Source organism: Sus scrofa, chromosome 1, assembly GCF_054392235.1.
Source record: "Sus scrofa isolate SSC_HxYL_T2T_F1_AM1 chromosome 1, Sscrofa_HxYL_maternal_Yorkshire_Landrace_v2.0, whole genome shotgun sequence".
In the NCBI taxonomy this organism is placed as follows: Eukaryota; Metazoa; Chordata; class Mammalia; order Artiodactyla; family Suidae; genus Sus; species Sus scrofa.
Genome location: NC_139383.1, coordinates 102,723,091 through 102,795,179, shown reverse-complemented (window position 1 = coordinate 102,795,179; position 72,089 = coordinate 102,723,091).

Below are 72,089 nucleotides of genomic sequence, written 5' to 3'. Positions count from 1 at the left end.
CTTTCAAATATATGTTTGTCAAATATTTTTTCTACTATTCTTTACTACATCTTGCTTCATAGACAATTTATGCATGCTCCAAATGTTCTTTCCATGCTTACAAATAATTTGAGCATTGTATTCTGCCACATTAAGTCCAGCATTGGCAGAAATCAAGTTTTAAGCCTCTCCACCCAACTTGTACAATTACCATGTAACTTCAGTAGACGTCAGTCTGAACTTCTCGCTCATATTTAGCACCTTTCTGTGACTTCAATGCCTTGGTCATGTGCTATTGCTCTGAAACTCATCATCATATAAAGATTGATCTGAATAATAGATTGAAAAAGGGAAGGGAATTTAAGTCCAGTCATACATCCTATGAACAAATGGAAACATGAAACCAAGAAAAACAATTTTCTTCTTCATCTTGAAGGTAACATACTCTTTTGAAAAATCACTTATTTTGAATGCTTCTGGACTAGAAGAGGAGAATAAAGGCCACTAAATTATTGCCATTATAAATTTATTTTCTTTTTCTATAGAAGATGCTAAAGATAAACTGAGAAGTTTAGGCGGTTTTAACAGAACAAGAAAAATTGCAATTCCTGATTATGGAAATAATAAAGTCTAGTTTTAGAGATGAGAAAATAAGATCTCAGAATACTGGTTATAGCTGTGTTTCTTGGGCAGGATGAATTGTGTTCTTCTGAAAAGACAGAGGGATTTATATGATGTTATCAAATTTTAGCATTTGACAGCTCCATATGTAATAATTTAAGGTGTTTCTTATGAAAGCTGAGAAAGAACAAGTAATAATAGGATAGAATAATTTTAAATGATATACTCATTTAGTTAGAATTCCAAGATGGGTGGGCAGTGAAAGAAGATGCCTATAGCAGAAAGTAATATTTTATAAGAATGTTAATCTTCTTGATTGGACATTTTGGCTCACTTGTAAGCGTATCATATGGTTTCTATCTACTTTCACACCAAGAAGTCTATTTTAAGTGCCAGCTTCACAAACCATAGTCTTAAGGAGACCTGCAGAGTAAACATTATATTTTACACTTTTTGATATGACCCTCCAGGTACCCCTTATTGGTCCTAAGATGGGCATATTTTTCCAAATGCAGTCAATCAATAAGGGAAGAAACTTCATAGAGGGATGCTCTTGCACAGAATGTAGAAATTTTGTAGCAATATAGTTATTTGCATAAGACGTTTTCTCTGCATACATTATCATACAATCTGGCACTCTGTGAGATGTGATAAAAATTCATGTATTTTAGATTCTGCTTAGTATCACCTAATTAAAGTAGATTTACTTAAGCAGCTCTGTTACTATCCTCACCTTCAAGCTGCTTGATGCCTTGATGCTGTGGTTAAAACAGTTGAACAAAAACATATAGAAGAAGAGCTTTAGTTAAATTCTGACCTTCTGCATCAACTCTAGTGTAGCTTGTACCTCTAGATACTATAGAGTCTGGTCTTCTATAACCCAACACAAAACCTACTTTTATGCTATTTGACCCTTCATTGCATGTCAGAGCAGTTCACTAAAAATTTTCAACTCATAAGATCACTCTGACTTTGATAACTTTTAATTTTTTTATTGTTATTTCCCCCAACACATTTTTTTTCCCAATGTACAGCATGGTGACCCAGTTACACATACATGTATATGTAATTTTTTCTCCCATTTTTTATTATTTTACTAGACAAACCTTCAAGTTTTCTCTTCTCTAGAAAAATTCTACATATTCCTCCAGGCTCAGGGGCCACCTCTTTAAACTAGTATTTTCTCTCCCTTCATCTGACTGCTGCCCTTCTGAAGAGATTTTGTTGATATGTGTTTTATTTCTTATACTGGGGTGCACAAGGAATGATTTGTGAGCTTTTTAAACCTTTCTAATGGTGATGCCTTCTCCCAGCTGAATTTCAGGTGCCTGTGGGCCATAAACATATTTAACTTTTTCTTGTATATTTCAGAGCAAACTGAGAAAAGTCAGTGAACTGATTGAATTAAATAGAAATGGTGGTATAAGATCAGATGCCCAAATTTAGGTACAGAACAATTTCTGATGGAGATTGAATTTTTCTTCAGTACACCAGCCATACTAAAATCTTAAATAAATAAATATTATGGGATTTCCTGTTGTGGCTCACTGGTAACAAAACCAACAAATATCCATGAGGATGTGGGGTCGATCCCTGGCCTCACTCAAGTGGGTTAAGTATCTGGCATTGCTGTGAGCTGTGTTTGAGGTTGCAGATGCAGCTCTGATTTGACCCGTAGTTTGGGAACTTCCATGTGCCTCAGGTGGTGCCCTAAAGTGCAATAAATAAATAAATAAATAAATAAATAAATAAATAAATAAATAAAATCTATTTTGCTACTGGTATAAATAGTTTATGTAAGTTAACTATCCCTTTCTGTACACTTTGGTAGCGCCTTCTCATGCTAAGACTGGACTAGTTTTGCAATTCAATTTGACCAGTAAAATTTGGGAAATACTTGCACAAGATGTCTTCATCTGTGTCTTTCTGGTTTTATGAAACCTAGATATTACCATGCATTAAAGTAAAGCAAAGCTTCCTAAAGGGTAGAGGCCGTACCAGCTGAGGTTCTTCAGCACAACCAGTCTTCCAACTGACATGGTAGTAAACATATCTGGACCATTCATTTTAGCTAAGCTGATCAAATCCAAAAAAAGACACTAAGTCTATACACAATATCAAGAAAAATAACATAATTTGTTTGGATACAGAATATTTGTGACTCATAACATTCAAGACATAGGGATTATTTACAATGCAAAAGTTGTTCATATCTCAAATCAATTAAAACATACATCAACCTACAGTGAAATGAAGTCATGCCTGATGGAAATGGAAGTACAGTCATCTCTCCCATCTTACCTGGAATTTAAAAAAATATTAATACATTATTTGGCTGTCTTGCATTTTTTTAGTTTGTTTTTTCCTATATAGCAATAACAAGCCTAAATAAATAAACAAGACAAACAATGAGCCTAATCAACTTGTGAATTTTTGACTTAATTTTCAATACTAAAATTAAATTTTACATATTGGTCTTAAAAATAAACTATATTAACTGTTTTTGTTTCTAGACACTAATAGGACAAATAGGCCTATCTATCAATTTAGAACTTTTTATGAAAATTTTCAACAAAGCTGAAATCAATACTATATCAGGCCTGAATTATATGGGAAATATATTTGAGTTTAATATTTCAAGTTGGTTAAGCTTGATTTTCCCATTATATTGTACATTTATCAGATGCAATATCTTATAAGAATTTTAAAAATTATATAGTTTCAGGAGAACATATTTATAATGTGACATTTGGGTACCTTACAAAATGATTACAACCACAAGTCTAGTTACATCCATTTTGCTCAACCTCCAACTCCCTTTCCATCTAGAAACAATCTTCTCTTTGTGTCTATGCATTTCTTTTTATTTTGTTTTTATTTTTTTTAGACTCCACGTATAAATAAGACTATGCAGTCATTTTCTTTCCCTCCCTGATTTATTTCAACTAGAGTAATAATTTCAAGATCCATCCAAGTTGTTAGAGATGGAATAATTTCATTATTTTTTAAAGCTGAGTAATATTCCACTGTGTATATACTACCTCTTCTTTTTACACTCATCCACCAATGGACACTTAGGCCTTTTCCATATCTTGGCTATTACAAGTAATGCTAGGGCTGTATAAATCTTTTCAAATAAGTGTGTTTTGTATTTATCAAATCTATACAAACTAGAAGTGGTATAGCTGGATCATATGGTAACTGTAATCAATTTTATGGAGAATTTCCATATAGTTTTCCATACTTGCTTTATCAATTTACAGCCACATCAAGAGTGTATGACAGTTTTGGATTTCTCATCATGGCTCAGCAGAAACGAAACTGATAGCATCGATAAGGATGAAGTTTTGATCCCTGGCCTTGCTCAATGGGTTATGGATCCGGCATTACCATAAGCTGTGGTGTAGGTCACAGAAGCAGCTTGGATCCCACATTTCTGTGGCTGTGGTGTAGGCCAGGAGCCATAGCTCCAATTCAATCCTTAGCCTGGGAACTCACATATGCCAAGGCTGCTGCCCTAAAAAGACAAAAAAAAAAAAAAAAAGAGTGTATGAGGGTTTTATCTTCTCTACATCCTCTACATTTATTATGTCTTGTCTTTTAAATAATAGACGTTTTAACAGGTGTGAAATGATACCTCATTTGGAGTTTAATAATAATTAATGACATTGGACATCTTTTCATTGAACTTCTTTGGAAAAAAATGTCTATTTGATGGTTTATTTTTGTTTTTATTGTCAAAATTCTAGGAAGTGGATCAAACAAGATGTTTCTGTGATTTTTGTCAAAGAATGTTCTACTTATGTTTTCCTGTAGGAGTTTTATAGTATCTGAGCTTACTTTAGGTCTTTAATCCATTTTGAGTTTATTTTTTTGTATGGCATTAGCGAGTATTCCAATTTAATTCTTTTACATGTACCTGTCCAATTTATCTAGAAATTATCTTCTCTCCACTGTATATTACTGCATCCTTTGTCACAGATTAGTTGAGCATAGGTGCTATGGGCTTTCTATCCAGCTCCAGTGATCTATATTTCTATGTCTGTGCTTGTACTATGTTGTTTTGATGACTGTAATGTTATAGTATAGTCTGAAGTCAGGGAGATTCTGTAAAAATTTTAAAATATTTTGTTCTAGTTCTGTAAAGTATGTCCTTGGTAGGAATTGCATTGATTCTGTAGATTGTCTTGGGTAGTATAGTCATTTTCACAATATTGATTCTTTAAATCTAAGAATGTGATATATATCTTTCCATCTGTTTTTGTCATTTTTGATTTCTTTCATTAGTATCTTATCATTTTCAGAGTACAGTTCTTTTGTGTCTTTAGGTAGGTTTATACCTAGGTCTTTTATTCTTTTTGATGTCATGGTAAATGGGATAGTTTCTCTAATTTCTCTTTCTGATCTTAATTGTTAATGTATAAAAATACCTGTGCATTAATTTTGTGTCCTGTGACTTGACCAAATTCATTGACAAGCTCTAATAGTGTTCTGGTAGTATCTTTAGAATTTTCTAGGTATATTATCATGTCACCTGCAAACAGTGATGATTTTACTTCCTTTCCAATTTGGATTCCTTTTATTTCTTTTTCTTCCCTGCTTGCCATGGCTAGGACTTCCAAACTATGTAGAATAACAGTAATAAAGTGGGCATCCTCATCTTGTTCCTGATCTTAGCAGAAATGTTTCAGCTTTTCACGAATGAGGTTAGCTGTGAATTTGTAATATATGGTTTTTATTATGTTGAGGTAGGTTCCCTCTATTCCTGCTTTCTGAAGAGTGTTCATTAGAAATGGGTGTTGAATTTTTTCAAAACTTTTTCATATCCTCTGCTGATTTTTTACTCAGGCTGCTTATTTTTTATTGTTATTGAGTCATATGTGTTCTTTATATAATTTGAATGTTAAAATTTATTGAAAATATGAATAGCAAGTATCTCCTCTTTTTTATTTTTTGTTAATTTTTTGGCATATAATAGATATAATATATGATGAATATATATATTACATATATCGTATATATCATATATCATATAAATCATATATCAAACATATCTCATATACATATGAGAGAAAGTTTTCTCTGTGCTGTACGATTGGTCCTTTCTATCTATTTTATATATAGTAATGTGTATATGTTAATCCCATCCCTCTAGTTGATCCCACCCCCCAACTGTTTCCTCTTTTGTAACCATGAGTTTGATTTCAAAATCTGTGTTTTTGATTCAATTTTATAAATAAGTTATTTTGTATCATTTTATTAGATTCCACATGTAACTGATATCATATGATATTTGTCTTCTCTGACTTATTATGATAATCTTTAGGTCCATCTCTGTTGCTACAAATGACTATTTCTTTTTATGATGGATTAATATTCCATTTTGTGTATGTATATACATATATATATAAATGCATATGCATATACATGTGTGTATGTAATATTTATGATCATGTCTTCTTTATTCCTTTTTCCATCTATGGACATTTAGTTTACTTCCAAGTCTTGACTATTGTAAATATTGCTGCAATCAACATTGGTGTGTGTGTTTCTTTTCAAATTATGATTTTCCCTGGATAATTTTCCAGGAGTGTGATTGCTAGGTCATATTTTTGTTAATATGTTATTTAACATTGATTGATTTCCCATTATTGAATCATCCTTGCTTCTCAGGAATAAATCTGACTTGATTGTGTTCTATGATTATTTTATGTATTTTTGAATTTGGTCACCTAATTTTTTTATTCCTTTTTTTTAGCCACACCTGCAGCATATGGAAGTTCCTAGGCCAAAGTTCAATCCACAGCTGCAACCTACACCACAGTTATGGCAATGCCAGATCCTTAACCTGCTGTCCCATGCTGGGGATTGAACTGGTTCCACCACAGAGACAATGCCTGGATCATTAATCCACTGCTCCACATTGGGAACTCCTGCTTTCTTAATATTCTGTTAAGGATTTTTGCATCTATATTCATTAAGGATATCAACCTATAATTTTTTTTGGTCTTTTGTCATTTTAGGACTTCACTCACAGCATATGGAGCTTCCCAGGCTAGGGGTCAAGTCAGAGCTGTAGCTGCTGGCCTACACCAGAGCCACAGCAATGTGGCATCCAAGCTGAGTCTGCCACCTACACCACAGCTCATGTCAATGAAGGATCCACTGAGCAAGGTGAGGGATTGAACCCACATCCTCATGGATAGTAGTCAGGTTTGTTAACCACTAAGCCATGACAGGAACTCCTAATTTTCTTTTTTAGTGGTCTTGTCTGGTTTTTGTATCCTCTTTAATTTTTTGGAAGAGTTTGAAAATGTTAGGTATTAAGTCATCTTAAATTATTTAATTTGCCAATAAGGTCATCATTCCTGAGCTTTTGTTTATTGGGAAATTTTGATTACTCTTTTATTCACCTTAATAGTAATTGATTGATTCAGATTTTCATGATTCAGTCTTTGAATATTGTATGTTTCTAAAAATTTATACATTTTATTCTATGTTGTATAATTTGTTGATGTATAACAGTTTGTGTCTGTTATGTCTGTTATGTCTATTGTGATCATTTTTACTTTTGTGCTATCAGTTGTAATTTCTCCTTTTTTCATTTTTTCTTGTGGCTGTTTCCAGGGCTTGTGGAAGTTCTGGGACCAGGGATAAAATCCAAACAATAGCAACTTAAGCCATAGAAGTGATAATGCAAGATCCTTAACTCATTGAGCCATCGGGGAACCCATTTATTTTTCTCATTTTGATTATATTTGTTTGCTTTTCTCACTTTTTTCCTCTGATGATTCTTCCTAAAGTTTTTTTTTTTTTTTTCATCTCTCCAAAGAAATAGATCTTAGTTTGGTTTATCTTCTCTATTACTTTTTAATCCATATTTTATTTATTTATCCTCTGATCTTTATCATTTCCTTCCTTCTTCTATTTTGGTCTCATTTATTATTTTCCTAGTTCCTTTAGGTGTACATTTAAATACTTGTTTTTAGCCACTAATTATTGGCATCTTTTCTGTTGGTAAAAGCTAAGCAATTTCTGAAATTTACAGCATGCAGAGGGAAGGGCTGTTATTTTAAATTTTCCTGCACAGCAGTTTTGTGGCTGTCCAGTAGTTTTTAGGATGACAATGACACAGATTATGTTACTCAGAGGTGGAACATTTAGTGCAGAGGCTCCAATTTAAGAAGCACATTGAAAGGATCCTCTTTGAAATGTCTGTTCCTGCCTAGAATTCTTTCACAATAGGCTATGTGGGAGGATCAAAATATTATGAATTTAGTTGCACAGGCTGTTCTGCTGACTTTATTTACTCAAGCATCTAATTCTTGAGAAAATGACATATAGGACAGTCTCTGCATTTTATGGAAGGTTTAGTAGAATATTGAGATTACTGCATAGTTATAAGGTAGAAGCACCTGCAAAATATATTTTGAGTTTTTCATATACTGACAATGATAGATTAATTTTTCACAAGTGAATCAGATCTATAATGACTATAAGACTGTGACTTGTTTTACACTTCTGCTTGTGCAATATTTGGTAGGTTATATTTGATAGGGAATTTTCTACTTAATTTACAATTTCAAAATCATAATGTTCTTTCTATATTTTTACAGAAATCTATCTGTTTAGGAATTTCATATTATCATTTATTTCTACATTTTTGAAAAATTTTGGTTGCTTAATTATGTCTATTTCAGTAGATTTTTCATAAAATATTTGCTTTGGATTCTATTGACTCATTTTAATTTCATTAGCAATTTATTTTATTAATTTCTCCATTTTAATTTATTTTATAAGCAGTTATTCTTTCAAATATCTCATATTGTATATTTAACTTACCAAATTTTGGTATTTTTTAAAATATAAATCTGTTCATATGTTGGGGAAAAAAAAAAATTCCCCTACCCTTTCTAGATTCTGGCTAGTCTGAGAATTAAATGGATATGAGATAGAATAATAAAGAAAATTAAATTTATGTCATGCATATAGGAGTGTCATTAGAAAAATGAGACTCAAAGACAAATTAGAAATTTAAATTTATATATTATCTGAGAGAAGAAGAAAGTGATAGGGGTTTGGGACTTCAAATGAGACAAAGGCAATTCACATGGATATAGGAAAACAAATGTTTGGTAAACAAATTTTTGACATTCCACGCAGTGACAATAGGACATAGCACAGAATCTGATCTCTGGGCCCTGCTAAATTTCCCCTATTACTCCTACCCTGTATTCTTTATAGCTATCTCTGTTGATAGTGCTCTTCCTGGACCAAGCCCTTTATCTAAATTACTTTAGGCAATTAAGGGGGAGGTAAAAATAAATACTTCCTAGGTCTTATATTTCTTTTTTTTTTCCTAGGTCTTATATTTCTTAAAAATAATCAGCCTAATATATTCCTCATACAAAGAGATAAATTTTGGAGTGACAATTTTTTCTCCAATACAGTTGTAAAACTTACTTCTAAATGATGCTGTATGGTATCCACAAGTTCCGATGTGTTATATTTATATTATACTCATTTCAAATATTTTATAGTTTCCATCATCATGTACTAAACAATTTTGTTTATTTATTTTCCCATAAGCATTTAAATTTCTGTAATATCTATGCATTGCTCTATAATCAGTAGCTTTTTGTATCAAAACAAATACCTATTGTGTCTCATCTCAATTTTGGCAATATGCTTCAACAAAAATTGGTGGTAAGTATTTGTCATGACACTGCTCATATTATAGAGATTACTCAATTTTTTTTTGTCCTTTTTGTCTGAACCCAGTGTTTATGGAAGTTCCCAGGTCAAAGACTGAATCTGAGCCACAGTTGCCACCTATGCCTCAGCTGCAGTAATGCCAAATCCTTAACCCACTTCACCACAATAGCAACTCTGAGCTTATTTGGTTTTGTCTGAGAAAAAAAATGATTTTTTATAAAGATTGGAATATGAAGACTTTGCCTTCCTCAAGGTATTTAACTAAATCTTTTGCTTTCTGTTTTTCAATATTTAAGGAGTATGCCAACTAATGTGACAAATGTTTCAAAAACAGAATCTCATTTCATCTTGTCTTTTAACATACATTATCCCTATTTCAAGAATGTAGAAACTGAGGCATGGAAATGTTAAGTACCTTGACCAAAGTCACACAAGCAGTAAGAATTGTCAAGTCCAAGCTAATGTACCACAATGTCTCTGCTCTGCTCTTAACTAAGATACTACTTTTTTCTTTTTCATAAGTGTATTACATATGAATTAAACAGATTACTGTTCATATGCAATCATCTAACATTCAGGTTTTTAAATATAATTGAAGAATAAAACCAATTTTGTTACAGAATGTAATAATTCAGGCATTTGCTTATTGTCCTATAATTAAAAGATGTGTGTGTATGTGTGTGTTAAAAGGTATTGAAGAAAAATAATACTATAATAATGAAAGGTTGAGTGATTTGAGCTAAAAATTCCCCCTTTTTGTAATGAGAGATAGCAATTAGGTAATCTCTTAGACTGTTTATAGTCTTTACAATCTTTGAGAATCTGAGTTTGACATCATCCTAGGCAAGTGACTGTGCTATTCTGAGGAAGACACATCCTTATAAGGACTTTTCAAACCACACCTACAATAGTAGTTTTTAATGCAGATATAGAGTTAGCTTTAGAAGGTAGTCATGAAAATGTATGATTTGAAATCACAAGACGATGGGCTATTTGGAACAGTTTGCTTCCTCAGGACCAAGCATAGATATCTTCCCCTCACAAGGGTTCAGTAAATATTTTTCTGAATTAAAATAAATTAAATGTCATAGGTTTCTAAGCTACAGTGTCATCAAATAATAATAATATTTTATACCTTAAATGTGATGTTATTGCCGAAACAACCTGTCAATCTTCAAGGAAGGAGCCATTCTTTGTACTCCTTTCTTGTTAAGTAACAGGAGGGTGAGGGAAACATTCTTATTATTCAATTTGATCTAAGGAAAAGGCTTCTTTTTTATAGCTCCATTGAAAGTAACTCCATTTAAGTCAAATGACACCTGTCAGGTCAAAGATGGTTTCACATTTCCTAATAAAATTACAGTCATAGAAAATCACATCAGGCCAGTTCTAATCACTCTTGTGTCATGAATAGTACAGCCATGATTTGTGACTTTTGCCTGTTTATTTCCAAAGGCCAGAGGGAATCTCAATCTCTGCAGATGAGTTCTACAGGATTTAATTATCTCTATCCTTCTATTTTGTGTAGAACCACACTCTTTTAATGTAACTGGTGCTTGCTTCAGGTGTAGGTCAAAGCATGTAACTGTAGATATTTTAATATTCATATTTTTAAACAAATAATATGTGCTTGAACCTTGCAGTGTTGGGGATGTACAAGCCAGTGTATTTATGGACTGGATAATCTAATTCACTGAATAATAATTTGAAGAACAGAGGGGCATAGAAAATTTTGCTCTTAAATCTCAAGAGCTTTTTGTATATAATCATTAGTCCTTTTGTATATAATTTTGTATATATTAGTCTTTTGTATATAATCATTAGGATAAAATTCTGTTTAGTTATGTTCTTTTTTTTTTTCCACTGTACAGCAAGGGGGTCAGGTTATCCTTACATGTATACATTACAATTACATTTTTTCCCCCACCCTTTCTTCTGCTGCAACATGAGTATCTAGACAAAGTTCTCAATGCTATTCAGCAGGATGTTCTTATGTGTTATTCTCAGTATATAAATTTTACTTTACCGAAGTTTTCAATTTTTTCATCTTCAAAATGGGAAATTGAACTGGCTGATTTCTAAGTCTCTTCTAATTTTAGAAATCTAAGCTTCAATGATGCTTATGCAAATTGTTAGCAAAATTAGACACATTTTTCTTTAAAATAAATTGCTGGGGAAAATTAAAATTTTTGTTTTAGTGTGATAGAAATAAAAACATAGAGAATGAAATTCTGTAACTTTTACAATATGTAATTTTGGTATCTTGAAATATTTGAAACTTTTTTAGCTATATCAATGACATGAAGTATATAGTCATTTCGAAATGAATCCCTGGAAGTAAGTTATACAGCTCTGAAAGTTATAGTATATTTTTCAAGGCTTCAGGTTACTTTTTGGTGTCCTATAGCAGGAATGTATTTGATATCCTTGTTATTACACATTCCCATAATATCAAACAAATTACCTCTTCTTTGCCTCGGGAGAACATGGCTACTTACAAATGTGTTACAGTCAATTTTTAAGCTAATTGTGAATTTTAGTCTAATGACTTTGTTAGTGGTCCTTGCTCACTTGGTCTAAAGTCAGCTTTTTTGGCAGAACAGACACTTGATTTCACTTTCAGTTATTTAAGCAATTACACTGTTGATATCAGAATGGAAGGGTAATTTATGTGGCATAAGTGTTCCAGGTAAGAAAGCAAATTTCCTTTTTAGTTTATGCATTGCATTAAGGTTATTTTTAAATAATGACAGTAACTCTGACCTATGTAAGTGCACCACAGGGCTAGACAATCAGAGTGTGGCAAGTCACAAACTCTTATGAATAAAATATATTAAAATTTCAGTTGATACTAAGAGGAATAAATGTAGATATAGATAAAATTTTTAAACTGTTTAATGCTATATAATAAACATACAGCAAACTCAATACATTTAAAGTATACAATTAAATCAGTTTATTTATTTATTCATTTTTTAGGGCCACATCTATGGCATATGGAAGTTCCCAGGCTAGGGGTTGAATCAGAGCTGCAGCTCCTGGCCTATACCACAGCTTGCAGAATCATGGGATTCTTAACCCACTGAGCAAGACCAGGGGTCAAACCAATATCCTCATGGACACTCTGCCAGGCTCAGAGTAACTGCTGAGCCACAACATGTACCTTTTCAATCAGTTCTGACATGTATATACCTCTGTAAAACCATAATCACAATCAAGATAATGAATCCACACTACTTTCCAAAGTTTTCTTTTGCCCCTTTTAAATTACTCCCTCTTGCCTATCCCACTCCCACTGTCCAAAACAGTTCTCTAGGAATATTTGTCACTATGGGTTAGTGTGTATTTTCTAAACTCATAAATTAAATATTGTGGTATGCACTTTTTTGGGTTTGGCCTTTAATTCAGCATAATTATTTTGAGATTCACCCATGTTGTACATTTCAATAATTCCATCCTATTCATTGCAGAGTAGTATTCCATTATACAAATATACTGCAGTCTGTTTCTCTATCCCCCTGCTTTTGAGTATTTGGACTGTTTCTAGTTTAGGCCTATTGAAAATAGCTTATATGAACATTTGTGTACAAGACTTGTACAGGTATATATTTCCTTTTCTCTTAGGTAAATAGCTATGTGTGTTATCAGTTATTAATTCCGTAGTTCATTTTATTTCCTTTTTTTGGTAGATTCCAATAGATTTTTCTCTATATAAATTCCCATCACCTTGGAATAAAGGCAATCTTCTTCCCTTAAAAGGTGGAAGAATTTTATTTCTTTTCATTGCCTGATTACACTATCTAGAGCCTCCAATACAATGCTGCATAGAACTGGTGAGAGCAGACATTCTTATTTTGTTTCTGATCATGGCATAAAGCAGTCAGAAATTTACCATTCTTTGATGCTTAGCTTTAAGTCTTCATAGATGTCCTCTATCAGGTTGAAAATGTTCCCTTGTATTACTAATTTTTATAAGAATGGATACTGAACTTTGACAAATTTTTTTTCTACATCTATTGAGGCAACCATAAGTTTTTTCCTTATTTAGTTTGCTAGTATTGCTGTTTTTCAAATATAAACTAATTATACATTTCTTAAATAAACCCCACTCAATCTTGATACATTGTCTTTTTGATAGTTTGTTGCTTTGATTTAGAAAAATGTATTGATTTTTATACAACTGTTCAGTAATTATATACTTTGGATGTAATCATGAGAATTTTTTAAGCAATAGACTCTTTAGTCAAATTATCTTGGTTAAAATCCCAGTTTTTGTTAAGTTACTTAAGCTTTCTTTGCCTAAGTTTACTCAGTATAAAATATCAATAAGAGTAACAGATTACCTATCTCACAGGCTGTTGATTGGACAACATAAGATAGTACAATTTGGGGTCTAATGCAATGCCTGGTGTATAACACCTGTTAGAGATGATCAGATAGTATTAGCATATTTTGAGTGACTATTGTTAAGTCCAGACCAGCATTGTGTGGCATGTTGTCAGTGGTAGAAGATGAAGAAAGATGATTTTAGAATAATTATGAGATGGAATTATTAAGCAAGCTGGAGACATTGCTAAGAATCAATGAGAGAAGATAAGAGGTGGAGTTAGGCAGGGGCATGTTCATTTTGAGACTGCAAAAGGGAAATATTCTGAAATAATTTTGGAGCTGAAGAGCCCTAGTGTATATTTATTTATGTAGGTACAAATAAAGGGATTTTTTTTATGTAGGTGATATTGAAGGGTCACACAGGTAACAAGAGACAGTTAATAACACCAAGGTCAAAATTCCAATTCCAAACTTCTCTTTAGTATCTCAGGACGTGAATTTAATGATCTTCATTTTTTTTTCCATGGATCCCTTCATCAGTGTGGTGAAGCTATGGAGCAATTCTCAGAATAATATTTTAACTGCATTAATAAAATATATAGGTTTAAAACTAAAACCACAGCTTTGTGAAATAGTCCTCTACATAAAGCTCCTTTGGGGTTTTAAGGATTGCATCTATGAATCCCAGGTGAAATATCTGTGGGGATAACAAAAGAGATGGAGACTGAGATAGAAAAACTAAAGAAACATTTTATTCCTTAAATACTTTATTTTCACATGAAATTTATATCTCTTTCTTGGATCCTTTAGTCAAATATCACATTTCAGTGGGTTATTGTCTGGGGCACTCTCTAAAATGCAATATTACTTTATTTATCCTTCCAACACTCCCTAGTCCTCTTTTCCAATTTAGTTTTTTTCATTAGCATTTGCTAATATCTAAACCCTGACCATCTTCTGTTTTTGTATAATCTATGAGATGAGTAGAATATTTATATTTTAAAATTTTTTTCATCAAAAGAACACTTTATATTATTGGAAATTTTTTATTAACTTCAAATTTTAGAGTCTGTAAGTAAAGTTGTCTTCGAACATTGTCACAGTGATTTTTCTTTGCATATGGTCTCGGCTATTTCATACTACAAGGGCAAAATTGAATAGTTGAACTATCTGGCCCTTTACAGTTTTCTGATCTTTTATCTAAAATATTGTATTTTTACGAGAGGACAAGATGGCGGAGGAGTAGGGGGACACGCTCGCCCTCTCCCACAAACACAACAAAAAAAGCACATCTACAGAAGAAATGACTCGCACAGAACAACAACCAATCGCTGGCAGAGGAACCTAAACTCCAATAACGGCAAGAAATTCGTGACATTATTGGGCAGAACGGGAGAAAAGAGGAGAGTGAGAGAAGGTGAATCCGAGCGGGACGGGCGCTCCCGAAAGGGAACTGCGGAGGAGAAAGGGATCCCGCACCCTGGAAAGTCTCCTACCGGGGGAAAGATCAAACGAACCGGAGGAATCTCCAGATGCAGAGAAGAGTGTAGCAATAAGTCGGAGTACGGAAAAACGATCAAGAACCCAACGGACCATCTGAACTACGGGCACAGTCACCAAAAATTGAGACGCCAGGGTGGGGGCTGGGCACCGAATCCTCGGCTCCAGAGGTTAGTCCCCGGGAAAGGGCCGGGGGACGCCTGGGTGGGGGCTGGGCACCGAGACCTCAGCTCTGAAGGTTGGTCCCCGAGAGGGGGCCGGGGGACGCCTGGGTTGGGGCTGGGCACCGAGACCTCGCCTCCGAAGGTTAGTCCCCAAGAAAGGGCCGGGGGACGCCTGGGGGGGGGGGCTGGGCACCGAGACCTCGGCTCCAGAGATTAGTCCCGGGGCTAGGGGGGGCGGGGAAGAGCGGAAACTGCTTGGGAGGTCTCTAAACCATTTGACGGGGCAGAGACTGCCTGGGAGACTAGAAAACAAAGCTGTCGCAGAGGAAGGGAGCAATACTCTAGGGGCGGGGAAGTGGAAAGCCGCCTCAGAGGGAACCTGGGAGAAGAGCCTGGTCTGCGCCCGTGCTGGGGAGGGGAGAGAAGAAGGGGTGGGTCCCCATAGAATACCCCCCACGCCACAACAAGCTTACAGGCCCGCTAGCTAGCAGAAAGCTGTGCTTCCCAGTGCATTCCCTCCCCCCACCCCCGCCACTCCCTACGCTCTCGCCGAACCTGGGGCTGCCTGCCATCCAGGAGGGCTGGCCTCAACAATTGCCTGAAGCCTACCACCGCAGGGGCTCTCCCTGCACAGGCCTGCTTGCCCTTTGGAGGGGCTACACTTCCACAGAGCAGCACCAAACACCACCAGCCCCCTAGAAAAGGCCTGCAGCCCAGAAAAGCTAGAACAAGCCTAGCCAGGCCGTGAATAGATCGACCTAATTCTCCGACGGTTTTTCTGAGACGGGCTCCCCCGGGGAGGAGCCTCTTGAGTCTCCAAGGGCCTTGCTACACGCCCAAGACCCCAGGGGGTGCTAAGACCTAGTGGACCAGCTGCATAGGACTGCCAGCTCCAGGCAGGACCCCCTGCAGCCCAGAAAAGCTGCAACAAGCCTGGCCGAATTGGGAAAAGATCTCAGACGGTCTTTCGGAGTCGGGCTGTCCTGGGGAGGAGCCTCTTGAGTCTCCAAGGGCCCTGCTACCCGCCCAAGACCCCAAGGGGTGCTGAGACCTAGTGGACCAGCTGCATAGGACTGCCAGCTCCAGGCAGGACCCCCTGCAGCCCAGAAAAGCTGCAACAAGCCTGGCCGAATCGGGAAAAGATCTCAGACGGTCTTTCTGAGTCGGGCTGTCCTGGGGAGGAGCCTCTTGAGTCTCCAAGGGCCCTGCTACCCGCCCAAGACCCCAGGGGGTGCTGAGACCTAGTGGACCAGCTGCATAGGACTGCCAGCTCCAGGCAGGACCCCCTGCAGCCCAGAAAAGCTGCAACAAGCCTGGCCGACTTGGGAAAAGATCTCAGACGGTCTTTCTGAATCGGGCTGCCCTGGGGAGGAGCCTCTTGAGCCTCCAAGGGCCCTGCTACCCGCCCAAGACCCCAGGGGGTGCTGAGACCTAGTGGACCAGCTGCATAGGACTGCCAGCTCCAGGCAGGACCCCCTGCAGCCCAGAAAAGCTGCAACAAGCCTGGCCGACTTGGGAAAAGATCTCAGACGGTCTTTCTGAGTCAGGCTGTCCTGGGGAGGAGCCTCTTGAGCCTCCAAGGGCCCTGCTACCCGCCCAAGACCCCAGGGGGTGCTGAGACCTAGTGGACCAGCTGCATAGGACTGCCAGCTCCAGGCAGGACCCCCTGCAGCCCAGAAAAGCTGCAACAAGCCTGGCCGACTTGGGAAAAGATCTCAGACGGTCTTTCTGAGTCGGGCTGTTCTGGGGAGGAGCCTCTTGAGTCTCCAAAGGCCCTGCTACCCGCCCAAGACCCCAAGGGGTGCTGAGACCTAGTGGACCAGCTGCATAGGACTGCCAGCTCCAGGCAGGACCTCCTACAGCCCAGAAAAGCTGCAATAAGCCTGGCCGAATCGGGAAAAGATCTCAGACGGTCTTTCTGAGTCAGGCTGTCCTGGGGAGGAGCCTCTTGAGCCTCCAAGGGCCCTGCTACCCGCCCAAGACCCCAGGGGGTGCTGAGACCTAGTGGACCAGCTGCATAGGACTGCCAGCTCCAGGCAGGAACCCCTGCAGCCCAGAAAAGCTGCAACAAGCCTGGCCGACTTGGGAAAAGATCTCAGACGGTCTTTCTGAGTCGGGCTGTCCTGGGGAGGAGCCTCTTGAGCCTCCAAAGGCCCTGCTACCCGCCCAAGACCCCAAGGGGTGCTGAGACCTAGTGGACCAGCTGCATAGGACTGCCAGCTCCAGGCAGGACCCCCTGCAGCCCAGAAAAGCTGCAACAAGCCTGGCGGAATCGGGAAAAGATCTCAGACGGTCTTTCTGAGTCGGGCTGTCCTGGGGAGGAACCTCTTGAGTCTCCAAGGGCCCTGCTACCCGCCCAAGACCCCAGGGGGTGCTGAGAACCAAGTGAAATCTGCTACCATCGTGGGGTGGACCTCCCAGTCCTGTCTGCCCTCAGGAAGTCCTCCTTTGCTTCAAAGAAACACTGTTAGTCCCATCAACACTCCAGAAAAGCCACACTGCCTCAAAAAAAGATTGACCAACAACGACAGCCCTCAGGAAATATTCCAGGGCAGTGACAAGGCAAACACTACCCGATAACGGAGAGTACAACTCCCTCAGGAGAAAGAAGACAACAAGCAAGATGAAGAAGCTGAGAAACCACCCCCAGTCAAACCAACAGGAGAACTCACCTAAAACAGTCAACAATGAAACTGATCTCTGCAGTCTGACAGACCTGGAGTTCAAAAGAGAAATAGTGAAAATACTGAAGGAATTAAGAGAAGATATGAACAGCAATGCAGATACCCTCAGAAAGGAGCTAGAAAATATAAGGAGGAGCCAAGAAAAACTAGAACATTCATTTGCAGAGATGCAAACTGAACTAGGGGCAGTAAAAACCAGAATGAATAATGCAGAAGAACGAATCAGTGATATGGAAGATAGAATAATGGAAATCACTCAATCTGGTCAACAGACAGAAAACCGAATCAAAAAACTGGAAAGCAATATAAGAGACCTATGGGATAATATAAAACGGGCCAATCTACGCATAATAGGAATTCCAGAAGGAGTAGAAAAAGATAAAGGAATGGAAAATATATTTGAAGAAATTATCGCTGGAAACTTCCCAAATCTAAAGGATACTGGATTCAAGATACAAGAAGCACAGAGGGCCCCAAACAAACTGAACCCAAACAGACCCACACCAAGACACATCATAATAAAAATGGCAAAAGTTAGTGATAAAGAGAGGATCCTAAAGGCAGCAAGAGAAAAACAGAATGTTACCTACAAGGGAACCCCCATAAGAATATCAGCTGATTTCTCTACAGAAACACTACAGGCCAGGAGGGAATGGCAAGAGATATTTAAAGTGCTCAAAGGAAAAAATATGCAACCTAGAATACTTTATCCAGCAAGAATATCATTTAAAATAGAAGGGGAAATAAAAATTTTTCCCAACAAACAAAAACTTAAAGAATACAGCAACACAAAGCCCAGGTTAAAGGAAATATTGAAAGGGCTTCTCTAAACCAAAAAGAAAGGAAGGAAAGGGAAGAAAAAAGAAAAGAAAAAAAAAAAAAAAGAAGAAGAAGAAGAAGAGGAAGAACTAGGACTGAGGAAGATACAATCAGAGAGCAGTCACTCAAATAAGCCAGCATACAGATTTAATCATGAACATGCTTCAAACAAAATAAAATTAAAAAGGAAAAAAATAAAAGAGTCATCAAAACCATAAAATGTGGGCAAGGGATGTTAGGAGGTAAATAATCCTTTTTGTTTGTATGTATGTCTCTCTTCTTAATTTTAATATAATAATGAAGTGTTTGAACTTACAGGACCATCAGGCTAAAACACACAATTATGGGAAGGGGTTAGCATACTTAAAAAACAGGGCAACCACAAGCCAAAACCAAATATTGCATTTGCAAAAAATGAAAAAAAAAAATACACTCAAGCAGATAATAACAGGAGACCATCCAACCAAAAAAAAAAAAAAAAAAAAAAAAAGAAGAATGGAGAACCATAGAATCAACTGGAACACGAGGATCAAATGGCAATAAATAATCATCTATCAATTATCACCTTAAATGTCAATGGACTGAATGCCCCAATCAAAAGACACAGAATGGCTGAGTGGATAAAACGGCAAAAACCTTCAATATGCTGCCTACAAGAAACTCACCTTAGGACAAAAGATACATATAGATTGAAAGTGAAAGGCTGGGGAAAAGTATTTCATGCCAATAGACATGACAGAAAAGCAGGAGTTGCAACGCTCATATCAGACAAAATAGACTTTAAAACAAAAGACATAAAGAAAGACAAAGAAGGACACTATCTAATGATTAAGGGATCCATCCAAGGAGAGGATGTTACTATCATCAACATATATGCCCCAAACATAGGAGCACCCAGATACATACAACAAATATTAACAGACATAAAGGGAGATATTGATGAGAATACAATCATAGTAGGAGACCTAAATACCCCCCTCACATCAATGGACAGATCCTCTAGACAGAAAACCAATAAAGCAACAGAGATCCTAAAGGAAACAATAGAAAAGTTAGACTTAATTGATATCTTCAGGACACTACATCCAAAAAAAGCAGAATACACATTCTTCTCAAATGCTCATGGAACATTCTCAAGAATCGACCACATATTGGGACATAAAGCGAATCTCAATAAATTTAGGAGCATAGAAATTATCTCAAGTATCTTCTCTGACCACAATGCCATGAAATTAGAAATCAACCATGGGAAAAGGAAAGAGAAAAAACCTACTCCATGGAGACTAAACAACATGCTACTAAAAAACCAATGGGTCAATGAGGAAATCAAGAAGGAAATTAAAAACTATCTTGAAACAAATGATAATGAAGACACAACCTCTCAAAATCTATGGGATGCTGCGAAAGCAGTGCTCAGAGGGAAATTTATAGCAATCCAGGCCTTTCTCAAAAAAGAAGAAAGATCCCAAATTGACAACTTAACCCTCCACCTAAATGAATTAGAAAAAGAAGAACAAAGAAGTCCTAAAGTCAGCAGAAGGAAGGAAATTGTAAAGATCAAAGAAGAAATCAATAAAATAGAGACTCAAAAAACAATAGAGAAAATTAATAAAACCAAGAGCTGGTTCTTTGAAAAGGTGAACAAAATTGATAAACCCCTGGCCAGACTCACTAAAAAGAGGAGAGAAAGAACCCAAATCACCAAAATTATAAATGAAAAAGGAGAAATCACAACGGATACAGCAGAAATACAAAAAACCATAAGAGAATACTATGAACAACTATATGGCAATAAGTTTGACAATCTGGAAGAAATGGACAATTTTCTAGAATCTTACAGCCTGCCAAAACTGAGTCAAGCAGAAACAGACCAACTGAACAGACCAATCACTAGAAATGAAATTGAAGAGGTCATAAAATCACTCCCTACAAATAAAAGCCCAGGACCAGATGGCTTCACAGGTGAATTCTATCAAACATATAAAGAGGAATTGGTGCCCATCCTCCTTAAACTCTTTCAAAAGGTTGAAGAAGAAGGAATACTCCCAAAGACATTCTATGAGGCCACCATCACCCTCATTCCAAAACCAGGCAGAGATACCACCAAAAAAGAAAACTATCGCCCAATATCATTGATGAATATAGATGCAAAACTTCTCAACAAAATCTTAGCCAACCGAATCCAACAACATATCAAAAAAATTATACACCATGACCAGGTTGGGTTCATCCCAGGTTCACAAGGATGGTTCAACATACGCAAATCAATCAACATCATACACCACATTAACAAAAAAAAAGTCAAAAATCATATGATCATCTCAATAGATGCAGAAAAAGCATTTGACAAAGTTCAACATCCATTCATGATCAAGACCCTCGCCAAAGTGGGTATAGAGGGAACATTCCTGAATATAATCAAAGCCATTTATGATAAACCCACAGCAAATATAATCCTCAATGGGGAAAAACTGAAAGCCTTCTCACTCAAATCTGGAACAAGACAGGGATGCCCACTCTCACCACTGCTCTTCAACATAGTTTTGGAAGTCTTAGCCACAGCAATTAGACAAACAAAAGAAATCAAAGGCATCCATATAGGAAGAGAAGAGATCAAACTGTCACTGTATGCAGATGACATGATTCTATACCTAGAAAACCCTAAGGACTCAACCCCAAAACTCCTTGAACTGATTAATAAATTCAGCAAAGTGGCAGGATATAAGATTAACATTCAGAAGTCAGTTGCATTTCTGTATACCAGCAATGAAGCATTAGAAAAGGAATACAAAAATACGATACCTTTTAAAATTGTACCTCACAAAATCAAATACCTCGGAATACACCTAACCAAAGAGGTAAAGGACCTATATGCCGAGAACTATAAAACCTTAATCAAAGAAATCAAAGAAGATGTAAAAAAATGGAAAGATATTCCATGTTCCTGGATTGGAAAAATCAATATTGTGAAAATGGCCATCCTACCCAAAGCAATCTACAGATTCAATGCAATCCCTATCAAATTACCCATGACATTTTTCACAGAACTAGAACAAACAATCCAAACATTTATATGGAACAACAAAAGACCCAGAATCGCCAAAGCAATCCTGAGAAACAAAAACCAAGCAGGAGGCATAACTCTCCCAGACTTCAAGAAATACTACAAAGCCACAGTCATCAAAACAGTGTGGTACTGGTATCAAAACAGACAGACAGACCAATGGAACAGAATAGAGAATCTGGAAATTAACCCTGACACCTATGGTCAATTAATCTTTGACAAGGGAGGCAAGAACATCAAATGGGAAAAGGAAAGTCTATTCAGCAAGCATTGCTGGGAAACCTGGACAGCTGTATGCAAAGCAATGAAACTAGAACACACCCTCACACCATGCACAAAAATAAACTCCAAATGGCTGAAAGACTTAAATATACGACAGGACACCATCAAACTCCTAGAAGAAAACATAGGCAAAACACTCTCTGACATCAACATCATGAATATTTTCTCAGGTCAGTCTCCCAAAGCAATAGAAACTAGAGCAAAAATAAACCCATGGGACCTCATCAAACTGAAAAGCTTTTGCACAGCAAAGGAAACCCAAAAGAAAACAAAAAGACAACTTACAGAATGGGAGAAAATAGTTTCAAATGATGCAACTGACAAGGGCTTAATCTCTAGAATATACAAGCAACTTATACAACTCAACAGCAAAAAAACCAATCAATCAATGGAAAAATGGGCAAAAGACCTGAATAGACATTTCTCCAAGGAAGATATACAGATGGCCAACAAACACATGAAAAAATGCTCAACATCGCTGATTATAAGAGAAATGCAAATCAAAACTACCATGAGATACCACCTCACACCAGTCAGAATGGCCATCATTAATAAATCCACAAATAACAAGTGCTGGAGGGGCTGTGGAGAAAAGGGAACCCTCCTGCACTGTTGGTGGGAATGTAAACTGGTACAGCCACTATGGAGAACAGTTTGGAGATACCTTAGAAATCTATACATAGAACTTCCATATGACCCTGCAATCCCACTCTTGGGCATCTATCCGGACAAAGCTCTACTTAAAAGAGACACATGCACCCGCATGTTCATTGCAGCACTATTCACAATAGCCAGGACATGGAAACAACCCAAATGTCCATCGACAGATGATTGGATTCGGAAGATGTGGTATATATACACGATGGAATACTACTCAGCCATAAAAAAGGATGACATCATGCCATTTGCAGCAACATGGATGGAACTAGAGAATCTCATACTGAGTGAAATGAGCCAGAAAGACAAAGACAAATACCATATGACATCACTTATAACTGGAATCTAATATCCAGCACAAATGAACATCTCCTCAGAAAAGAAAATCAATCATGGACTTGGAGAAGAGACTTGTGGTTGCCTGATGGGAGGGGGAGGGAGTGGGAGGGATCGGGAGCTTGGGCTTATCAGTCACAACGTAGAATAGATTTACAAGGAGATCCCTCTGAATAGCATTGAGAACTATGTCTAGATACTCATGTTGCAACAGAAGAAATGGTGGGGGAAAAACTGTAATTGTAATGTATACATGTAAGGATAACCAGACCCCCTTGCTGTACAGTGGGAAAATAAAATTTAATAAAAAAAAAAAAAAAAAAAAAAAAAAAAAATAAAATATTGTATTTTAGTTTTTTTCACATATTTTATCTATTATATTTTTATCTATTATATTTTATAATATATAAAAATCTATTTTATTTTATCCATTATATTTTTTATATATTATTTTTTTTATCATTCATTTATATCCACTAAGCTCATATATCCCTTGAGGGTAAGACTTTATTTTTGGCCATGCCTGGGAATTCCTGCTGGGCCAGGGATTGAACCCATGCCACAGAAGTGACCCAAGCCACTGCAGTGAACAATGCCAGATTCTTATCCCACTGTGCCACAAAGGAACTCTGAGAGTAGGAATTTTTGTCTGTTTTCTTCCCTAGTTTAATCCCAATGCCCAGAGACAGTATGTGGCACATATGTTTAGTGTGTACTTATTAAATATCCTCTCATTAAATAAATATCATCCATATCAAAACCATAATATATGGAAAAGTTCACCCAAAACAAGTAATATTAGGAACAGATGAATCAAGGTATATTTTTGAAACTGTCTTAGTGCAGGATCTTGATGGATGAGTAGATATCCAATAGGCAGAGAGGAGTAGGGATAACCAAAAAATGCCAGGAAATGAGGAGCTCCATTTGCCAAGGTGAGAAATAGCATGGTTCAGTCACGGAGTAATGAGAAAGAAATCTAGAGAAGTAGTTAAAAGTTTACAGTGGGAAATAAAGAAAAATACTTTTGGAAAGTGGAAAAGTGAGGCCAGATTAAGTACAGTCTGAATTGCCAAAATGAGAAGTTTGGTTTGAGGCAAATATTTGAATGTCCTGATTCAGAGCTGTTTGTTTACAAAACTTGGAAAGAAATAAAGGAAGAAAATGTCACAACATAACTGAGAAAATATCAATTTACCCTATGGCTACTTGTGATTTGGAGCAATTCCAAACAAAAAAAGTAAATCAAAAGGTCCCATACCTTTTATTACCTTCTCTTCATGTTAAGAATACCTGAAAGAATCACTTTTCATGATATTTCCCCAGACCTGATTTCATTACAAATTTGGAGACATCTCCAGGGCTCCATCTGGGACACATTTAGAGGATACTGAGTTTTGATTTTAAGCCTTGTTTTTTCCATTTTGTGAAGGTTACCTTGGTGTTTATCATACTGCTGGACTGATACAAATTTTACTCAGATAAAGAAAATAAACAGTTTTTACTAGCCATTCAAATTGTGAATTATCCTCATTAGGAGACAATGGTAATTTCTAGTATTTTAGAAATTTGATGCAACAGTCATCTCTCCTCCCAAAATATTAAAGGGAATTTTTTACATTGTTAACCTACTTGAACCTTCAGCATTTGATTTAATATGCTCTTGCTGATTCTCACTGTTATCAGGTAGAAGAAATTTAATAAAGAACATGAAGTATATGCATCAGCAGTCTCAGTCAAATTCAAAAATTATTTAAAAACATGAAACATTTATATTTGGCTATAAAATTTAATTATGTGATTATGAACCAGAACTTAATAATGCAATTTAATGTTAAATTCTATCATATATTGTTATAATGCTAAATAATGTATTTTCAATAGAGATATATTACCTTTCAAGGGACTGAAGTTTATTCTTGGAAAATGAAAAGAATCTTAGTTATTGAAATTGTTTGTGGCCTTCTGAATTGCCCACAATATAACAACTTGTGTACTGCATATTTCTCATATTAATTTCATGATGGAGGAACCTATTAAAAATTATAAAAAGCCTCCATAGGAGAGGGAAAATTATAAAAAGATAGCAAAGAATAGGACAGGTTGAGAAACAGTGTATTAAGGAAACTGGTTTTTGTCTTCCTTTTGCCCATGATCTTGATATCCTGACAACTTCATTCATAAACAAGCATGTGCATGAGTGAACAGTTTTGTTTGAATTTATGTATTTCCCAGGAATAGGGGCTGAGCCGCTAGTGTTTTATGACTGTGAAAAGTCACAATTTCTATATACCTTAGAATATGTAGATGTTTTGACTGATTAATGATGAACCATGGGTTTAAGTTTTTTGTTAATAACATGTTCTTCTTTTTACTTTTTTGTTAACAACTTTGTAGACTTTCTAATAATCTGTAAGCCCAAAGAATTATTTAAATATCATCCATCACAAACCCTAGTATTAGATAAAAAATTCTTTTATAACATAAAAAGTACACTATTTTGTTATTCATGCATTTATTTAGTTATTGACTTATAAATAACAGAAAAATATTTCTCACAATTCTGGAGGCTGGAAATACAAGACCATGGAGTTAACATTGTTAGATTCTGGAGAGAGAGCCCCTTCTAGGTTGCAGACAGCTCATTTCTCATTGTATTCTCATGAGGGAGAGAGCAGAGAGATCCAGACTGTTTTATTTTATTTGTATGTTTCTATTTTCACTCATTTGAATTTTCTTAGATAGGCCTCAATACATGTGCCATTGAATTGCCTGAGTTAGATTTAGCTTTTGATTTGATTTTAGTACAGTTAAAATTAAAAGCTAAAAAATGTTTTAAAGTTTTAAAGTTAAATTTTTTAGCTTTTGATTTTAATGCAATTGATACAAGTGTTATAAAAATCTTACTTGTATGAAGAAATAGTTTAATAACCATTAATAGCATTTATCATTTTCTTCAGAGACAGCCTCAGTTGAACCCCTTGAATTTTGGATTGCAATGTAAGATGATATCAGGTATAGCCAGACTTAAGTTTGAAATTATAGTTTAGCCACGACTACATTTCTTAACCTATAACAAACTTTTTACACATTCCAAGTATTCACTTTATTTTGTCTGCAAAATGGATACTACTATCTTCCTTACAGAGTTGTTGTGATAAATAAATGAGATATCAGATACAAAACTGTTAGTATAGAGATTAACACATAATAAAAGCAAAGCAATTAGTAATGATAATCAAGCAGTACTAGCAGTATGTATTGATGATTATAATAATGGCAGTTTGTTAGATCTGTGATCATGTTATCTACATCTTTCCAGTTCTGAAAGTATTATTGCAAAAACCCAGCACAGCGATAGTAATGATAATAAAATTTTAGGGCATTTTTAGCCTGAGATTTGATATTAGACTTTTAGAAAATTGGTATTTATCAGGAGCAAACACAATCAGAATGAGGCAACTCAACTAACAAAAATAGGGATAAAGTAGTAGAAAAAGTCACTATAGGAGTAAATTATAGGATATATAACACAAAGATGAGAAAGGGTTAATTCTCATTCAAATAGAGACAAAAATGTCATTTTAAGGGGATATTCCTAATGTAAAATTCAAAAGGTGAAACTTTCCCACTTGAAACAGTATCCAATTATGCCTGTGCTATGGATTATAGTTGAAGATCATCTAATCTGAGGGTGCTGAGAATGAGTTATATCAGTTTATTAAATGGATCATCAACATGTTTGTTAACATGAAGGAGAAACATGGTAGTGGATGGAGTGAGAAAGAAAACAACTGAGCTAGTTTTTGAGGTCCTCAAGAATAATATGAGTGTGTATCTTGTCACAAGATATTCTGGTGACAAGGAGTTTGAGGGTATATACTACTAAGCACATTTTTCTGAATTAAATTAATGTTTGTAAAGAATTTACATTAGTGTCTGATTCCTGTTCAGTACTAATTAAGTGTATATTAAATGTAATATAAAGTAGTTTACATGGATATAATGGTGTAGGGACAAGGCACATTAATTGAAAGGATTATCATGATGATTATGCTGGAAATAGAACATATTACATCTTCATGTAAATTGGGGGGTTTAAATCGAGGGTACTTCCCCCAAACTGATTAGCCAACCTAAAAGAAGTTGGAAAATCAAATCTTTTCCACTCAGTTGGACTAGGCAGTGAGTCTGTCATGTGACCTCAGGCTTAACTATTAATGCTTATAATAAAAATATATATACAGTCAAATTATTACATGTGCTCAGAAAACAGGAAGTTAATTATAAACACCCTAGTAATTGCAGAAAGGGTTGAATATTCACAGTTTATGTTAAAGCATCATAGAAGTAATTTCCTTACCATCAGTCAAAAGTTTTTTTTTTTTTTTTTTTTTTTTATTTTCCCACTGTAGAGCAAGGGGGTCAGGTTATCCTTACATGTATACATTACAATTACAGTTTTTCCCCCACCATTTCTTCTGTTGCAACATGAGTATCTAGACATAGTTCTCAATGCTATTCAGCGGGATCTCCTTGTAAATCTATTCTAGGTTGTGTCTGATAAGCCCAAGCTCCCGATCCCTCCCACTCCCTCCCCTCCCTCCCCCTCCCTCCCCCTCCCATCAGGCAACCACAAGTCTCTTCTCCAAGTCCATGATTTTCTCTTCTGAGGAGATGTTCATTTGTGCTGGATATTAGATTCCAGTTATAAGTGATATCATATGGTATTTGTCTTTGTCTTTCTGGCTCATTTCACTCAGGATGAGATTCTCTAGTTCCATCCATGTTGCTGCAAATGGCATGATGTCATCCTTTTTTATGGCTGAGTAGTATTCCATTGTGTATATATACCACCTCTTCCGAATCCAATCATCTGTCGATGGACATTTGGGTTGTTTCCATGTCCTGGCTATTGTGAATAGTGCTGCAATGAACATGCGGGTGCATGTGTCTCTTTTAAGTAGAGCTTTGTCTGGATAGATGCCCAAGAGTGGGATTGCAGGGTCATATGGAAGTTCTATGTATAGATTTCTAAGGTATCTGCAAACTGTTCTCCATAGTGGCTGTACCAGTTTACATTCCCACCAGCAGTGCAGGAGGGTTCCCTTTTCTCCACAGCCCCTCCAGCACTTGTTATTTGTGGATTTATTAATGATGGCCATTCTGACTGGTGTGAGGTGGTATCTCATGGTAGTTTTGATTTGCATTTCTCTTATAATCAGCGATGTTGAGCATTCTTTCATGTGTTTGCTGGCCATCTGTGTATCTTCTTTGGAGAAATGTCTATTCAGGTCTTTTGCCCATTTTTCCATTGATTGATTGGTTTTTTTGCTGTTGAGTTGTATAAGTTGCTTATATATTCTAGAGATTAAGCTCTTGTCAGTTGCATCATTTGAAACTATTTTCTCCCATTCTGAAAGTTGTCTTTTTGTTTTCTTTTTGGTTTCCTTTGCTGTGCAAAAGCTTTTCAGTGTGACAAGGTCCCATGGGTTTATTTTTGCTATAATTTCTACTGCTTTGGGAGACTGACCTGAGAAAATATTCATGATGTTGATGTCAGAGAGTGTTTTGCCTATGTTTTCTTCTAGGAGTTTGATGGTGTCCTGTCGTATATTTAAGCCTTTCAGCCATTTGGAGTTTATATTTGTGCATGGTGTGAGGGTGTGTTCTGGTTTCATTGCTTTGCATGCAGCTGTCCAGGTTTCCCAGCAATGCTTGCTGAATAGACTTTCTTTTTCCCATTTGATGTTCCTGCCTCCCTTGTCAAAGATTAATTGACCATATGTGTCAGGGTTAATTTCCGGATTCTCTCTTCTGTTCCATTGGTCTGTCTGTCTGTTTTGATACCAGTACCACACTGTTTTGATGACTGTGGCTTTGTAGTATTTCTTGATGTCTGGGAGAGTTATGCCTCCTGCTTGGTTTTTGTTTCTCAGGATTGCTTTGGCGATTCTGGGTCTTTTGTTGTTCCATATAGATTTTTGGATTGTTTGTTCTAGTTCTGTGAAAAATGTCATGGGTAATTTGATAGGGATTGCATTGAATCTGTAGATTGCTTTGGGTAGGATGGCCATTTTTACAATATTGATTTTTCCAATCCAGGAGCATGGGATATCTTTCCATTTCTTTACATCTTCTTTGATTTCTTTGATTAAAGTTTTATAGTTCTCGGCATATAGGCCCTTTACCTCTTTGGTCAGGTGTATTCCGAGGTATTTGATTTTGTGAGGTACAATTTTAAAAGGTATCGTATTTTTCTATTCCTTTTCTAATGTTTCATTGCTGGTATACAGAAATGCAACTGACTTCTGAATGTTAATCTTATATCCTGCCATTTTGCTGAATTTATTAATCAGTTCAAGGAGTTTTGGGGTTGAGTCCTTCGGGATTTCTAGGTATAGAATCATGTCATCTGCATACAGTGACAGTTTGATCTCTTCTCTTCCTATATGGATGCCTTTGATTTCTTTTGTTAGTCTAATTGCTGTGGCTAGGACTTCCAAAACGATGTTGAAGAGCAGTGGTGAGGGTGGGCATCCCTGTCTTGTTCCAGATTTGAGTGAGAAGGCTTTCAGTTTTTCCCCATTGAGGATTATATTTGCTGTGGGTTTATCATAAATGGCTTTGATTATATTCAGGAATATTCCCTCTATACCCACTTTGGCGAGGGTCTTGATCATGAATGGATGTTGAACTTTGTCAAATGCTTTTTCTGCGTCTATTGAGATGATCATATGATTTTTGACTTTTTTTTGTTAATGTGGTGTATGATGCTGATTGATTTGCGTATGTTGAACCATCCTTGTGAACCTGGGATGAACCCAACCTGGTCATGGTGTATAATTTTCTTGATATGTTGTTGGATTCGGTTGGCTAAGATTTTGTTGAGAATTTTTGCATCTATATTCATCAAAGATATTGGGCGATAGTTTTCTTTTTTGGTGGTATCTCTGCCTGGTTTTGGAATGAGGGTAATGGTGGCCTCATAGAATGGCTTTGGTAGTATTCCTTCTTCTTCAACCTTTTGAAAGAGTTTAAGGAGGATGGGCACCAATTCCTCTTTATATGTTTGATAAAATTCACCTGTGAAGCCATCTTGTCCTGGGCTTTTATCTGTAGGGAGTGATTTTGGGACATCTTCAACTTCATTTCTAGTGATCGGTCTGTTCAGTTCGTCTGTTTCTGCTTGATTCAGTTTTGGCAGGCTGTAAGATTCTAGAAAATTGTCCATTTCTTCCAGATTGTCAAACTTATTGCCATATAGTTGTTCATAGTACTCTCTTATGTTTTTTTGTATTTCTGCTGTATCTGTTGTGATTTCTCCTTTTTCATTTATAATTTTGGTGATTTGGGTTCTTTCTCTCCTCTTTTTAGTGAGTCTGGCCAGGGGTTAATCAATTTTGTTCACCTTTTCAAAGAACCAGCTCTTGGTTTTATTAATTTTCTCTATTGTTTTTTGAGTCTCTATTTTATTGATTTCTTCTTTGATCTTTATCACTTCCTTCCTTCTGCTGACTTTAGGACTTTTTTGTTCTTCTTTTTCTAATTCATTTAGGTGGAGGGTTAAGTTGTCCATTTGGGATCTTTCTTCTTTTTTGAGAAAGGCCTGTATTGCTATGAATTTCCCTCTGAGCACTGCTTTCGCAGCATCCCATAGATGTGGAGAGGTTGTGTCTTCATTATCATTTGTTTCAAGGTAGTTTTTAATTTCCTCCTTGATTTCCTCATTGACCCATTGGTTTTTTAGTAGCATGTTGTTTAGTCTCCATGGAGTAGGTTTTTTCTCTTTGCTTTTCCCGTGGTTGATTTCTAATTTCTTGGCATTGTGGTCAGAGAAGATACTTGAGATAATTTCTATGTTCCTAAATTTATTGAGATTCGCTTTATGTCCCAATATGTGGTCGATTCTTGAGAATGTTCCATGAGCATTTGAGAAGAATGTGTATTCTGCTTTTTTTGGATGTAGTGTCCTGAAGATATCAATGAAGTCTAACTTTTCTATTGTTTCCTTTAGGATCTGTGTTGCTTTATTGGTTTTCTGTCTAGAGCATCTGTCCATTGATGTGAGGGGGGTATTTAGGTCTCCTACTATGATTGTATTCTCATCAATATCTCCCCTTATATCTGTTAATATTTGATGTATGTATCTGGGTGCTCCTATGTTTGGGGCATATATGTTGATGATAGTAACATCCTCTCCTTGGATGGATCCCTTAATCATTAAAAAGTGTCCTTCTTTGTCTTTCTTTATGTCTTTTGTTTTAAAGTCTATTTTGTCTGATATGAGCATTGCGACTCCTGCTTTTCTGTCATGTCTATTGGCGTGAAATACTTTTCCCCAGCCTTTCACTTTCAATCTATATGTATCTTTTGTCCTAAGGTGAGTTTCTTGTAGGCAGCATATTGAAGGTTTTTGCCTTTTTATCCACTCAGCCATTCTATGTCTTTTGATTGGGGCATTCCGTCCATTGACATTTAAGGTGATAATTGATAGATGATTATTTATTGCCATTTTGAACCTCGTGTTCCAGTTGATTCTATGGTTCTCTATTCTTCTTTTTTTTTTTTTTTTTTGGTTGGATGGTCTCCTGTTATTATCTGCTTGAGTGTATTTGTTTTTTCATTTTTTGCAAATGCAATATTTGGTTTTGGCTTGTGGTTGCCCTGTTTTTTAAGTATGCTAACCCCTCCCATAATTGTGTGTTTTAGCCTGATGGTCCTGTAAGTTCAAACATTTCATTATTATATTAAAATTAAGAAGAGAGACATACATACAAACAAAAAGGATTATTTACCTCCTAACATCCCTTGCCCACATTTTATGGTTTTGATGACTCTTTTTTATTTTTTTCTTTTTAATTTTATTTTGTTTGAAGCATGTTCATGATTAAATCTGTATGCTGGCTTATTTGAGTGACTTCTCTCTGATTGCAGTTTCCTCAGTCCTAGTTCTTCCTCTTCTTCTTCTTCTTCTTTTTTTTTTCTTTTCTTTTTTCTTCCCTTTCCTTCCTTTCTTTTTGGTTTAGAGAAGCCCTTTCAATATTTCCTTTAACCTGGGTTTTGTGTTGCTGTATTCTTTAAGTTTTTGTTTGTTGGGAAAAATTTTTATTTCCCCTTCTATTTTAAATGATATTCTTGCTGGATAGAGTATTCTAGGTTGCATATTTTTTCCTTTGAGCACTTTAAATATCTCTTGCCATTCCCTCCTGGCCTGTAGTGTTTCCGTAGAGAAATCAGCTGATATTCTTATGGGGGTTCCCTTGTAGGTAACATTCTGTTTTTCTCTCGCTGCCTTTAGGATCCTCTCTTTATCACTAACTTTTGCCATTTTTATTATGATGTGTCTTGGTGTGCGTCTGTTTGGGTTCAGTTTGTTTGGGGCCCTCTGTGCTTCTTGTATCTTGAATCCAGTATCCTTTAGATTTGGGAAGTTTCCAGCAATAATTTCTTCAAATATATTTTCCATTCCCTTATCTTTTTCTACTCCTTCTGGAATTCCTATTATGTGTAGATTGGCCCGCTTTATATTATCCCATAGGTCTCTTATATTGCTTTCCATTTTTTTGATTCGGTTTTCTGTCTGTTGACCGAATGGAGTGATTTCCATTATTCTATCTTCCAAATCACTGATTCGTTCTTCTGCATTATTCATTATGGTTTTTACTGCCCCTAGTTCAGTTTGCATCTCTGCAAATGAATGTTCTAGTTTTTCTTGGCTCCTCCTTATATTTTCCAGCTCCTTTCTGAGGGTATCTGCATTACTGTTCATATCTTCTCTTAATTCCTTCAGTATTTTCAGTATTTCTCTTTTGAATTCTAGGTCTGTCAGACTGCAGAGATCGGTTTCATTGTTGACTGTTTTAGGTGAGTTCTCCTGTTGGTTTGACTGGGGGTGGTTTCTCAGCTTCTTCATCTTGCTTGTTGTCTTCTTTCTCCTGAGGGAGTTGTACTCTCCGTTATCGGGTAGTGTTTGCCTTGTCACTGCCGTGGAATATTTCCTGAGGGCTGGCATTGTTGGTCAATCTTTTTTGAGGCAGTGTGGCTTTTCTGGAGTGTTGATGGGACTAACAGTGTTTCTTTGAAGCAAAGGAGGACTTCCTGAGGGCAGACAGGACTGGGAGGTCCACCCCTTGATGGTAGCAGATTTCACTTCATTCTCAGCACCCCCTGGGGTCTTGGGCGGGTAGCAGGGCCTTTGGAGACTCAAGAGGCTCCTCCCCAGGGCAGCCCGCCTCAGAAAGACCGTCTGAGATCTTTTCCCGATTCGGCGAGGCTTGTTGCAGCTTTTCTGGGCTGCAGGGGGTCCTGCCTGGAGCTGGCAGTCCTATGCAGCTGGTCCACTAGGTCTCAGCATTCCCTGGGGGCTTGGGCGGGTAGCAGGGCCCTTGGAGACTCAAGAGGCTCCTCCCCAGGGCAGCCCGCCTCAGAAAGACCGTCTGAGATCTTTTCCCAACTTGGCCAGGCTTGTTGCAGTTTTTCTGGGCTGCAGGGGGTCCTGCCTGGAGCTGGCAGTCCTATGCAGCTGGTCCACTAGGTCTCAGCATTCCCTGGGGGCTTGGGTGGTAGCAGGGCCTTTGGAGACTCAAGAGGCTCCTCCCCAGGGCAGCCCGATTCAGAAAGACCGTCTGAGATCTTTTCCCGATTCGGCGAGGCTTGTTGCAGCTTTTCTGGGCTGCGGGGGGTCCTGCCTGGAGCTGGCAGTCCTATGCAGCTGGTCCACTAGGTCTCAGCACTCCTTGGGGACTTGGGCGGGTAGCAGGGCCCTTGGAGACTCAAGAGGCTCCTCCCCAGGGCAGCCCGATTCAGAAGGACCGTCTGAGATCTTTTCCCAACTTGGCCAGGCTTGTTGCAGCTTTTCTGGGCTGCAGGGGGTCCTGCCTGGAGCTGGCAGTCCTATGCAGCTGGCCCACTAGGTCTTAGCACCCCCTGGGGTCTTGGGCGGGTAGCAGGGCCCTTGGAGACCCAAGAGGCTCCTCCCCGGGGGAGCCGGTCTCAGAAAAACCATCGGAGAATTAGGCCGATCTATTCATGGCCTGGCTAGGCTTGTTCTAGCTTTTCTGGGCTGCAGGCCTTTTCTAGGGGGCTGGTGGTGTTTGGTGCTGCTCTGTGGAAGTGTAGCCCCTCCAAAGGGCAAGCAGGCCTGTGCAGGGAGAGCCCCTGCGGTGGTAGGCTTCAGGCAATTGTTGAGGCCAGCCCTCCTGAATGGCAGGCAGCCCCAGGTTCCGCGAGAGCGTAGGGGGTGGCGGAGGTGGGGGGAGGGAATGCACTGGGAAGCACAGCTTTCTGCTAGCTAGTGGGCCTGTAAGCTTGCTGTGGCGTGGGGGGTATTCTATGGGAACCCACCCCTTCTTCTCTCCCCTCCCCAGCACAGGCGCAGACCAGGCTCTTCTCCCAGGTTCCCTCTGAGGCGGCTTTCCACTTCCCTGCCCCTAGAGTATTGCTCCCTTCCTCTGCGACAGCTTTGTTTTCTAGTCTCCCAGGCAGTCTCTGTCCCGTCAAATGGTTTAGAGACCTCCCAAGCAGTTTCAGCTCTTCCCTGCTCCCCTAGCCCGGGGACTAATCTCTGGAGCCAAGGTCTCGGTGCCCAGCCCCCACCCAGGCATCCCCTGGCCCTTTCTTGGGGACTAAACTTCGGAGGCAAGGTCTTGGTGCCCAGCCCCCACCCAGGCGTCCCCCGGCCCTTTCTTGGGGACTAAACTTCGGAGGCAAGGTCTTGGTGCCCAGCCCCCACCCAGGCGTCCCCCAGCCCTTTCCCGGGGACTAACCTCTGGAGCCGAGGATTCGGTGCCCAGCCCCCACCCAGGCGTCTCAATTTTTGGTGACTGTGCCCGTAGTTCAGATGGTCCGTTGGGTTCTTGATCCGTTTTTCCGTACTCCGACTTACTGCTACACTCTTCTCTGCATCTGGGGATTCCTCCGGTTCGTTTGATCTTTCGCCCGGTAGATGACTTTCCAGGGTGCGGGATCCCTTTCTCCTCCGCAGTTCCCTTTCGGGAGCGCCCGTCCCACTGGGATTCACCTTCTCTCACTCTCCTCTTTTCTCCTGTTCTGCCCAATAATGTCACGAACTTCTTGCCGTTATTGGAGTTTAGGTTCCTCTGCCAGCGATTGGTTGTTGTTCTGTGCAAGTCATTTCTTCTGTAGATGTGCTTTTTTTTGTTGTGTTTGTGGGAGAGGGCGAGCCTGTCCCCCTACTCCTCCGCCATCTTGTCCTCCTCCCTCCAAAAGTTTCTATAAAAATCATGTAAATGTGTTTAGTCTGTGAATCCCCAGAGTTTCTGTTTCATTAACTATTTACGTGGTGACTTCAGTTGAAAGATTTTAGCCTGACTAGATGTTTTTCTCACAAGTCTTAGGCACCAACTGTAGTAGGGACATCTGTCTTTTCATGATACATGAGAAATGAGAAATATTATATTAATATTTTTAATCTTATCACATTAAGCACTGAAATGCCCTTTGTTGTGCTAACCTCTAAATAGCCTGCATGTGGAATTCCCATAGTGGCTCAGTGGAAATGAATCTGACTAGTAACCATGAGGTTGTAGGTTCGATCCCTGGCCTGGCTCAGTGGATTAAGGATATGGCATCTCCATGAGCTACGGTGTAGGTCACAGACATGGCTCAGATCTGGTGTTGCTGTGGCTAGGGCATAAGCCAGTGGCTACAGCTCCAATTCAACCCCTGCCGAGACTAGCTCAGCGAATGGGGGGGTGAAGGAAAACACTACAAAGCTTAAGAAAAATTAAACAGTGATGAAGAAAGATATATAGATGAGTAAGGTTTAAAGATGGGACCAGGGGCTAAAGACCTCATGTATCAAGATACCAAATTGCTGGTGCCTCACCACTTTTATTGTGCTCATTGGAAATGTGAAGTGGGGAAAAGGCTTAGGGTCATGAATGCTCTCAGTCGTTCTGAAAGCTATTCTTTAACTATGGCCTTTAGGCAGATGTTTCTTATCTATAGGGCATGAGGGAAACTGGTGATAGCTATCAATGCATAACACCTTCCTACTGGCACTGACTCAGCATTCCAGATTCAACACCATGTTCTCTTAGTTCACTCATATCTTTCTTACCTATCCCTTTCAGCCCGTTTCCCTTAGTTAATCATATACTAGCCACGTGCCATTTTGCAGTCACTTCAGAATTGAGGAAAGACGTCCCCCACAAACCCCAAGCCTGGGAACTTCCATATGCCATGGGAGAAGCCCTAAAAAGCAAAATAAATAAATGAATACCCTGAACAATGCCAAATAATAAGCTCTATTCCTAAAATCTTCAGATTCTATTCATTCAGAGTTAAAGAAACATATGCAATAGTGTTTCCTGCTCATATCTCAAGGCTTAAAAGTCCTAAGCTTGAAAGAGGGCACTCTGCATGTTCTGTTCATTTAAAAAAATGTATTAGAGTATAGTTGATTTGCAGTATTGCATCAATTTTTGCTGTACATCATAGTGACCAGTCACACACACACACACACACACACACACACACACATTATTTTTCTCATGCTGTCTTCCATCATGTTCTACAACAGATGGAATATAGCCCCCCTGTCCTATATAGTAGAACCTCACTACTTATCCATTCTAAATGTAATAGTTTGTATCTACCAACCCCAAATTATTCATTCATCCCACTTCCTATGCCCTCCCCCTTGGCAACCACAGTCTGTTCTCAATGCCCCTGAATCTGTTGCTGTTTTTTAGCTAGAATCATGATGCAAATAATGCCATTAAAAAATTAATGGATCTAAAATATGGAACAAATTATCTATTCATTCTTAGTGACACTTATTTGCTTCATATATTATGTCAAAAAACACATGTATTCAAATTTAGGCATATTTTGAGAAACAAATAACTTTTCAATCAGCAAAATGTTAACAAAGATTATTTACTACTCAATATTTGTCTTGTAACTTTTCTCTATGATAATCATAATAAACAATAATTAATAAGTAGAATCATTCAGTGGATATATAAGAGAAAGGCATAATAATGATATTTGTCTTTTCATAACACAGTAACTTTTAAATATACATTTTCAATAGACTATTGATGTATGCAGATCAACATGGACTTTAAGAGGAAGATCAAGTAGGAGAGTCATTGTAACTGGGTTTTGGTCCCAGAATGGTTGGTAAACTCTCTGCCACATTGTGGAAATAACTTTACAATTTAGGCACTTGGTTTTTACATTTCAGTGGAAAATGGGTGATGTACTCTCTAAGAACTCAATTCTACATTCTGTCATACTTTTTGATATTGGCTGTTATTTCATCTATAAGATTATGGGATTGAATATTATGAGTCCTAAAGTCTAAATAGAATTATATTATTTTAGTACTTTTTCATATTTATTTATTCAAATCCCATTCTTTGCCAACACAGATTGAATCTGTTTGCTTCAATTATTATTGATAATTATACTCTGATGCTACTTTTGATATTATGTTTTCTCAGGTATAATCTGCCTAATAATTAGATTTACATTTCTAAAATATTATTTTCCAAATTCATTTAACATCCTGGTATTTAGGCAATAAAATAATCTCTATCTAAACATATCCCATGGTCTGTTTTATGTCGTATTTCATCACATACTTTTGTTATATTCTTTTGGCTCTTTGAACCTGTATCAATTTCTTTCTTATCCACAGTCCTGGACAACATTATGCTTAAATATGTTTTCAATTGTTTTATCACTAATTAAAAAACATAGAATCCAGGCATATCTTCCCTTTTTTACCTCCAGTGTTTAGCACAGTGATAAACACATAGATAGTATGTTCACTAGGTTTGTTGTACCTAAACATCCTTCCTCAGAACACTAAGGTTTGCATTTTGAGACTTCCCAGATGAATGAATTTTCCTCATTCCAATCTATATCCTCTTCTCTCAGCTTCTTTGGACCGAAGACAGTGTAATTTCAAGGTGTATTCACTATTTTTTCAGTTTAGAAATAACTTCAGCTGAAAAATTTTGTAGAATACTTCTGTGATGTATTGGAAAAATAAACAGTTGATCTGGAGTCAGAACATGTGACTTTGTGAGGCTCAGTCTCCTCACCAATCTAAAGGGAATAAGAATATATTCTCAATTGATATTATTGGCTTTTCAAGGGAATCAGCTAAGGACGGAGCTGCATGAGAAAACACTGAAATATTGCAGTGCTGTGAGATAAAAGGGACTCATTGTATTAGCAATACTATAAGTAGTAATACTACCAGTAGTAATTGTAGTATCATTAACAAAGAATCTAGCCTACATAGGGATGGAAGATATTCTCAATACCATATCACATAGCCAAACATTTTAGAATTAATCAAATTTATGTTTATGTGTGTATTTTTACATTAAACATGCACTTCTATCATCCTTTTTTTCCAGCCACTCTTTCAGTTCTCCATGACTCAAGTTTTTGTCCTTTTTTTTCATTATGTATGCATTGAGTTGTCAAGACTAGACAGAATCATACTATATCTTGATGTTTTCAATTGCGAGGAAACTAAACACATCTAAAAAGAGTCAAGTAAAAAGGTACATATTTAAAGACTTCAGAAGGTAATCCTGTTGACTATTCACTTTCACAGGCATTTGAAAATGGTAAGTAGGAAAAAAAGTCATTGCTTCAGTCTCTCATTGAAGTGCGTTTATAATCTGCTCATTTTTCTCATTTCCTTTTTCACATCCTCTCTGCTTTCTGAGACTTGCTCATGCACTTGTTTTAGGTGGGGCCTAGTCACACAACAACTTGATATGCCTTTTCAGTTCAAATTGATTGATTAATTTTTATGGATTTTGTATTCCAGTTCTTTGGAAAGGATGCAGGTTAGAATCCACCTATAGCTTTCAGTTATGACTCATATATGGTTCTCAGTCAGAAGAATGGGTCAGAATTATATTACACAGAAACAATACCCTTCAAGGATATGTAGATTCTTCCAAGAAAGACTGTTGGTAATTGAATCAAATGATTTAATATCTTCACCATAACAAATAATTTGTTTTATATCATTCAAATTAAATGGATAATTCTGTATCTTAATTAAAATAATTTCATCTTAACTTATGCATTTAATGTAAAGTCTCTGAAATCAATTTACAAAAATTCCATACAATGTTTGATATATCAGAAAAAACATCCCTTATTCATTATGGATGTCCAGATATTTTCTTATTTGTTCCTGGTAGTGATCTCCTGTCTATAGTACTGTTTAACCACATAAGTCTTGCCCATTTCTTGAACTAACCTACATAATTATAGAGTATATGGTTGTGTCATTTAGGTCATAGAACAAACCCTTCTTTATATAAACCAAGGCTAAATATAATAAGAGACACTATGAAATGTTGGGGGTAATTAATTTGTTTTAAGTGTTTTAATGTGGGTAATATATATTTTGCATTTTATTATATTGAATATATATTTTATAAAAGAAATAAATTTCTCTGCTTTATAATTTGATTTTCTTTATTTCTCTCTGTAAATGAGAAGTATTTAAACATATTTCCATCTTGAATTTTTTGAGATTAAATTTATGAACCCTCTTCCTAGAGAAATGCTTTAAAAATCTATATATTTCATGTGTTTAACTGAATCTCTAAAGTTCATCTGCATTCTTAGGATTCCCTAAGTGTTCACAATTCATTCACAAAAGGTACCACTATAGCATAAATTAATATAGGAATATTTTCTCATCATGTATTAGGTAACATAATTAGGACATTGCAATTACTGATAGATCCTTCTCCCTGAGTTTTCCAAGTTAACCAATATATGAATTTGAAAATATTCAAGGACATTTTTCATCATAGTTTCTGACTTTGCTGTTGGGGCAACCAAGATATTCAGCAATGTACATCTAACAGCAGACATGGAAGCTTAATGGTAGTAAAAAAACCTTGTGTGTGTGTGTGTGTGTGTGTGTGTGTGTGTAAAGAAAATTTTATGTAAACATAATTCTGTGAATGAACCCAAATATAAAAACCAACAAAATTTAAACTGATAGCTGAAGTGTGATTTGATAGGGTCATATGTGAGTCCTATCCATGTATCTTTTTTTCCTACATGTTCATTTGAGCATCTAATAGAGCTTTTTAGAACCCAGGAGTCTGAAGCATATTAGTGACACAATGTATAAGATGAAGAAATATAAAGGGTATTTTAAGTAGAAGCAATAGTAGTTGCAAAAGTAGCAAGGAAAGAGAAGTTAGGGACACATCCATGGCATATGAAAGTTCCAAGGCTAGCAGTCAAATTTGAGCTGCAGCTGCTGGCCTGTGCTACAACCAAAGCAACACAGGAACTTAGCCACATCTATGACCTATGCCACAGCACTCAGCAACACTATATCCTTAACCCACTGATTGAGGCCAGGGTTCAAATCTGCATCCTCATGGATATTAGCTGGGTTTATTACTTCTAAGTCACATCAGGAACTCCCAGAGCCTTGTATTTCATATGAAATAATTTGCATATTGTCCTAAAATATGAGGATTTATTGTTAATGTCAAGTCGAGGGCTATTTTAGTAAGATTTACATTTTAGAAAGATCACTCTGAAAACTATACAGAAGATAAGTCACAGAAAGTTGCTGGGGACAAAAAAGATAGGAGATATTTTAAGTAATCCAGGAGAGAATTTATTAAAACAAGAATTAAGGGAATAACACTAAGATTGGAGAAAAGGTAAAGGCTTCCAAAGATATTATGTAAGTAGAAGAATTCACATGACTTGGACCATCTCTAAATGGGTAGTAAGTGAAAGTAAGTATTCACTATTTCCACCATACTGTTCATGTGTGGTATATGAAATAAAGGAAGAATTGCTGAATGGAGGAGATAGATAATTTCAAATTCATCTTGTCTTGTTCTTTCATGTCCATAAAATGTCAATTTCATGCTGAATGATTTAGGATATATACTTTATAAAGAAGCTTCTAAAACCTAGGTGAAAATGTATTTCTTCAAAGTAGTTAAATTCACAGGAGCATCTAAGTTGAGAAGAATGGTTACACCGTAACTAGGCTGCAAGGAGTTTACTGTGAGTATTTGGCAATACTCACAAATAAAATTCAAACTTATGACTGAGATATTGAAACTAATGTACAAGAAGTAATCAAAGCATATTATGGGAATGTTAACATTTGCAGTATCAAAGAATGCTAAGGATAATTAGTATCATTAGAATAGATATAGGGTTAGCACATTGGAAGTATCTGAATACTGTTTAGGTTAGACTTTGGAAAGTGACATGATTTGGGTAAGACAGGCATAAGACTACATGGCAATTGCTAGGTTATTCATCTTTTTTCTCTAATTCCCTTGAACCAATAACCAATATTCCCTCTTCTCTGCCAATTTGGTCCTCTCTGTCAGCAGAACCAGGATTCATGCATTGCCTCTGTTAATCTAAGATACCCTATCCCTGCTTTAGGTACGTCTCTCAGCCCTAGATGGTGCCCTTAATCCACATCACCAATTGTGTCTTTTTGAAAGGGACACATCTGACCTCCTGAAGTATTTATTGAAGAAATTATCCTTCTCCATTAAGAAGGACACCTTGAAATCATTAATAGGAAGGTTGAATTGTACAAGTGAAAGTGAAACACCTCGTGCTCCACCAGAAATCCCAGGCAGCTTTGGAGAGGATTATTTGGAAAGCCCTGAGGGAAAGCAGAAATGAGAAATAGTTTGGTCTAAATCTCAAAACTCTACTGGCATTTATCTATGTACTAGTTAAAAATGCCTAAAAGAAAGTGCACTGATTTCCAAAAACATATGCTGTTGCAGAGCACCACAAATCCATAAGTCTGTGAAAGGTCCCTAGACACAAGCTCTCTTAGGATCTGTGGTCCTTATTACATAGACAATGAATCAAGTCTACACATATATTTAAATAAATTATCTTTAGGAGTTCCCCTTGTGGCACAGCAGAAATGAATCTGACTAGGAACCACGTGGTTGTGGGTTCAATGCCTGGTCTCGCTCAGTGGGTTAAGGATCCCATGTTGCTGTGAGCTGTGGTGTAGGTCGCAGATGCTACTATGATCCTGCACTGCTGTAGGCCAGCAGCTGTAGCTCTGATTGGACCCCTAGCCTGGGAACCTCCATATGCCATGACTACAGCCCTAGAAAAGGCAAAAAAAAACTCTAAATAAATTACCTTTAGGAGACAATGGGGGATTTACCAAATAGCTTGTGTGAAGCCATTTTTTTGAGCTTCCTCCCTAGTTTCTCTTCTTTGTTGGGGGGGTGGTGTAGGTGCAGCATATGTAAGTTCCCAGGCTAGATGTCAAATAAGAGCTACAGCTGTTGGTCTGTGCCAGAGCCACAGCAATGTGGGATCCAAGCTGCATCTGCAAACTACAACACAGCTCACACAACAACAGACCCTTGACCCATGAGCAAGGCCAGGAATTGAACCTGCATCCTCATGGACACTAGTCAAATTCTTTTCCACTGCACTGCAACAGGAACTCCTGAAGCCAGTATCCTTTGAAAGTACACTAACAAAAATCAACCAGAATTTATTTTGAAACTGATTGTCTTTGGATTTGCCTGGCTTGCTCTTTGGATATCCCTGGTCTAGAAAACAGTTTGGTCAAGTCTGATTTAGAGTGGAAGCAAAATTGGAACAAGAAAGTAAGCACAAATTAATTCCACCTCTTCTTTTCCTCATTAAATAGGCACACAAAAATATTTTTGATCCATGTAATAAATAAATATATAGAACATTTAATCTATAAGGGTTTAGATTTTGTTAATTTTAGTTGCTGTGTTTTTTTTTTAATACAGGTTACTTTCATGTTCTCTCTTTCTGTTTCTCTGTTTGTCATATCCTGCCCCAAACAGACATATGGCCTTCCAAAAAAAATGTGTGCCTTCTGCTTTTCCTCTAGTGTAATACTGAATGTATATATTTTAGCATGCTCTGTCATTTTATCCATGGCCTTGTAGTAAGTAGTACCTATTGCATCACTGGCATCATCATCACCACTTTCAGGAAATAGACATACATTTTGAGTCAATATTAGTTTGCATGTCATTAGCTGCCAATATTCTACTAGTGTCTTAATAGGGAATCACTTATTTAAACTAGCAATGTCGATGGCAATTTTTTTCCTTAAGCTCCAGATCACACTCACAGCCATAGAAATTTTTCCTCCTTCATATTGTTACTCCAGGTTTAAACATTCATTAACTCCAATCTTATCATTTTTCCCCAAGACTGGTCTGAGGTATACATAGGAATACACACACACACACACACACACACACACACACACACACACACACAGAAAGTTGCTTGGAAAAGGGCTCGTCCTCTCTGACTTTCAGTGCACTACTAGAGAGTTGAGCAGATGCTATAATAAATTGTGAAGTGTCTTGGTTTATTCTTCAAGGCAATTTCTCCAAATCATTTTTGACAACCATTTAATTTGCAGTATTATATGTGTGGACTAACACATACTTAAAACAATTTTTAACCCACACTTCTTGAAAACGAAATAGGAACAGTAGTTGCAATAGTATTCATATATTCAGTAAATAACAAAATTTTACAGTAATTGTTGCCATGTTATGATATGGACTCATTGTCTTCAAAAATAGATAAGATTTTTAAGAGGAAAAAAAAAGCCTTTCAAAATGGCCAGTAAGATATAAAATTGAGATAAACACCTCAAGAAAATGAGTATTAAATTGTACATGGCCTTATTAGTAAGCTTGTTACATTTGCTCTTCCAAAGGATTATTTACCTTTCTGGCTGTGGATCAGAGTATCCTTTTAAATACTGATATACAAGAAATAGAGTAGATTCTGCCCAATTGCCTGGCTCTTCCTATACATGAAACTTTGGACTTAGATTTAGTTTATCTATGTAAATTTGGAAAGAATAAAAGGTTGCCCTCGTGACAATGGTAAAGATTTTCACTTCACATCCTATACTGTGAAAGTATGCCTGCTCACTTATCCTTTAGAAAGACCCTAAAGGGAATGAGGGTAAATTGGATAACTATTTTTCAGAGACAGGATTGTTGGCAAAGGCTTTAACTTTTGATTATCCCAGGCTGACTTTCCACCAATTTACCTATCTTATTCTATTTAAATGATCTTTTAAGCCAAATAAACTGCATTGCTCAACCACCATGAGAATAAATCTATCAATAGATATTTGCTGAACATGTATCATAAAAAACAGTATGTTAGGTATAAAGCAGGTTTCAATCAAGTGTAAACATCAATGAGACATCAGTAGAATCAAAACTAAGACAAAGGATAAATAATAGCAATTGAAAATGTGAACAAAGTATTACCAAAAATAACAGGACAGTGCTGCAAGAAATATCTCAGATTCATAAAGTCAGATTATCAAATTAGTTGTTTGATTACTAAGTGCTCAAGAAATGAAGAAAATAATATTAGTCTGAACTGGAATACAGGAGTTGTTTGTAGGAAAGAAGGAACTTATACTGGATTTACAAGGAGGCAGGATTTGAAACAGAGAAGAAAAAAGTGGACTTTCAAAAGTGGAAAATATGTTGTGAATGCAAAAAAAAAATGTAAAAATCCTCCTAGAAGCCACAGAATATAGCATTTTGTAGGAGAGAAATATTTGTGCTGTTTTGAAAATTAAGTTGGTTAAGTATTAAAGCCCAGTATGAAGGAATTTATATCAGAGTTTTTAAAGCCTTATATTATATAGTTACAAAATCATTTTATATAGCCCTTCTTGCAGAGAAGTTGTCTGATTATAAAAGAGTAGAAAGATACACTTTAAAAACAATATCCTCCAAAAATATTACACTCAGATAAACCCCCTAAAATCAGACAGAATTCACAGACACCTTTAAACATACATCTTGACATGACCCTGAACATCAGAGAGAGAAGACCCAACTCCACCCATCAGCTAGAGGAATTACAATCCTGCAGCCTGTGGAAAGGAGACCAGAAACACAGAAAGTTAGACAAAATAAGATGATACAAAAATATGCTTCGGATAAAGGATCACGTTAAAAACCCACAAAACAACTAAATGAAGAGGAAATAAACAATATACATGAGAAAGGATTCAGAATGGTGAAAGGAAGGATGATAGAAGGTCTTAGGGAAAAAAAACACATACACATAGATTGAGAAAGTTACAATAAATATTTAACAAAGAGCTGAAGATTCAAAGAACAAGCAAATAAATATGAATAACAATATGTGAAATGAAAAGTACAAAAGGAATCAATAGCAGGATAACTGAGGCAAAAGAATAAATAAGTGAGGTGGAAGACAGAGTGTTAGAAATCACTGCCACAGAAAATAATAAAGAAAAAAGAATGAAAAAGATCAAGGATAGTGTAAGATACCTATGAGACAACATTACATTTACCAACATTTACATCATGGTGGCGGGGGGGATCCTGGAAGGAGAAGAGAGCAGAGGCAGGGCAAGAGAAAATATTTGAAAAGATTATAGCTAAAAACCTCCCTAGTCTGGGAATGGAAACACTTACTCAAGTTAAGAAAGCACACATAATCCCAGATAATCCCAAGGTATAACACACTGAAACACATAATAATAAAAAAGACAAAAATTATATACAAAGCAAAATATTAAAAGCAACAAGGGAATAGCAACAAATAGCATACAAGGGAATAGGATATCAGCTGATTTTATAGAAGAAACTCTCAAGCCAGAAGGCAGTGGCAAGATATATTTAAGGTGATGATGAGGAGGAAACCAGAACCAAGAATACTCTATCCAATAAAGTTCTCATTCAGATACAATGGAGAAATCAAATGCTTTCTGGACAAGAAAACAGCTAAGAGAATTTAGTGCAACCAACCAGCTTTGAAACAACTACTGAAGGAACTTCTCTAGGCAGAAAAGAAAAGGCCAAAATTAGAAATAAGAATATTACAAATGGAAAAGTTACTGGTAATGGCAAACATAAAATAAAATTAGGAAATCAATGATTGACAAATGTGACATCAAAACTAAAATCTTTGGAAGAGGAGAGTATAAATGAAGAACATTGAAAGTGCATTTGAGGAGTTCCCATCGTGGCGCAGTAGTTAACAAATCCTACTAGGAACCATGAGGTTGCAGGTTTGGTCCCTGCCCTTGCTCAGTGGGTTAACAATCCGGTGCTGCCATGAGCTGTGGTGTAGGTTGCAGATGCGGCTCAGGTCCAACATTGCTGTGGTTCTGGCATAGGCCAGGGGCTACAGCTCCAATTCGACCCCTAGCCTGGGAACCTCCATATACCACGGGAGCAGCCCAAAGAAAGAGCAAAAAGACAAAAAAAAAAAAAGTGCATTTCAAATTAGGAGACCAGCTACAATAACAACCAAAAAACAATCAAGCAAGTGGTAATAAGCATGTACATATTGATAATTTCATTTAATGTAAATGGATTTAATTATTCAAATAAAAGACATGGGCTAGCAGAATGGATACAGAAACAAGATCCATATATATGTTGTCTACAAGAGACCTATTTCATGGTAGTTTTGATTTGCATTTCTCTTATAATCAGCGATGTTGAGCATATTTTCATGTGCTTGTTGGCCATCTGTATATCTTCTTTGGAGAAATGTTTATTCAGGTCTTTTGCCCATTTTTCCACTGCTTGATTGGCTTTTTTGCTGTTGAGTTGTATAAATTGTTTATATATTCTAGAGATCAAGCGCTTGTTGGTTGCATCATTTGAAACTATTTTCTCCCATTCTATAAGTTGTCTTTTTGGTTTCTTTTGGGTTTCCTTTGCTGTGCAAAAGCTTGTCAGTTTGATTAGGTCCCAGGGTTTATTTTTGCTCTAGTTTCTATTGCTTTGGTTGACTGGCCTGAGAAAATATTCATGAGGTTGATGTCAGAGAGTGTTTTGCCTATGTTCTCTTCTAGGAGTTTGATGGTGTCCTGTCTTATATTTAAGTCTTTCAGCCATTTCAAGTTTATTTTTGTGCATGGTGTGAGGGTAGGTTCTCGTTTCATTGCTTTGCATGCAGCTGTCCAGGTTTCCCAGCAATGCTTGCTGAATAGACTTTCTTTTTCCCATTTGATGTTCTTGCCTCCCTTGTCAAGGATTAATTGACCATAGGTGTCAGGGTTTATTTCTGAGTTCTCTATTCTGTTCCATTGGTCTGTCTGTGTGTTTTGATACCAGTACCACACTGTTTTGATGACTGTGGCTTTGTAGTATTTCTTGAAGTCTGGGAGAGTTATGCCTCCTGCTTGGTTTTTGTTTCTCAGGATTGCTTTGGTGATTCTGGGTCTTTTGTGGTTCCATATGAATGTTTGGATTGTTTGTTCTAGTTCTGTGAAAAATGTCATGGGTAATTTGAAAGGGATTGCATTGAATCTGTAGATTGCTTTGGGTAGGATGGCCATTTTAACAATATGGATTTTTCCAACCCAGGAGCATGGAATATCTTTCCATTTCTTTCCATCTTCTTTGATTTCTTTGATTAAAGTTTTATAGTTCTCGGCATATAGGTCCTTTACCTCCTTGGTCAGGTGTATTCCGAGGTATTTGATTTTGTGAGGTACAATTTTAAAAGGTATCGTATTTTTGTATTCCTTTTCTAATATTTCATTGCTGGTATACAGAAATGCAACTGACTTCTGAATGTTAATCTTATGTCACCTCACACCAGTCAGAATGGCCATCATTAATAAATCCACAAATAACAAGTACTGGAGGGGCTGTGGAGAAAAGGGAACCCTCCTGCACTGTTGGTGGGAATGTAAACTGGTACAGCCACTATGGAGAACAGTTTGGAGATACCTTTGAAATCTATACATAGAACTTCCATATGACCCTGCAATCCCACTCTTGGGCATATATCCAGACAAAACTCTACTTAAAAGAGACACATGCACCTGTATGTTCATTGCAGCACTCTTCACAATAGCCAGGACGTGGAAACAACCCAAATGTCCACTGGCAGATGATTTCATTCAGAAGATGTGGTATATATACACAATGGAAGACAACTCAGCCATCCAGCACAAATGAACATCTCCTCAGAAAAGAAAATCATGGACTTGGAGAAGAGACTTATGGCTTCCTGATGGGAGGGGGAGGGCGTGAAAGGGATCGGGAGCTTGGGCTTATCAGACACAATTTAGAATAGATTTACAAGGAGATCCTGCTGAGTAGCATTGAGAACTTTGTCTAGATACTCATGTTGCAACAGAAAAAAGGGTGGGGGAAAAATGTCATTGTAATGTATACATGTAAGGATAACTTGATCCCCTTGCTGTACAGTGGGGAAATATAAAAGTAAATAAATAAATTTTAAAAATAATAACATTAGGTAATTAATAGCCCAATAAATATAGTACATCCACAAAAAAATATAGACCTTTTTCAGATCTAGGGACACATGCAGCTGAAAGTGAGAGGTTGGAATAAGACATTTTTGGGCCAATATGAAATTAAGAGAAAGCTGTAAGAGCAATACTCATATCAGACAAAATAGATATTATAATAACAGCAGTCACAAGAGACAAAGAAGGACACTTCATAATGATCAAAAGATCAATCCAAAAAGAAGATATAACAATTTTAAATATATATGCACTCATATTAGTTCCATACTAATATATAAGGCAAATGATAACAGACATAAAAGGACATATAACAGCAACTCAGCAGGGATATTTAATACCACACTTACATCAAAGGACAGATCACCCAGACAGAAAACAAAAAAAGAAATACAGGCTTTAAATGACACATTATATCAGATAGACTTAATTGATATTTACAGACTATTCCATCTAAAACAGCAGAATACACAATTTTCTCAAGCATACATGAAACATCTCCAGGGTTGATCACAACTTAGGCCACAAATCAAGCCACAGTCAAATTTTAAAGAATTAAAATTATGTCAAGCATCTTTTCTAACACAACACAATCAACTACAAGAAAAACAAACACCTGGAATCTAAACAATATGCTATTAAACACGCAATGGATCACTGAAGAAATCTGTGGAAATCAAAAATCACTTAGAGACAAGTGAAAACAAAGATATGACAATCAAAAACCTATGGCACACAGAAAAATCAGTTCTAAGAGAGAAGTTTATAGTAGTGTGATTTTATCTCCAGAAACAAGTAAAATCTCAAACAGCATAAACTTATACATAAAGCAACTAGAGGAAGAAAAACAATTAAAATACAAAGTTTATAGAAGGAAAGAAATAATAAAGATCAAAGCAGAAATAAATGAAGTAGAGACAAGGAAAATCATAGAGATCAATAAAACCAAAGGCTTTTTCTTCAAAAGGACAAAAAAATTGATATAATTTTATCCATAATTATCAAGAAAGAGGAAGGGATCAGAGTTCGCATTATGGCACAGCAGAAATGAATCCAACTAGGAGCCATGAGGTTGCCATTTGTAGCTGTTGCTGCCAGCTTATGCCAGAGACTCGCTTGCTGTGATCTGTGTTGTAGGTCACAGATGTAGCTCAGATCTGGTGTTACTGTGGCTCTGGCATAAGCTGGCAGCTATAGCTCCAAATGGACCCCAAGCCTGGGAACCTCCACATGCCACAGGTGTGGTCCTAAAAAGACAAAAAGACAAAAAAAAAGGAAAGAGGAAGGGATGGAAATCAATAAAATTAGAAATGAAAAAGGGGAAGTTACAAATGACACCACAAAAATACAAAGGATCGTGAAACTACTACAAGGAACTATATGGTAATAAAGTGTACAAGATAGCAGAAATGGACAAAGTCTTCAAAAACATTGCAAAGAAAGAAACACAAGCTCATTATATGAGATCAAAATCACCCTGATACCAAGTCCAAAGATAGCAGAAAAAAGAAAATTATATTCCATTATCACTAATGAATGTGGATGCCAAAAATCCTTAACAAAATATTAGCAAACTGAATCCAACAATATATTTAAAAGATCATACCTCATGATTAGGTGGGATTATTCAAAGGGACACAAGAATTTTTCAATATCCACAAATAAATCAATGTGATATTCTACATCAAAAAAATCAACTGAAGAAAACCCAACATGATCATATCAATAAATGCATAAAAAAAACTTTTGACAAAATTCAACACCCATTTCTTATAAAAACCCTATAGAAAGTAGGCCTAGATGGAACTTAACATAATAAAGACCATATATTACAAACCTTTCATCAATGATGAAAAGCTGAAGACATTTCTACTAAGAATATGAAAAAAAAAACCAAGTATATCCACCTTTACTACTGTTATTCAACATAGATTTGGAAGACTTAGCCACAGAAATCATTAAAAATAAATAAAGAAAACCCAAATTGGAAAAGAAGTAAAACTTTCATTGCTTGCAGAAGACATGATAAAATATATAAAAATTCTAAAGACACAATCACAAAACTGTTAGAGTCATCAAAGAAATTTATAAAGTGATAGGACACAAAACTAATACAAAGAAATCTAAGGAATTTCTATATATTAATAAAGACCCAAAAGATAAATTAGGGAACAATCCCATTTACCATCTTATCAAAAATAATAAAATACCCATAAGTAAACCTACATTAAGAGGAAAATTACCTGCACTCTGAAATCTGTAAGACACAAGTAAAAGAAATCAAAGATGACATAAACAAAGGGAAAGACATACCACACTCTTGGATGGAAGAATCAATATTGTCAAAATGAATATAATGCCAAAGGCAATAGACAGATGAAATGCAATCGTTATCAAGTTACCAATGACATTCTTCACAGAACTAGAACAAAATATTTTAATATTTGTATGGAAACACAAAACACCCTGAATATCCAAAGAAATATAGAAAATGAAAAATGGAACCAGAGGAATCAGGCTCCCTGACTTCATACTATACTGAAAAGTAATAAAAAAATATGTTACTGAGAAAAACAGGCATAGGTCAGTGGAATGGGATAAAAAACAAAACACTATGGTCAGCTAAGCTATGACGAAGAGGCAAGAACATACAGTGGAGTAAATACAGTCTTTTCAATAGGTGGTGCTGGGAAAATTGGACAGCTACATATAAAGGAATGAAATCCAATTATTCTCTGACACCCATACACAAAAATAAACTCATAATGGACTGAGGACCTAAATGTAAGCATAGATATTGTGAAAATAGTATGGGAAAGTAGGGATAACACACTTTATCATAAAATAGAGCCGTATCTTTTCAGATCCTCCTCCTAGAATAATGGAAATGAAAGCAAAACTAAACAAATGGACCTTATTAAACTTTAAAGCTTCTGCAAAGCAAAGGAGACCTCAAAACAAACAAACAAACAAAAACAGTGACAGCCCAGAAAAGGGCAGAAAATATCTGCAAATGGAGAAACCTACAAGGGATTAATCTCCAAAATATGCAAACATCTCATGAATATTAATAAATACAATAAAAAATAAAAATGTCCAAAATATCTAAATAGCCATTTCACTAAAGAAGACAAAAAAGAGATCCTGTTGTGACTTAGAGGGTTAAAAACCCAAGATAGTCTCTTTGAATATGCAAGTGCAATCCATAGCCTTGCTCAGTGAGTTAAGGATCTGACATTGCCACAAGGTGCAGTCTAGGTCACACACACAGCTTGGATCCCACTTTGCTGTGGCTGTGGCTGTGGAATTGACTGGAAGCTGCATCTTCAATTTGACCCTTAGTTTTAGAACTTCTATGTGCTACAAATGCAGCCATATAAAGAAAAAATAATAATAAAGAAGATAGACAAAGGCCAAAAAAAAAAGAAAATATGTTCAATGTCACTATCAGAGAAACACAAGTCAAAATACAATGAGTATCACATCACACCAGTCAGAATAGCCATCATCAAAATGTCTCCAAACAATAAAAGTTGGAGAGGATGTGGAGAAAATGGAACCCTCCTACACTCTTGGAATGCAAATTTTTGCAGCCACAACGGAGAAGAGTTCCATATAGAAACAAAATATACAACCAACATATGATCCAGAAATACCACTCCTGGACATATATCTGGACATAAATCATATTTCAAAAAAGACAAATGTACCCACAAGGTTCATTTCAGCACTATTTACTAGAGTCAAGGCATGGGAGCAACCTAAATGTCCCTCAACAGAGAAATGAAAAATAAGTGGTATGTAAATAATATAGAGTATTATTCAGACATAAAAAAGAATGAAATAATGACATTTACAACAACATGGGTGCAAATAGATATCCTCATACCAAGTGAAAGAGAAAAACAATTACCATATGATATCACTCACATGTGTAATCTAAAAGATGGCAGAAATGAACCTATCTGCAGTACAGAAAAAGACTCACAGACATAGACAACAGATTTGTGATTGCCAAAGGGGGTTGGGGAGGGAGTGGGATGGACAGGGAGTTTGGGTTTAGCAGGTGCAAACTATTACATTCAGAAGGGATAAGCATTGAGGTCCTATATGTTCTCTATAGCAAAGGCAACCATATCCAGTAACAGGAGAGACCATGATGGAAGCTAATATAAGAAAGGAAATGTATACATATGTATGACTGGGTTACTTTTCTGTACATAGAAACTGGCATAACATTGTAAATCAACTATACTTTAATAAAAAGTACAGAATTCTAACCACAGAAAAAGAAAAAAATGAAGAGTTACAAGGTAATCCTCTATAAGACTATTAGCTGGTTTCCCTACAGAATCATTGAATGCCAGAATGGAGTGATGAGATATTTTCAAAGACCTAAAAGAGAAAAATCTTCAACCTAGGATAATCTACACATCAAGATTATCACTTAGAATAGAAAAATAAATAAATAAAATATAAATAAAATAAATTTAAAAAGATAAATAAAAATAAGATAAATTAAAAAAGCAGATAAAAGAATTTCCCAGACCTGCAAAAGCTAAAAGAATACAATACTAAACCAAACCTAAAAGACAAATTGGAAAGTCTTCTCTAAATAGAATAGAAGCAAGAATGTGCAGGAAAGGGAATGGCAATAGGAAAGGTAAATATATCAAAGGTTGATGAAACCAGTTCATATATTGAAAAACAATAAAAATTTGAAACGTGCCTATAATTACAAGTGACAGCAAAAGGATAAACATGATGTAAACTAGGACATAAAATCTCAAAATGTGGGTAAGGCATTAAAAAATGGAGATTCTCTAGAATGTGTTTTAAGTTATAAGACAATCCCTCTAAAAAAAGTAGATAATGTGTTAACATTGTTGAAAACTTGGGGAACCACAAATCATAAACTTATAATACATTCACAAAAACCAAAAAGGAATGTATTTAAACATATACAAAAGACCCCATTAAACTGCAAAAGGAAAAACATAAAAAGAACAAACAACAACTTCACAATCATTTTGAAAACAGGATTTAAAATAGTAACACACACATTCGTTCAAAAATTACTTTAAAAATCAGTGAATTAATCAGACATAAATTTGTTTTAAAATATGCATATAACCAGTCATAAATAAATATCACATATATATAAAGACCTACAAAACAATAAGAAACACATTACTGAATTGAGAAATAAGCAAGAAACACAGACATTTTAAGGAAAAGGAAATGCAAACATCAGCAAACATCAATAAACATCAATAAACATTAAAGAGCTCATCAACTTGCATCAATAAACATTAAAGAGCTTATTATATGAGTGATTGGAGAAATATAAACATTAAAGAGGCTTCTAAAGAAACATTTTATACACACATGAGAATGGCAAAATTTAGAAATTTGATTATACAAAGTGATGAAAAGTACATTGAAAAATAATACACTGTTGATCAGATTTTGAATTGGAAATCAATTTGGCATTACATAATCTAGCCTATGATGCAGCAACTTAACACAAAATACTTCGTAAAAATTTTAACATTTATGCACAAGATTAGAATGTTCATAGTTGTACCATTTATACATTCTGTAATCTGGAAATATCTGTGTCCACAGAGAATATAATTAATGAATAAATGTGGTTTAGAGACATAATGGAATATTATGGAACAGTGAAATTGAAAGATCTATTGTTACATGTAATAATTTGGAGTCACATAGTGATAAAATTTTAAGTGAAAAATCTAGTGGCAGAATATTAAATAGAATATGATACAATTCTTCTATTACTCAAACGTAAACAATACAAAGCAAAGTTATTTATGGGATACATGTACATATGATAAAATGTTGAAAATTAAAGGGCCCCTTATTTACACAAAATTCAAGATAATTAAAAAATATTTAAATAGGGAATGGGCAGATGGTATAAAAAGTGCTTTCTGATGAAATTCAATAGACTGTGGTAGAATTCTACTTCACAAATTAAGTTTGTGTTCATCATGATTCATAAGGCACATATTCATTCCCAACTTTATTGTTAAAATATTGTGAAAATTTAAATTTAATTTACAAAAAGAAACTGGAAAGTGCCTGGCTAAGGTGCACTAGATATAGATCACAAATCACAGTTGCTCTGTAATAACAGTTTCAAGTGTTTTTATGCCCATGGTGAAGAGATCCCTCCCCCCAAAAATAGAAGAGATAAATTGTCTGATTTGACTAAAAAAAACCTTGCAATATGCTGCCTATAAGAGACTCACTTTAGGGTAATAGACACACGTACATTGAAAGTGAGAACATGGGAACAGATATTTCATGAAAATGGAAATTACAAGAAAGCAAAGGTAGCAATATTCATGCTAGAAAAAATATACTTTAAAACATAAGCCATAAAGAAAGATAAATAAAGCCACTGAGTAATGACAAAGTGATCTATAAAAAGATATTAAACACATTAATGTGTATTCACACAATATAGGAGCACCTAAATAAATAATACAAATACCAAATGATATTATCAATTAAAATTGATGGGGACACAATAATAGTAGTAGACTTTAACACTCCACTGCCATCAATGCACAAATTTTAAGACATAAAAACAATAAGGCAGCATAGACCCTAAAGATAGGTTAGAACAGTTGGACTTAATAACTACAGAAAAATGCATCCAAAATATGGAATACACATTCAAGTCCACAAGGAACATTATCTAGAAAAGATCATCTTTTGGATGTAACGTCCTGAAAATGTCAATTAAGGCTGATTTCTCTGTTGTGTCATTCAGGATCTCTATTGTATTGTCTGTCTAGAGGATCTGTCCATTGATTGTGAGTGGGGTCTTAAAGTCTCCTACTATGATTGTATTCCCATTAATTTATGTCTAGAGGATTGTCTGGCCAATGTCTTTGATGAATATAGATGCAAAAATTCTTAAAAAAAAATTTTCCAGCTGAATCCAACAATGTAAAAAAAAGATCATATACCATGACCAAGTGGGATTCATCCCAGGTTCACAAGGATGGTTCAACATATGCAAATCAACCAACATCATAAACCACATTAACAAAAGAAAAGTAAAAAACCACATGATCATCTCAATAGATTCAGAAAAAGCATTTGACAACGTCCAACATCCATTCATGATGTTTTTGATTCACAATCAAAACTCTTATCAAAATGTGTATAGAGGGAACATACCTTAATATTATAAAAGCCATTTATGACAAACCCATAGCACACATAATACCCAATGAAGAAAAGCTGAAAGCCTTACCACTAAAATCTGAACTAGACAAAGATGTTCATTCTCACCACTGTTATTCAACATAGTATTGGAAGTCCTAGCCTCAGCAATCAGACAAACAAAAGAAATAAAATTATCCAAATTGGAAGAGAAGAGGCAAAATTGTCACTGTATGCAGATGACATGATACCATATATAGAAAACCTAAGGACTCAACCCAAAAACTACTGGAAAAGATCACATACTTGAACACAAAACAAACCTCAACAAATTCAAGAGGATATAAATAATTTCCAACATCTTTCCTGTACACAACAGTATGAAAATAGCTATCAATCACAGAAAGAAAAACAAGAAAATAAATAAGTATATGAAATCAAAAGACCATGCTGGAATTACCGTCTTGGCACAATGGAAACAAATCCCACTAGGAACCATGAGGGTGTGGGTTAAAAAGTCAAAAACCACATGATCATCTCAATAGATACAGAAAAAGTATTTGACAGAGTCCAACATCTATTTGTGATGTTTTGATTCATGATGGCTAACAAAAACATGAAAAAATGCTCAACATCACTGATTATTAGAGAAATGCAAATCAAAACTACTATGAGATACCATCTCACACCAATCAGAATGGCCATCATTAATAGGTCCACAAATAACAGGTGTTGGAGGGGGTGTGGAGAAAAGGGAACCCTCCTGCACTCTTGGTGGGAATGTAAGCTGGCACAACCACTATGGAGAACAGTATGGAGGTATTTTAGAAAACTATACATAGAACGACCATATGACCCAGCAATCCCACTCTTGAGTATATATCCATACCAAAATTTCCTTAAAATCACACATGCACCCTCATGTTCATTGCACCCGCATGTTCACAATAGCCAAGACATGGAATCAACCCAAAAGTCCATTGACCGATGATTGGATTACAAAGATGTGTTATAAATACACAATGGAATACTACTCAGCCATAAAAAAGAACAAAATAATGCCATTTTCAGCAACATGGATGGAACTAGAGACTCTCATCCTGAGTGAAGTAAGTCAGAAAGAGAAAGACAAATGCTATATGATATCACTGATATCTGGAATTTAATATATGGCATAAAGGAACATTTCCACAGAAAAGAAAATCATGTACTTGGAAAATAGACTTGTGGTTGCCAAGGGGGAAGGGGAGGGACTGGGAGCTTGGGGTAAATAGTTGCAGAATGTTGCCTTTGGGATGGATTAGCAATGAGATCCTGCTGTATAGCACTGGAAACTCTGTCTAGTCACTTATGATGGAACATGTAATGTGAGAAAAGAGAATGTATAGATGTAATTATAACTGGGTCACCATGCTGTACTATATTAAAATGCTATGAACAGTTATGTGCCAAAAAATTGGACAGTTTAGGAGAAATGGACAAGTTTCTAGAAATACACAATCTTTCAAAACTGAACCCAACAGAACAGATAATAACAACATATTTATTACCTAAACATGAAATAGGAAAAAACCCTGCAAAATTAAGCCCAGGACCAAAAGGTATCATTGGAGAATTCAACTAAATAAACAAAAAATAACTCAAATCTATTCTTCTCAAAATATGCCAAAGTATTTAAGAGAAGGGAACACTCTGAAATTAATCCTATGAAGCCATAATCCCCGTGATACTAAAACCATACAAGGTCACTACAAGAAAAGAAAATTTTAGGCCAATATCTTGATGAATATTGATGCAAAAAATTCAGAAAAAATATTAGAAAACTTGAACAACATGTAAAGAGTTCCATAAATCATGATCAAGTTTGATTCATTCCAGGGTCAAAAAGATGATTCAACATAGACAAACCAGTCAATGTGATGTACCATATCAACCAATGTAAAGGATAAAACAACACATGACGTCAATAGATACAGAAAAATTATTTGATAATATTCAACAATGTTCATTCATTCATGCAAAATTAATTCATGAAAATGAACGTGTGAAATTAAAATTAAATTAAGTGGTATAGAGGAATTCAAATTAAAAATGAGTTAAGTGAGTACCAAGGAAACTTATCTGCATGTAATAAAAGACATGTATGGCAATCCCCACAGCCAATATAATTTAATATTCAGTAGTGAAAAGTTGAAACTTATCTCACTAAATTCTGGGACAAGACAAATATGCATTCTCATCACTTCTATTTAATGTAGTATAGTAAGTCTTAGCCACAACAGTTAGACAAGGAAAATAAGTAGTATCCAATTGCAAGGGAAAAGATAAAATTGACACTGTCTGAGATGACATGATATATTTTATAGAGAACTCTAAAGACTAAACAAAAACTCTTAGAATTTGGAGTTTCCATTTTACCTCAGGAGATTAAGAACATGATATTGACTCTTGTGATTATGCAGGCTCAATCCCTAGCCTCGATCATTGAGTCAAGAATCTGGTGCTTTTCTGTGGCTCTGTAGGCCACAGCTGCAGCCCTGATGACGATCCCTGGGCTAGGAACTTCCATATGCAACAGGTGCAGCTGTAAAAAAGAAAGAAAGAAAAAAATGTTACAACTGATAAATTAATTCTCTGGTGTAATAGGATTCAGGATTAATAAATATAAACTTTGCATTTGTCTATGCTAACAATGAAATATCAGAAAGAGGACATAAAAAAAAAGATTCAGTTTAAAGTCATGTGAAAGAATAAAATTCTTAGAAATAAATCTAACCAAGTAGTTTAAAAATCTGCATGCTGAGAACTATAACATATTGAGAAAAATACTGGAGTTTTTGCTATGGTGCAATGGGATTAGCAGCTCTCTGCACTGCTGGGATGCAGGTCTATCTCTGGCCTGGCAGAGTGGGTTAATGCTCTGATGTTGCAACAGCTGCAGCATAGACTGTAACTGTAGCTTTGATTTGTTCCCTGGCTCTGGGAACTCCATATGCTGCTGGGTGGCTAAAAAAATAAAAATAAAATAAAAAGCTGATTAAAAAAATTGAAGATGATTCAAAGAAATGGAAATATTGCCCATGCACTAGACTAGAAGGAATATAAAATGGGCATAAAATACACAGTAATCTACAGATTTAATGCAATACTTATCAAAATAGCCATGACATTTTACACAGAAATAAAACATACTATCTTAAAATTTATGTGGAATCACAAAAGACCCATATGGCCAAAGGAGGAATAAGAATAAAGCTGGAGATAAAAATTTTTCTGATGTCAGACAATACTACAAAATTACAGCAATCAAAACGGTATGATATTAGCACAAAATCAGATATATAGATGAACGAAATGGAATAGCAAGGCTAGAAATAAATCCAAATAACTATACTCCATTAATATTTGATAAAGAATATAAGAATGTACAATGTGGAAAATACAGTCTCTTCAGCAAGTGAGAATGCTGGACAGTCTTGTGTACAGCAATGAAATTACAACATTCCCTCATGCCATAAACAAAAATAAACTCAAAATGGTGTAAAGACATAACACCTATTCTTCTGAAACTATTCCCCCCAAAATTGCAGAGGAATGAAGCCTTTCAAATTCATTCTATGAGACCACCATCATCCTGATTTTAAAACCAAAGACACTATAAAAATTTAGAAGCTAATATGACTGATGGACATGGATGCAAAAATCCTCAACAGTATTCTAGCAAACTAAATCCAACAATATATATATAAAGGAAGATAGACTAAGACTAAGGGTGGATTTATCCCAGGGAAGAAAGGCTATTTCAATATCCACAAATCAATCGTGTGATACACTACATTAACAAAGTAAAGAACCAAAAGCATATGATCTTCTCAACTGATATAGCAAAAGCTTTTGAAAAATTCATAATGGGTATGAAACTAGCAAGGCTTTCAAAATACCTAATGCTGTTAAAGTCTTGGTTGGGTAGTTCTATTGGTTATATGGCAGTTTTCCTCTCACACTATTCAGGTGGACTGATGACTAAACTGGGATAGAAATTAACATTCCTAGAGTTCCTGTAGTGGCCCAATGGTTAAAGAATCCAACTAGGAACCATGAGGTTGTGGGTTTGATCCCTGGCCTTGCTCAGTGGGTTAAGGACACAGTGTTGCTGTGAGCTGTGTTTTAGGTCACAGACTTGGCTTGGATCCCCCATTGCTGTGGCTGTGGTGTAGGCTGGCAGCTACAGCTCTGATTCAACCCCTAGTCTGGGAACCTCCACATGCCATGGGAGTGGCCCTAGAAAAGGCAAAAAGCCAAAAAAAAAAAAGAAAAAAGAAAGAAAGAAACATTTCCTTCCTTCCTAAAAGTACTCCTGACAAGTGATTAGGTGGGTCCCTGAGCAGGCAGAATTAACCTTATATTCTTGAAAGGCACTTTTTTCCATGGATGGCTGCCAAATTGTTGTGGCTGAGGAGAGGTATGAATGCAGGGTCTTATTCCACCATCTTGTTGATGTAATTAAATCTTTAATTTTTCTCTCAGCAGTATTTTATAGTTTACAAAGTACAGGTCTTGCACATCTTTCGTAAGATTGATCTATGAGCATTTCTCTTATTTTTTTCTATTGTCCATATTTTAAAATTTTAATTTCCCATTGTTTGTTACCAGTGCATAGTATTACATATATTTTTATATTTATCTAGAATCTTAGAGTCTTTCTAAAAAACAATTATTTCTAGTAGGTTTCTTGTAGATTTTGTCAGATTTTTTCACATAGGCAACCAAGTCATATGCCTATAGACAGTTTACTTCTTCCTATATAATCAGTATGGCTCTTATTTCTTTATCTTGGGTTACTGACTGCATAGAACCCATCAGTACATCTTTACAACCCTGGATTTCTGGATTAAGGATTTTTTTAGCTATTAAATACAGGTGGATATAATTGTTCATAGGTTTTCATTTATCAAGTAAGGGAATCTCTTCTTTTTACCAGTTTGCTGAAGTCCCTAGCTGCCTTATATAAGATGATGTTTCCCTCTGAATTATAGGGCAGTTTTAATAGATTATAGCTCCCTAAACTCGGTGTTCATTTTTGATAGTGCAACCCATTTTGTGTGTAGCTATCATCTGTGTCACCCCATGAGAATTAGAGCTTAGCAAATTAATTAAAAATACTGATATTCTGGCTGTAATATTTATATGAGTTACACTTTTACACCTTAATTTAATACCTTTTGTCATAGCTAACTTGCTTTAGTTTATGGTTTTCACAAAGCCATATTCAAAGTTGGTTTTTGTTTTCTCTACATCCCTATATCATTTCCTGTATGTATATCAAATCCCATTACTGTACTACTATATCAATTCTTACCCTTATTTTCTAATTTCAGTGACATATAAAGTGATGTTCAGCATAATTTCCCATTTTAATCAACTGTAAGTCATGTTTTATTGTGTTAAACTTCTAGTAGATCACTTATGGTTTTATGGCAAAATCTTTAATATTACATACATAACACTTTTGGTATTACATCTTCAGTTCTAAACTACTATCATGTCAGTCTTTATCTCATCCTTTTCAAAGATCACATAGCATACTAGGGTTTTAGGAAAGCTTAGTGATAATGCATTAATTTTTTTAGTTTAGAGCTAGAAATAATACAAATAATGGAAGAAGTAAGTGGAGCCTACTCTGTAAGGACATAAGTTATACAGAGTTGATAGGCAAATAATTCTAATCCTCAACAATGCAAGTTAATTTTTTTAGTAGAGATAAAATTGCTTTATATCCTATAGAAGAGTATCCCCAACATTTCATTGCCCTATAGGATAGTAATAATGTGCTTCTATTAGCAGATTCACTTCATCATATGTATCTATTGTGTGCATAGGTATCCATTCTTCAAATGCACATTTGACAGTCACTGATTTTTCATTGAATTATTAAGTTAAATAAAATTATTAGTAACTGATGATATAAATATCAGATGATAAATATAATAATGTTTGCCTGCATCACATTTTAAATTTATTGAAAGATTATACTTTAGTGATACCACAAATTATATTTTATAAGTGAAGCAACAATGATATTGAATATTAAAATGAATGATATTTCTTCAATATGATTGCTTGACTACTAGAAAATCACATACTAAAGTCTAATTTTTTCATATTTTCTATTAATGCTATCAATGATATATCAATATCATAAAATTTCAGCTTATATTTATGATTTTCTGTTTTTAAACCTTTATATGTAGTTATATATATATATATGTATATATATATATACTGTGCTATCCACATTAACACACACACACACACCACACACACACACACACACACACACACACACACACATTGAACTAGAAAAAAGATACCTAAAATAATGTGAAATTCAGGAAGCAATGACAAAATGTTTTATTTCATTTATATTATTATTTTTTATTTTCACCAATAGTAAAATGATGAACTACTAGACTAACAGGGAGGGCTACATGTTAATGAATGGAAATTTGTAATGTATATTTCCCTTTGCTTCTAGATAGTAAATTGCTACATCTCTTATTAAATAGTGATTATTCAAGTGTGAAGGGTTATTAAAAGTTATAATATTTTATTGTGTTTTATTATGATACTTATTTGTACAGTGAACCATAATTGTAACCATCTGGCTATTCATTTTTCTTGAAACTGTTTTGATATTGTGTGTCCCTTTTGGAGTGGAAGATGTTTCTGTTGAAAACAATGGTGGATAAGTCAAAAAAACCAGAAGTATTTTTAATAATTTTTATTTTTGATTATAATTGATTTACAGTGTTCTGTCAATTTCTACTGTACAGTAAAATGGGCCAGTCATACATATACACTACATTCTTTTTCTCACATTATCCTCAATCATTCTCCATTAAAAGTGACTGGATATAGTTCCCTGTGCTATACAGCAGGATCTCATTGCTTATCCACTACAAATACAATAGTTTGCCTCTATTAACCCCAGATTCCCAGTCCATCCCACTCCCTCCCAATCCCCCTTGGCAACCACAAATATGTTCTCCAAGTCCATGAGTTTCTTTTTTGTGGAAAAATTCATTTGTGCCATATATTAGATTCCAGTTATAAGTGGTATCATATGGTATTTGTCTTTCTCCTTCTGACTTACTTCACTTAGTATGAGAGTCTCTTGTTCCATCTATGTTTCTGTAAATGGCATTACTTTGTTTTTTTATAAGGCTGAGTAGTATTCCATTGTGTATATATACCACGTTTTCTTAAATCATTCATCTGTTGATGGACATTTAGGTTGTTTCTGTGTATTGGCTATTATGAATACTGCTGCATATATTTTTTCAAGCAATGTTTTATCCTGATATATGCCTAAGAGTGGTATTGCTGGGTCATACGGCAGTTCTATATTTAGTTTTTTGAGGCATCTCCATACTGTTTTCCACAGTTGTTAAACAAAAGTGACAAACCTCTGGCCAGACTCACCAAGAGGAGAAAAAAACCCAAATAAAATAAGAAATGAAAAAGAGAAATCTCAAAGGATACTGCAGAAGTAGAAAATAAATAAGAGAATTCTATAAACAATTATATGGCAACAAATGTGACAGCCTGGAAGAAATGGACAACTTTCTAGATATTTACAACCCACAAATACTGAATCAAGAATAAATAGATCAATTGAACAGACTGGTCACTAGTAATTAAATTGAATACCTAATAAAAACACTCCCTAGAAACCAAAGTCAGGGCCAGAAACTTCACACTAGAATACTACCATATCATAACCTATTCCATTGGTAAGTACAGCTGACATCCAATAATTATTTTAACCAACTCTATTTGGCTATACCTTCTACCATATACAAGTCACTCAAGACCCACTCTATCCAGTAAATGAGTTGTTTTGAGGTTTATATCATGGAAATGAAATGATTTTGACAATTGTAAACACTATATTCAATATATTATATTCATGTATTCAAATATAAAATAATAGGATGCTGCAATGGGTCATTGAGAATTATCTTGTTCAAATAATTATTGTGGCTATCAAAAAAACAGAAGTTACCTCAAAAAGGTAACAGAGCTCATCGCTGTCAAAGTATTAATTGAACCCAAGTCTCATAATTTCTAGCTCAATATGCTTGACACCATGATTGTTATTCTTACTTTGTATGGGTTTTAGCACATTTATTAGGTAACACATTTGGGATGTGGAGTAAATCATATTTACTAGCAGGATATATGGGAAAAATTGGAGAAAATAAAATAATTGACAGATAAAATAATGTGTGCATATTAAAGCTGTGCATGGTCATAAAAACTGACAGATTAAAACACAGAAGACAAATAACCCCTAAAAAAGGCCCAGAGCACAGATATTTTTAGAGTTTTGAACTCACAGACTCATGCACTGGGCCTCAAAAATTTAATGAATAATTATGTAAAAGAATAGAGTAAGTTGGCTTAAATGCCAAAGAAATGAAGACCCAGACTGACTGTTTATGATGTCCATTGCTTTATCTCTCACTTTTGTTCCCTTAAAACAATTTGCTTTAACTGGGAAAATCATGTTGTTTTCATTGTAATGTCATTGCTGTTTATGATTCCATAAGTTACATGAATAGATTTTTATTTCATTTGTTTTGCATTTTATTTTAATGCCATCCAAGAAAATTACCTATACAACTAAGCATGCTATTCTTTAATAGCCTCACATGCTGATATTTGCATATTTTTGATCACCATCAAATTTTGTTTTGGCTGTATTATACAATAAATTCTGCATTTACAATTAGATCATTTACCTTTCTTGTAAATTCTTTATCTGTAGCAGTAAATTATGCAAGCATATCTTTGGTAAAACTATAACAATAATATAATATTTATGACATAATTTTATTTCCAAACAATAATTTTCTTCATACTCTCTATCTGAATCATTATGTTAATAATTTTAAAAACAGGAAAATATATAAAACTCTAATGTGAATTTTTTTGTTTGAGTTGTACCAACTGCTTGTTATTTATAAATGTGCAGTTTTTATTCATTAGACTAACCAAACACAACCAGATAATGCTATGTTCATACACATTATAGTAAATGAAGATTTACTAATGAGACTGTCATATATTGGGGCATTAATCTAACCCCAATAAATCATGTTCCACACAAGTAAATAATTTCCTTTGTGTATTTTTATCTTAGAATTGAAAGTAAATTATTTTCTTTCTATATTCTGTTATCTAGTTGCAACGGTACACTTGTCCTCTGTATTTGGCACTAGCTTATATTAGAAATTAGTTTTTTTTTCTTTTTAGTTTTAGCCAAAAATTAATGTGTTTCACAGATCCTTAGGGTTCATGTCTCTTCTTTATATGCAGTGAAATACTCTGCAGGTAAAGGAGAAACTACCAAAGAGAACAGAGCAAAATGAGAACAGGACACACTCTTATAAATCTTACACCAGACATTTCTGTAAAACTTTTATTGGAGAAAAGAAAGTAAAACAGTGATAAAGAATCTGTATTCAAAATTTTTATGTTTGTATTTCTTATAGATTTTAACTTTTATTTGCCATCAGGTGTAGGTCATTTCCAATGAATTCTATTCCTTAAATTACCAAAGATTTATTTTATAATTTTTTCTTTCTTCTTTTTAAGGCCACACCCATGGCATTTGGAGTTTCCAAGAATAGGGGTCTAATTGGAGCTACAGCTGCCATCCTACAACACAGCCACAGCAACGCCAGATCCAAGCCATGTCTGTGACCTACACCACAGCTCATGGCAACACTGTATCCTTAACCCAGAGTGAAGCTAGGGAATCAAACCCACAACTTCATCATTCCTAGTTGGATTCATTTCTGCTGTGCCACAATGGGAACTCCCAAATTACCAAAGATTTCATCAAGTTAACTCAGCTAAGACAGTCATATGAAATGGCTTGTCAAATATTGGGAGAAGAATTATACATTTTAATATTAACTTAATTCTATATTAATTATCACATATTTAATGAGACTCTATTATGATTACAGCATTCTGCTAGCACTACAAAAACAAAGAAAAAAATTGTACAATGATCCTACAGCTTGAGAAGATAAAACTTGAGATAAGATTAACCTGTATAAAATAACTTTAAATGAAAAATATAAATTAGAATGGGGTTTTACATTTAAATGTAAATATAAATTTAGTGGATCAACTAAATGTTGCACATACCTTAATTACCTAGCCCATGGTATTAAACATTATTAGCTTAGGTTTAAAAAATAAGACCAACTTCCTGGTGAGATGATGTGTTTTTCCTTTGAAGATCTCCATTCCAAGTAACTTTTAAACATTTCACTCTTTCATGCAACAAATATTTAAGTGCCTACCAAGTACTAAGAACTCTTCTGAGGACAATGGATACAGAAGTAAATAAACCCATAAAATGAAACAAAACAATGAACACACCAGTTTTAGTATATCTTGCACTATAGTGGGAGAAAAGAGAGAAAAAATAGCTTAAATATAAAGCATAACATATGGCTATGCTAAAAATAAATGTGATTGAGAAAAAACAAGGATTCCAGATGAAAGTTTGTCTGAGACCTTGCAGTTTTAGATGGTGTTCTTCCAACAGATCTCTCTGAAAATGTGATATTGCCAATGAAATATTACATAAGTGAGGAAGAAGGCAAAATGTGAAGGAAAAACAAATACAAAAACCCTAATAAAGGAGTGTGTCTAAGGTGTTCAAAGAATAGCGGAAAGATTATGGTGAAGTTTGATAAACAAGGTGAAAACAAGAGGTAGGAGATGTGAGAGTAGCAGAGTCATCAAATGAAGTAGAACCATATCAGCAATTTTAATGACTCCTCTATATGTTAGTGATAAGTGGATTTTCCTCAGAACAGTAGTATACTTTGACTTGATTTTTGAAAAGATCATATTTGTCATTTTGTTGACAATAGATCATAGGAAGTGGGAGTTCCAGTGGAAGGGTAGAAAAAAAATCCAGATAAACTCCACAAAACAAGACTCAGTGAAGGAATATCATCCCCAGTGTGGGTTTGCTCTGGATAGCATCCCTTGCCTTTTTCCCAACAAGTTCTCTCCTATAACTAGTGAGAATGAACTGCTGTTCTGCCCAATGCTCTCTACACTGGTTGTTTGCAGTGGTATTCTGTAGATAGAAATGCAATCCAACAGTGTTGTCTTTTATGGAGAATCCTGATTTGGTATGAAAATGCATTCTTTTCACAAATGAGGTAAAACAGCACAGAGTGAGCTAGAAGGATAAGTGCCTGATGGCAATTACCCAAACTTTGCAAAACAAGAGGCAGGGATCTTCCTCCTGTCAAAGTATATTCTATCCAGTGAAGGAACCCCAGCATTGAAGCACATTTGCTCTGAAAAGCAATCCTTGCCTTTTTCACACCTAGGACTCTCCTAAGGCCTGAGGCGAAAGAGCTATTGCGCTACCCAAAACTCTCTATGCACTGGTTGTTTGAAGTATATTTCCCTAGCTTGAAAACCACTCCCAACATGTTCTTTGTGGAGAAGCCTGATTTGGCATGAAAATGCCTTCTTTTCACTATTGTTGAAAAGCAGCACATAGCAAGAGAGGGTGATCAAAGCCTGAGAGCAATCTCACAAACTCCTCAAAAGAAGAGGCTTTGAGCTTCCTTCTTGAAAATTACATACACTCAGTGAAGGAACAACAGCCCCAATGTGCATTTGCTCTGGAAAGCATCCCTTGCCTTTTTCTGACCTAGGCCTCTCCTAGACATAGGGTAAATGAGCCACTGGGCTTCCCAAAGCTCTCTGTGCACTTGTTGTTTGCAAGGGGTTTATCTAGCTTGAAAGATGCTCCCAGTATGTTGTCCTTTGTGGACAAGGCTGATTTGGCGTGAAAATACCTTCTTTTCAAAAGCAGGGAAAAGCAGCACATAGCAACCTAGAGGGATAAGCTCTTGATGGCAATATGACTTATGCCACAAAACAAAATGCTGGGCACTTCATCCCTGCAAAGAATATTCTACTCAGAACATTAGCCCCAGTTCTGATTTGTTCTGGATAGCATCCATTGCCTTTTTCCCAACAAGGTCTCACTTATACCTAGTGCAAATGATCCACTGTGCTACCCAATGCTCTGTGTGCAATGGTTGTTTGACGAAGTGTTCTGTAGCTATAAATGCACTCCAAAAGTGTTGTCCTTTGTGGAGAAGGCTGATTTAGCATGAAAATGACTTCTTTTCACAAGCAGGGAAAAGCAACACATATTGAGCTGGGGCCATCAGTGCCAGAAGGCAATCTCACAAACTCCCCAAAGAAAGACACTGGGAGCTTCCTCCTTGCAAAGAATATTCCACTTAAGAGAAGGAACAACAGCCCCAATGTGTATGTGCTCCAGTAAGCATCCCTTGCCTTTTTCCAACCTAGGCCTTCCCTAGGCCTGGGAAGAATGAGCCTCTTAACTGCCCAAAGCTCTTTGTGCACTGCTTGATTTGCAGGGCATTTCCATAGCTTGAAATGCACTTGAATGTTTTTTTTCCTTTTTGGAGAAGCCTTTTTTGGATGAAAGCGCCTTCTTTTCACAAGCAGATAAAACAGCACAAAGCAAGAACAGGTGATCAGTGCCAGATGGCAGTCTCACAAACTCAACAAAACAAGAGGCTCAGAGCTTCCTCCTTGCAAAGCATACTCTACCCAGTGAGGGAACACCAGCCACAATGCATGTTTGCTCCAGAAAACATCCCTTGTCTTTTTACCAACTATGCCTCTCCTAGTCCTAGGGCAAATGAGTAGCTGTGCTGCCCAATGCATCCTGTGCCCTTTTTGTTTGCAGGCAGTTTCCATAGCTTGAAATGCACTGCCAATATTTTCTCCTTCATGAAGAATCTTGATTTGCCATAAAAAATGCCTTCTTTTCACAAGTGAGTAATGCTAGGGAGCTAGGGCAATCAGTGGCCGATGGCAATCTCACAAACTCTACAAAACAAGAGGCTAGGAGCTTCCTCCTTGTAAAATATTTTCTACTAAGTGAGGGCACACCAGCCCCAATATGCATTTGATCTTAAAGTATCTCTTGCCTTTTTCCCACCTAGGGCAGGTGAGCTGCTATGCTGGCAAAAGCTCACTGTGCACTGGTTATTTGAAGTGAGTTTTGCTAGCTTGAAACACATTACCAAAGTGTTGTAATTGGCACAGAAGCTGAACTTGGCATGAAAATGCCTCCTTTTCAGAATCAGGGAAAAGCAGCATATAGTGAGTTAGATGGATCAGCACCTGACGGCAATCTAACAGACTTCACAAAGCAAGAGGCTGGGAGCTTCCTTCTTGAACATATATTCTGCTCAGAGAAGGAACACCAGCCCCAATTCATGTTTTATCCCAAAAGCATCCCCTGCCTTTTTCCCAACTAGGCCTCTCCTAGAAATATGGTGTATGAGACTCTGTGCTGCCCAATGCTCTATGTGCACTGTTTTTTTGCAGGGAATTTCATTAGCTTGAAAGCCACTCCCAACATGTTCTCCTTTGGGAGAAGCCTGAGGTGGCATGAAAGTGCCTTCTTTTCACAAATGTGGAGAAGCAGAATTTTGTGAGCTAGAGGGATCGGTGCCTGATGGCAATCTTACAGACTTCACATAGCAAGAGCTGGGAGCTTCCTCCTTGCAAGGAATATTCTACACAGTGAAGGAGCATCACATCCATATGCATTTGCTGCAAAAAAAGCAATCCTTGCCTTTTTCCCACCTATGCCTTCCCTAGACATAGAACAAATGAGTCATTTAGCTGCTCAAAGCTTTTTGTGCACTGCTTGTTTGCAGGGCATTTCTGTACATTGAAAGCACTCCCTGAGAGAGGATTAAGATGGTGGAATAGAAGAACTGGAGCTCAACTTCTCTCCTAAAAACAACAAAATTCACAACTTAAAGCTGAGCAATCCCCACCCAAATGGACCGGAAACCTTAAAAAAAGATACCCTACTCCAGAAGAAAAAGAGGAGGCCACATCAAGAGCTAAGAGGGGCGATTTCACGATATAAACAACCCCATACCTCCCTGGTGGGAAGCTCCACAGACTGAAAACTAAGTGGTTCACAGAGAGAGACTCACCTACAGGAGTGAAGAGTTCTGAGCCCCACATCAAACCCTCATGTGTGGGGATCTGGCACTGGGAGAAAGAGCCCCTGGAGCATCTGGCATTGAAGGCCAGTGGGGCTTGTGTGCAGGAGCTCCACAGGACTGGGGGAAATGGAGACCCCAATCTTAAAAGGTGCACACAGACTTTCATGTGCACTGGATTCCAGGGCAAAACAAAGTCTCCATGGGAATCTGGGTCAAACCTGACCACAGTTCTTGGAGGACATCCTGGGACAACAGGGGGGAATGTGGCTTGTTGTGAGGGAGGGACATTGAAGGCAAAACTCTCGGGAATATTCAGCAGCTGCCTTTCTCTGGAGGTTGCCATTTTGGGAAAATCTGGCCCCATCCTTCAGTCAGCCTGAGAAGCCCCAGGGCAAACAACAATCCAGGTAAGATCACAGCCCTGCCCCTCAGTAAACAGGCTGCCTAAAGAACCCTCAGGCACACAGCTGCCTCTAACCCCATCCAGAGACTAAGCCCCACCCACCAGAGGGGTTAGAATCTGCTCCACCTACCAGTGGGAAAGCATCAGCCCCTCCAATGAGGAAGCCTACAGCAAGCCCCCATACAGACTTCAGTCGCAAGGGGGGCAGACACCAGAAGTAAGAGGGGCTACAACTCTATTATCTGTAAAAAAAAGTCACCACACCAAAAACCTATAAAAATGAAAAGACAGAGAACTATAACTCAGATGAGGGAGAAAGGAAAAAACCAAGAAAATCAGCTAAGCGATGAGGAGATTCTTAGCCTCCAGGAAAAAGACTTTAGATTGTTGATGCTGAAGAAGAGGCAAGACATTGGGAATAAACTGGAGGCAAAGGTGGATAACTTACAGTAAACACTGACCAAAGAGATACAAGGTATAAAACTTAAACAAGAGATACAAAATACCATAACCGAAATAAAAAATTCACTAGAAGCAAGCAACAGCAGAATACAGGAGGCAGAAGAACGAATAAGCGAGGTGGAGGAGAGATGAGTGGAAATTACGGATGCAGAACAGAAAAGAGAAAAAAGATTAAAAAGAAATGAAGAGAGTCTCAGAGATCTCTGGGACAATGTTAAATGCACCAACATCCGTATTATAGGGGTGCCAGAAGGAGAAGAGAGAGAGAAGGGGTCAGAAAAAATATTCCAAGAAATAATAGCTGAAAACTTCCCTAATGTGGGAAAGGAACCACTCACTCAAATCCAGGAAGCACAAGTACCATATAAAATAAACCCAAGGAGGAATGCACAAAGACACATATTAATCAAACTGACCAAAATTAAAGACAGAGAAAATCTTGAAAGCAGCTAGGGAAAAGAAACAAGTAACATACAAGGGAACCCCAATAAGGTTATCAGCAGTTTTTTCAACAGAAACTCTGCAGGCCAGAAGGGGGTAGCATGATATACTTAACGTGATGAAAGGAAAAAATCTCCAACCAAGATTATTTTACCCAGCAAGGGCCTCATTCAGATTTGAAGGAGAAATCAAAATTTCACAGATAAGCAAAAGCTGAGAGAATTCAGCAACACTAAACCAGCCTTACAACAAATACTAAAGGAACTTCTCTAGGCAGAAAAGAAAAGACAGCAACAGGAAACAAAAATTCCCCAAATGACAAGGCTCACCAGTAAAGGTGTATATACAGTAAATATACAAAATCATCCATGCACGATTATACCACCAAAATCAGAAATCATGAGAAGAGGTGGGTACAAATGCAGGACACTGGAGATGACCTTGCAATTAAGAGAACAACAACTTAAAACAATCTTGTATACATATAGACTCATATCAAAACTTCAGAATAACTTCAAACCAAAAATCTGCAATTGATACACAAACAAGGAATCTCTGGAGAAGAAATATATCTCATAGTAAATAAGACCTATCAGCACCTGATGGAAATCTTACAAACTTTACAAAACAAGAGGATGGGAACATCCTCCTTGCAAAATTATACAACTCACTGAAGGAATACCAGCCCCAATACACCTTAGATGCAGAGAGCAATCCTTGCTATTTTCCATCATGACTGGGGTCATTTGACATCATTCTCAGAATGCTGAAGTCTTCTTATATCTGATTCTGATTTCTCCATCAAAGAATTTATGCTAATTATAATTAAATAATACAACTGTACAATTAAATAATATATGTCTACAATTGTATTATTTATAACCATTTCTCTCCATGGTACAATGTAAAGTCTATAATGGCTTGTTTATCACATTACCTAGAATGATGTAATGCCTTTATTGAAGAATCAATGA